The 72,089-nt window shown below is 30.1% G+C and overlaps 2 long non-coding RNA genes across 4 annotated transcripts; both read right to left on the bottom strand.

The window, feature by feature from the left end:
* Positions 1-24,613: 24,613 nt before the first annotated feature.
* Positions 24,614-25,835, bottom strand: LOC139904796 (uncharacterized). Its single transcript, XR_011779006.1, has 2 exons — positions 25,614-25,835; positions 24,614-25,556 (listed from the first exon to the last, which is right to left on the bottom strand). It is a non-coding gene; the product is annotated as an uncharacterized lncRNA (long non-coding RNA).
* A 3,407-nt stretch (positions 25,836-29,242) lies between these two features.
* Positions 29,243-33,350, bottom strand: LOC121113532 (uncharacterized). Of its 3 annotated transcripts, none has more exons than XR_011779005.1 (5): positions 32,582-33,350; positions 31,474-32,419; positions 31,081-31,421; positions 30,679-30,890; positions 29,243-29,492 (listed from the first exon to the last, which is right to left on the bottom strand). It is a non-coding gene; the product is annotated as an uncharacterized lncRNA (long non-coding RNA). The 3 variants fall into 3 exon arrangements; XR_005863069.2 differs by having other exon boundaries at positions 31,474-31,672; positions 31,833-33,323; XR_005863070.2 differs by lacking the exon at positions 29,243-29,492 and adding an exon at positions 29,723-30,021 and having other exon boundaries at positions 31,474-31,672; positions 31,833-33,323.
* Positions 33,351-72,089: the final 38,739 nt, after the last annotated feature.

Raw genomic sequence — 72,089 nt, 5'->3', positions numbered from 1 at the left:
AAGGCGCACATATTGTGAAGTGGCAAACTATAAATGGGGCTATTTAACATAACCTTTCTAGGTGGACAAATTTGATCTTCCTATTAGAATTGATCTATATAACACACAAGTAGTTCCCTTAATAATATAGAAATCCACTACTTTTCCTAAACAATATACTGCATGCCTTTGTGGATTGTTAGGCTGTCCAAATTCTGCAAAGATTCGTCGTCATCAACATCAAGGGTCTTCAATATGAACCTTTGAATTTAATGGAAGCTTCTATAGTCTTTGGATTATCTCAAAGGAAGAAATAGTCTCCACGGAGGTGTGAAGCGATTGATTTTGATTTATTAAATTCTAAGGTATTAATTGCTGGAAAGCTTATATCTTATATAACTACACGAACTTAGAGGAATTTTTATGGCATCCACAGCTAGATATACCACCCTTTCCTTCAGAATCCACAATGCTGTTGATACATCCTGGATCCCAGCGGCAAAAGAAGTGAAATTCTATTCATCTGTACTACTCCAACCTAATAAACTACTAAAGTCAATCATCAGAAGTTTTAGAATTTCTAACTCGTACGATTTAATTCTAGTATTTATTTTGGTTTCTATTATTTTTATATAGTAACAATTATGGATTTTTTTATTAATGATGCGTTTTTTATTATTATTGATGTGTTTCATTTTTTTTTAAACTTAAAATCAATGACACTTAACTTCACCCACTAGAATGCAGTGTTTGCATGAAATAGGCTATTTTTTGTTTTTAATTTTTATCTGACCTCTATGATATAAATTGTTGAAAGTTCTTATATGAAGCAATAGCTTTCAACTATAATGTTTATTTATGTATATTTATTTACGTAATTCATTTTTACATATAAAAGAACGGCGTATTAAAAAAAAAGTAATTAAACTCTCAATAACCTTTTTAAAGATGTCTTTAATGTCTATGAAATAAAATGGTTTAAAGTAGATTAAATATTTTACCTTTTGTACGTTGCTTGAATGTAACTCTCCTCCAAACATATTGGATTATTGAAAAACCAATAAAAGGTATATATATCTTTTGATTTGTACATAGGCTTCTTGTCTACACCTCATTTAAAGTAAATGCATTCAAAGTCTGGAAATGAAGTCTTTTATGTCGAGTTGTACATTAGAATTTGAACACTTTGAATTTTAAAGTTAAACTATAACTTATCCTCTCTTGCCTGCAATGACCGCTTCCAAGCAACGGGAGAAGGCCTGGCATCCGCTGTAGATATAGTCCTCTGTTATGGCGCCCCAGTGCTGGCTCTCGATGGCTTTGACATCCTCAGTGTTTGGATGAAGGACACTGCAGGCCTTCTCTTCGAAAAAAACAACAACCAAAAGGTGTAGTCAAGAGGGCTGTACTGTAGGGGGTCAAAAGTGTCAAAAAAAATTCAAAAGATTCTTGGAAGGAGGGAAGGGAATTAGGAAACTTGACATTTCTGATCCAAAAAGCTTCCGTCCAATAACTCCACTTGAAGTTTTATTCAAAGTAATAACTGACACAACTACACAAAAGATCATGCCTAATCTAACCAGTATCATTCCTGGTGAACAAATTGGATTCATGCCCAAAACTTGCTTGGAGTCCGGGAATGGAAATTTGTCCATCACATTCAAGTGTTAGGTTCTCGACTGGCACGTAGGATAGAGAGCTTAGGTTTGTTTTGTAACTAATTGTTTATGCATTAATATATCGTAATATAAAGTAATTTCAATTAATCAACCTTCATTAATTCTCTAAATAGTAAGTGTTCAGTTTTCAATGTATTAGTTATCGAGCATAACCGACAAGAGCTTGTGGTAAGAATTTTGATTGGGAGATTTTGAATTTTTTTTTTTTAAATTGTCCGACTGACACTTCATTTTTTACAAATCTAATATTACATATGTCATTCCACCCTTAACATCTCTGTCCCTGTAAAAGATATGTTTATTATTAATTAAGATGAAGTCAAAAAAATAATAATTGAGTGTTTTTTTTTTCAATAATGATGCTCACGTTTCCGTGTCTCTTATTTACTAAAAATTTCCGTAATGTAAGAGATCAAAAATTAAATTCAATAGTCTCCAAATCTGTGAATATACACCATAGGCATTTAAATATCCTATTATTGTGATACTCAAGAAAAATATAGTTGATGTGATAGTTGTAGTTGAAAAAGAAAGGAAATGATCTCGTAATATGTTTCATAAAACAGGGAAAGAACAAATCATTGAACACATCTTTAGCTCTTTAAAATATTAAAATTTATCCATAATATTTTGAACTGATATACCTAAAACTAAAAAGTACAAAAGGCCTCAAAATTACCAATTTTGACTAGAAAATACAATTTTTCCGCAATAAAAAAGATATGTACCACTGTAAAAAAAACCTAACTACGGCAATGTTAGTTTTTACTGTCCCAACAGACAAGGTCTTTGTTCTGGCGGAGAAAAATATTATCCCAAAAACGGAACAGTCTAATATACATATATTAGACTGTACGGAAATGACAAATGTGGGGAATTTGGTATCGCTGGAATTTTTTTTATTTTGTATTTTATTCCTCTAAACAAGAAAATAACTGTCCAACGGCCAAAAAAAAATGTTCTTCATCGACGCGTTTTGATTTGAAAATCTGTAAAATGTTGAAAGAAATTAAAATTTTGGTGTTGTTTAATTAAAACTATCGATTTGTATCCAATTGCAGAATTTTTATTGTATTGTTTCAAACATGAAACCAAAAAATAAATATTCATTTTCGTACCGCTTATAACACATATTTATTTAGACGTTTCTTTTCATTTCTACTACTCAAATCTAATTTTTGATGCCAAGTGTATAATATAATAATATTAAAAATACTTTAGTTGTTCATTTATGCCAAATAAGATACACAATTTATAATTTAAAACTAAAAAACTCTCAATTAAACTTTTAAAAATATGACCTTTTATTTATTATTCCTTAATTTCTAAGTCTGATGTGTTTCTATTTATGCATGTTTTTATTTGATATAAGTTTAAAAAATTTAATATATTTTTTTCACTGGATAAAACTAATCAGTTGACTTTGAAGAATAATACCCTGATAAAATGTGAAGTGGCGTTGTTCCAATCCTGGATATTAATAATTGAAGTAGCATCCCAATTGTGTTAGGTGAACAGTATGGCCGTAAACTGATGTCTCCCAAATGATGTCCATTTCTTATGTTTCATATTTTTGATATCCCGAATTGCCCATCTTCTTGAATAGAGCTTGATAGTAAATAAAGTATAACATACAATTCACGATACTAAAGCCATCTATTTGTAAAATAATTTATTTCTTTTTACAAACTTATTATTATAAGCCAGCCAGTCATCTAACTACTTTGTTTCATTCATTTTTAGTTGAGGCCAATTATACATTTTTTGCAGATCTTTTTGTTTCTGATGTTTTATCAGCAAATGCTAGAATAATATACAGTATTCATTATTAATATTATATATGTAGATTATCAGTTAAATGTATTTGATATTTTTTTCTTTTTTTTTTTATAGACAAACTGCTCGAGGTGTAGTGCTAAAATGCTTCATCTATAGATCGGCTTCAAGTATATTTTTTGAAAGCGGAAAACACGTTTAGTTGAACTTCGGACCCAAGTATATAAAACAGTGTAATCTAACACCCGTGAGTAATTTTTCAATTGCGTATACATGTAGTCTTAATTACATAATAATAAGTAATGGACCTAATATGCAGATTAATTATAGGACTCCAAAACAGTGGGCCAAGGGTCAATTGAGCATTTTTTTGAAAGACTATAACAATGAAAAGTTGCATGATAATGTCGTAATGAGAATATAATATAATATGAAGCCTCCAGCTTCCCATTTTAGAAAAGGTGTCCAGTACACATGTATATGAGTGAGGATATAGGAAACAAAAGATAATGCGATCCATGTGTAGAGTATTCGTTGACTCAGTCATCGCTCATAAGTAGTGATGTAAATCGTGTGTATTTATTAGGTACCACATTATTTTCGAAATAATAATCTAAATAATTAATTTTCTATTCCTCAGCAGTTGTCATTATTTTTTAACTCCTGAGTAGTGAACTTAATTAACAATTATATTTAAAAACTGGTTGAACATTAGTGAGTGCTCATATAAAAATACAAAGAATCACCTTGAAGATTTGTTGCGGAGTTACAAATTGTAAGTCATAGTTGGTCTAAAAGTCGAATTGGGGATCAATATTGGAGTACTTATTGTCAATAAGTTTATTTGTTTATTGCATTTTCTCAGAATTTAAAGGCTTGATTTGAAAAAGAAAACCAAATTTGAATGCAAATAGTAGGTCAATTTTAATGTAGATTAACGATTTTTGTATTATTCAAAAGTTGAATCAATCTCGTATAAAGAGTAAAAATACTACAAAAAATCAAATCAAATTTTTTTGAAACCTTAGATATGATACTAATAGACTACGTTCAGATTTTTGATGAACACAGTATTAACTAATACTATAATGTTATAAAGATTTGAAAAAGTTTATTGTGGTTGACTTGAGTAATTGAAGTACAGGTGCATCATAATATATTTTTTTTGTAGTTTAAGACATGTAAAACATATAAGATTTGGATATTAACAATTTATCTATGTAATCAGGTCTAGACAAAATTTTAAATGAGACCAACTAGATAGAGTTATTCATAGGAATTAATCATGATCGAATATTTCTGTGATACTCTTTTAAGAACCAAATTTGGGTGGTCTACTGAAAATCATAATGGTCTCAGACTGGTCTTGGTTCAGACCAAAAGCAATGAACAGTATTTTTGTATGTATTCCCTGATTTAGTTAAAAATATTTATGGTAAATAGATCCAATTTCAAATGGAGATGGAAAGAGCTCTTAATCCTTTAGCTTTTCTATCAAGAAAGTTTTTTAATTGTAGGCAACCTGGGTAGTGTTTTTATTTTCCAAAAATGTTATCAATATTATTTTATTCTTGGGAGAACAAATAAGTGTTACCATGTGTGTGTGCTCATGAACGCTGAAGAATATACTTCAGAATCGAATTGTTTGATACGGGGTGGGGTTTGTCTATAAATTATCTTCTTCTCACATTTGCTTGCAGTTAATTTAATGAAATATCATGACTGTTAAGTCCTTCAAACATTCTTTTAACTCTCAGGGTTACGCTGTTAATTTTTGGTTTCTTTTTTTAAATAACGAATATGCTTTTAATTTTTCGTTCTAGATACTGATACCATTACAGAGAATAATTTCAGACATTTACAACTAATCATCATAAAACTAACCTGTAATTTTCATTCAAATTAGCAAAAAAATGTTTTAGATGCATTTGTGCAGCAATATGTATTATTCCTCTCTTATTTAATGAACTAAAATGACCTTGAATATTTTTTTTCATAATTATAAAATAGATACAAAAATTGCAAACGGTGGTAATGAACAAGGTTTACAATACCTCTTTAATTGTATTTTAAAGAGGTGTAGAGAGTTTTGATTATAAGGTTAGACAAATTAATTAAAAACTGTTATTGTTATCCTTTAAACAAGATATTGTTAAACAAATATATATCACTTCTGAAACAAAAGGCTTGGACATTACAATTTTGATCTACATTGGCCATGGATCCTCAGACTTTGTCAAGTAGCTCGTGAACAACTACCATACTTGTGCCTGTGTGGAGTTTCCGGCCACAAGAATCGCCCTCGAAACGGTATGTCAAAGCTACCAAACAAACTTTTGAGATCAAAGGGTCATTTCCATGGCCGAATGGGTAAAAAAAAGTCCTTATATCGGTCCAACGTGTCTAAAGTGTTTAAAGCTGCTGAGGAGGAATGTTTGAGGAGAGTCCATTTATGACAAAAATTTCGTATGGAGCGTTGTAAGAGTATTCTCAATGACTTTGTAATGAACATATGGCCACCCCAGATCTTATACCTCAGCGGATTAGACTACAGAATTTTGTGGCAAGTTGAATACAAAGGCTATTGAGTACGCCACAGCAACATTGCCCATCCCAAGTCCTCTGCAAATAAGGAGTAGTAAAAGAAGAGCTCCAGCTACATTTCACATGTGTTCCCTCTTGGAGGCTGTTATTACCCCCATTTTTTGCCAAACTCAACAATAATATTCCTGTGTATATATTGAATACATTCTTTTTGATGTTTACCGTGTCAAAGTTCATTTCACTTCTCTTAGATTAAAATAATTGTATAGAATTTTAAAAATATTCTGTGAAAATAATTTTGCTTAAAAAAGGCCATAAATAATAAAAAGAACGATATTTATTATAAAAGAGACGTCATTTTAACAAAATAAATAAACATAGTTTTTTGAAAAACAAAACAAAATCAAATTAATATTTTTATTATGTAAAAGAATAAAAAAGGCCCAGAACATTAATTTATGCCCCAGCCCCTGCTCACTATAAAACCGGCCCTGCAGATCCATAAAATTGATCTCTCAAAAACGTTCCAATTTTTGAAGGGCACCATTTTAACTAAACAATGGTGGTATCCTCATAACATAAACAACCTCGATCATATTTTTATGTCAGCTGTCGAATATCTACTTCACTAATTCCTTTACTTGTTTTCCGAGCAATGATTTGTTGAAATTAAACTCAGCTCAAGTGTTAAGTATCAAATATAGTTTGGAATGATATTAAATAGAAATCACATAACATAAAGTACTTTAAATTTTTCATCTGATATAAGAAGCTCTGTATAACAATATTTTCTTTTCTTAGGGCTTAAACTGGACCTGATCAAAATATTCAAAGATTTAGATTTGATGTAAGTGCTAGTATTTTTCTTTTGGGGAGTTTAAAATATTTTATTTAAGTTCTTCGACTGAAATCTTTTTTTTTCCGACATAAATATTAAGTGACCTTTTTTGCAAATGAAATATGAGCCTTTTCATTTATCCTTTTTTAATTTTTTTGTCTTATTAAATGACCGAAAGGATGTTTGATTTTATTAAAAAGCTCATACTTTTTTGGGTCCTTTCCCTTGACTGTGTAAGTATTTAATAGAATTTCACGTCTTTTATAGAATAATATTTTTATATATTGCTAAAAAGTCATATATGTCTATAAAATCATTGTGTCTCACACCACTGTGGAACCGGTCTTTCATGGGGCATAAGGAATTTTTTCTACTTTATCACTAGGTATTTAATATTTTATAAACAAAAAAAAAACATTATTTTTGGAATCATTAATAAATTTAAGTATTTGTAATTCCATATAAATACATAATAAATCGATGTGTTTTGTCTTACTACCACTGCTGCTGAAGTAAAGAAATAAACAAAGACATCGTGCCTAGAAAACTAAATATTTCCCAATAAAAAGAACCAAGACAATGGCTATTCCAGATATGTATGAGAATGTAAAATATTTATAGGTTGTTTGTATATTTTGGAACATACGAAATTGACTTTAATTATTTGGATATAGGGAGAAGGTACATATATTTATATAGCCGTGCGTAGATACCAGTCGATGTATTCTCCAAATAGAAATAAATGTTTGTTTGTATGTAAGAATATATGTTTATTAGGGTAGTTTGTGCTTCTTTTTTCGAATTTCAAGTAACGCTAGTACGGCGCAGTAGTCATATGATAACAACCTATGTAGCAAAGTATCACAGTGGACAAATCGTATGGAATACATTATTTTCTGGAACTCAGGTTTGCGTCTCGGTCGTTCCTAGAGAAGGTAATTTACATTATGCTTATTGATAGAGTTAAATAAAAATTCACCTAATAGTTAGAAATTTGAAAAATGTTTTTTATCTCCTAAAGTTGTTTTCATAGCTTGAGTTGTAGAAAATATAACCTTCAATAAGGGCAATACAATTTGTAATTGCAGCCTGAAGGGTGTTTTATATTTTCCAAAGCGGTTACCATGTTCCATGGCTGCTTAATGTGGTAACTCGTCGTTATACCAAGTTTGACTGATATTTTTCTTCAAAAATAACTCTAACAAGAATTATATTATCGAAAATTTAATAATATACAAGCTCTAGATTTACTAGATTGTTTCCACATATTCGTGAAAACATTCATTTTTATCGTTCTAATAGAATTTTCTTATTTTATCTTTTTTTTTCCTACAGTTCAAAAATGAAGGGAAAAAATGTACAGAAAAAAAAGTGATAGAATGAACGAGGAATGGAAAATCTTCAGAAAATGAACGAATTGTGTAAAGAAAAAAGGGTGAATGGATTCAAGCCTTATAAAATATGATCTATTGGATTGTAAAATTAAAAAAAAAATAGAAATTTATCCCATAATCTTGAACATTTGAAGTATATTGGGAAGGATAGCAGCAAAGTGTTGAAGAAGTTTTTTTTTATCAGTTGAAATCATCCCAAAATGAATAAATACAAATCTTCCTTATTATATAGTAAGGACTTACAGACTGGAATGACTCAGAAGTCGATCCCCAATTCTTACCATAAGGTTCAACAAGGATTTATACTTATAACTCCGCAACACATCTTCAGTGTCATTATTCATAGGCATACTTACAAGTAATTACATTGTAGATAAATAATCCCTTCTGAAGAATAAAATAGTGACGAAGCTAACGAAAATAAAAAATCCTTTTTAGGTTTTAACTACAAAAAGTATTGTATGTCATAATGATGATATTTTATATTTTCAACTTTACACAATTGTATCTTATAACAAAAAATTAAAAAAAAAGAGCAAATAGTAAAAAAAAAAAAAAAAAAAAAAAAATGATCTCTTGTTTTATGTCTATTTTTCCATTTTCTATATCAAATATATTTCAAAACAACAAAATATTATGTATTTATGAGGGTTTTAAATTTCCCAGTAAATTGTAGTTGAGCTGGATCTTGGTAAATATTTTTTTAAATTTCGTAGTCATGTTAGTTAATAAAATATATATGATAAAATTTAAGTATTTCTTTTATAAATAAAACATTTTAAGTTTTTTTTTTTTTTTAAATAACTCATCAATCAAAAAAGTGTTTGAGCGTGAAGGATTATTTGAGGTTTTGCCCTCTTTCTTGGAATTTCCTCACTCTCCACTTCCAAGTATTTATTGTGTCAGTAATGTTTTTGCTAATACCTGACCAGCCAGAAGAAGAAACGACATCCTGTAGTTGAAGGAGTAAAGAACTAATTCCACACTGCAAGCTGTATCTACCAATCCTGTAAGAAAATCATTCTGCTACTAGGTTTCAATGACTGCTTCATTATTATGAAAAGTAACATCATCAGAAAGGGCTCCTTAAAAGATCATGTATGCGAATAATCATCTGTTATTTTGTTTATTTTATCAATTAAATTATTGGTTTCTACTCTATTATAATTGTAGTTTGTATAGGAGGAGCAAGGTCAGGTTGAATTGTGACATGTAATGAAGATGGAATCATAAATGGAAAGTTTGTGATTCATTCAACAACCTAAATTGACTGTGCAAAGCAATCATTTTCTGCACCTCCAATAGTCAATTATCATTTTTTTTATTGTAATCACTATTACTGGTGTGCAAATTGTATTTTTTAGAACTCGTGAGTCCCACTCTTTGAAAATTCTATGACTCGATGCCACCCGCAACAAAAAAAGAAAAATGAAGAGTAATTGATGGACAATCACTCATTGATACATAAAGTGCATCATCATCATATTCAAATCATAAAAACTGTAAACCTAGTGTTTCTTGATGCAATATGTATCAATGCCAATTGAATGAATTATATAATTATAGCAGGTGTGCACGGAATTGCTCAGAGTTATTTATTAAGTTACAACATAAATTTTACACCTTTTTGGTAGTCACATTCTATTTATTGTTAATTTGGAGAAAAAAAATCACTTTTTTATATTTTTGAATGCAGGTGTGCGCGTCTAAAACTGAACACTCATTTAAATTTTACGGCTTGAGGACTTGACGAAGGGTCCTCTTGTAGACCTGAAGGCCAAGATTTTTCTTAACTAGCCGGTCCATGGTCCTTCTGCTGACGTTGAACTCCCTGGAGAGGCCGCTGACGGTGACCTTGCCTCTTGTCCTCGACAGACTTTTTCACGGCAGCAACCATTTCGTCCGACCTTCGAGGTCTCGACTTAGATCTTGTGGTCGTCTCAGGAGTCCCTTTTCCTACCACACTGTAAACGGTGATACGGCTGCAGCTCAGAACCTTGGCAATTTGAGTGAGAGTTTTCCCCCGCGCGGAAAGTTCCAAAATTGCGACTCCACGTCTCTCCATATTATCGGCTGTTGTTTCACTGTTACTATTTAAATTTGCTGGATTTTTGTTTAAAACTAGTGGAGCCCCTTGCCTCGAAGTATACACCGGTTTCAACTCAATGAAATCACGAATATCTGCATGGCGTAAAATTTAAATGAGTATTCAGTTTTAGACGCGCACACCTATATTATATCTGACAAAAATACAAAACTAAATAAAAGGTTTATAAAAATATTTTTTAGATCAAATTCTAAAAAAGTATACGAAATTGCAATCACAGATACTAAAATACCTCGTATAATTCAATAATTTTAATACTTCGGTCTTGTGCTATGATATACAAAGTGGGCAATGTACCTATGTCGGTACTTTGGCACGCTCTTTTGGGTTAATAAGGGAAATATAATTTTGAAAATTTGGAAAGGGCACATCCTTTCATCTGCGCTTCAGAGTGACAACATAATAATTGCTTGAAATCTTGGACTCAGTGATACATTTGTTTATGAGGTTCGGAGGCCCTTAAAGGGGATTTTGAGGCAAGAGCAATGCAAAAATGTTTCAAAGATAATTTTGACAACTTCATCTCGCCGAACTTTTGAACTCCAAACTCATCTGATCTGAATTTAATGTTGTATTTTTTTTTTTTTTTTTGTAGGTGAGGTGCAATAGAACGGCAAACTCCCAAAACCCCTGCAACACCAAAGACAAACATATCAGTCTGATCAAGAAGGAATTCTAGGATTGGCCGAGGAACCAAGTGGCAATGACCTGCTCGCGATTTCGGCTTATATAGAGACAATGGTTGAGACTAGAAGTTATTTTATTTAATAAAATAAATCAAAATTCATCAAGCTTTCCGAATCAGCTTTTATTTTTTAAATCTAATAACTGGTTCGAAATAGAATGGCGTTTCAAAAAAAAAAAAATATATTGTTTATTTATTTTCAACAGTGGGGATAATCAAAGCCTATAAAGGTCGACTTATATTTAGTGTTTTAAAATAAAAAATTATCATTCTTAGTCAAAGTGATGCATTTATAAAAACGAATAATAAAATTTTAAAATATCGTAAAAATGCAAAGAAGAAATTAACATAATAATGTATAGCCCAAATGTAAATAATATATATATATACTCGTATATTTGTCATACAAAAAAAAGAAAAAGAATTTACAAAAAATTGCTTGATGTCAGCCTCACTTCCCTGGCGAAAGCATATAGCTATACAATTCCAAGGACTAATCGATTTGTAATAATAACAATGCTTAAAAATGTGAATATTTGGTTTATTTGCGGTACGGATTGCTTCATACCGTGTATATTACCTTTTTACTGTCAACTAAATATCCAACGTATTACAAATTATGATTGTTTTAGCTTTGAACTTTTTATTATTATTTTTAAAATAAATTCTGAACGTTACAGACGCTGAGTACTACTTTTATTTTTTAGACTAAGTAGTCACGCAGTTCAAAGATACACACAAAAATGAATCTTCCATAGACAAATGAAAAAAAATGTAGTTCCTATAATTAAGTTTACAAAGGTATGATATCATATGAAAAAGAAAAGAACAAAAGTTTTTTGACACCCTACACTTGTTTCCCTATAATATTATGAAAGAAAAAACAAACCAAGCCTTTGATACAAAAAACAAAAAAAAACATTCAAACCCACTTGCATTGAACAATGAGAAAAGGAGAATAATATAAAACAAAAGAGACTCTTCTTAAGTTAAAAATATGAAGAAGCATAGGCATAAAATATCATCTACCGGGCACCGTTAGTATTTACCTATTTTAACGCACAAGGTATTTAAGTTCATAGGAGGATCCTGGGTGAATTTTAGTCAATATATCCGCCCTCAGAATTGATAATAGGCCGTCGGCGGTGGCAGCAGTTACCCCAGACACTCTGACTATACTCAGCGCTCATCGATTCCCAGACCATGTTGAAGTAGGTCTTCAGTGTCGGAGTTCTATTGTGGCGTCTCCTGCATCCCTTGGACTCCACCAGCATCTAGATGGAATAGTGTAGGGGGTTAAGGTCTGGGTTCTGCAGCGACCAGAAGTCATTTTCCAAGAAGTACATGTTGCCCTAGAGCCCCTCTTAGGTTTTCTTTTCGGTGTGCGACTAGGACAATGCTTTTCTTAGCAATCGATTCCTAATTATTTGTTCTACAACATTTCTCTTCGGAACATTTAACAAAATGGTTCTTACAATTTGCATTTTAGAGATGAGTAAATTGACTCTGTAGGCCCTACCCAGGGTTGGTCCTGTGGGGAGGTATCTTGTGCATCTATATGTTTCATCTTATATATATTTACTGGTATTTTGACTGGATTCAACATCGATTTTTTTTCTCGGTTCGGTCTTAAATCATGGATCTCAGACCATAGACGAAATTTTAATATATTTGAAGTCGGGAGCAGATTTTTTTGGTCTCGATAAAAAGATCTACTTATTTCCGTTTCAATATAGAGATCAACTTATTTTCGTCTGAATTAATTGACCGATTTTCCCCCCGAATCTGACTTATGAGTTGAACAAATATGATTTATACAGCATATTTAACTTCATAATACGTTATTGTGCCAATATTCACAACTTTGAAATCCACATGAAGTCATTAACAATCCCCATATAGAATTGTATCTTGACTGAATTTTATATGAGACCCATTTAGAGCGAATTTTTCATTGGGACGGATATAGACCAAATTTTTCCTTGGGCAAATAAAAAACGAAATTTTCATTGATACCACTCGAGACAATTCTTCTTTGAATGACAAAATCAGTTTGTTCCACTGAAATTTCAGACATTTTCAGATTTTTCAAAACCAAACCCAAGAATAATATTTATGTATGGCCCGGGGCGTCTCCAGAGGTTGGGAGTATGAAATGGGTTGTTCGTTGGAAAATTCGGATTATGTATGAAGTGACTGGAAATAATTTTTATGTCTATCTTAAAAAATGTAATCAAATTAAATATGGACACGATTTAAAGTTTGTTTTAAAAAATTTTAAAAAGAAAAAAAGGTCCCTTGAAAAAAAAAAAGGAACATGTATTTTGTTTGTAAAAACGTCATTTTAAATTTGAATTAGGAGACATGTGCTGTACGTCGCCAAAAAAAAGAAAAATAAGTTCAAACCTTCCCAAAATAAAAATTCAATCGACAACCATGGTTCGGATAATTATCAATCTTTTTATATTATATTAGGATGTAGTTATTCCTAGAATCATCTACATTGGGCGCATATTTAGTTTATGACATAATCTTTGTAATAAATTTTCATGATTGCAAATAAAACTCAGCTGATATTTTTGTGAGAAAAGAGTCAATACTCGATAAATCAGGCGGTATTTTATTTTTTACTATTATGTCTCAAAAATCTAATAGTAAATATGGGGATGCACCGATAAGCCATTTGTCCAAGTTCCGATTAATCAGCAGCTGTTTATCTTCCTGTAATTATTCTTTAGTATTCTAGGAATTACAAGATACAGTTAAAGCAAGCCCAGTAAAAGGCAGAATAACCTCAAAACATTGTAAAATATCACTGGAGGCGCTACCCTATACTTGTAGAGTTTCTCACATAGTTACTTTCTAGAACTCGGAAGAGTAGGATACATGTCATTGCAGAGTGCAACTACTGTTTTAACCTTGACATATCTATTATCTTAAACAGTATATCTTACGTTTGATATGAACTTATCCTTCATTCCATACTGTATGCGTCATAAGTCCGTCTACACTGAAATTAGGCTTAATATTAATAATACAAAAAAAAAAAATCATTAAAAAAGAGATCAAGGATATTTTAATTTCTATTATTTTTCAAAAATTTCGCCCTCTCCCACAATACAGAACTTCAGGGGTGTTCGAAGCTTAGCTGTAACTTTCTTGAGGGTGTCTGCCGGAATGTTGGCCAATTCTTCCTCCACCTTGGACTTCATAACCTCCACGCTGCTTTAGTAGTTGGTGCTGGCCTTTCTTCCTACGGTGTGCCACACGTAGTAGTTGAGTGGGTTCAGGTTGGAGGAGTTGTGCGTCTACATCTCCTTGGACCAAAATCCATTCGCCCCTAATTTGTTTTCAAATACTTTTGGGGTACCTTGGATGTGTGGCACGTTGCTCTGTCCTGTGTTCCTTACCCAATTTCCAATGCCGTATGAGGGCGGGAAACACCTTCTTGGCCATGATAATTTTATATTTATTGGCCTTCAAGTTCTCTTTTATCTACACCGGCGGAAACGCCGTTCCGTCTGAACCAATGACACCAAGCATCATGGCTTTGGCTGGGTGTTTCGAATCCTCGGTGAATTTTACCTCGGGAGGGGCGTCTTTGGGGGTCTTTGAGATGTATCGAAGGCTACAGGAGTTACTGACTGGGTAGACTGAGACATTTTTTTTATCCGAAAAAATGAGGACTTTCCTATTGGGTTTCTTCAATTTATTAAGTAGGACCGACCCTCAATCTTTCCAGCCTCTTTTGTCTTATGACTCATACAGTATATTAAAACGATATATGTATATGCTTTGCTCATTTAACTATTCGAATGATACATTCCAAGCATTTTTAATTTGAGAGTTTTTGATGTTAGGAAAACAAACATTGTTTCTTATTTCTAAATAGTAGTTTTTGTCACTTAGACTGATCATTTGGATTAATTGGCGTATCCCAAAATATTTATGGAATTTTTGGCTTTTCTATAAATATCTTAGTCAGAGTAGCTGTAAAAGTACACTGATTTTCAAAGATTTTTTGTTTCCTATAGTTTTTCTCTTGATAAATCTAAAATTGGTGATTTATTGCTGTTTTTATTTAATTCCGAATGGTGACATTAGGCCTAGAATTTTATTCAAGTTTTTTAGTCTTTAGACAATAAGTGTTGAAATAATACAAAAAGAAAAAAAAATGAAATTTTTGAGATTCATTACTGATTACATATTAATTTAATTATTTCTTTTTTTGTTTTTATAGAAAAGGAAATATATATTTCACTTTTCGAAAAAAATATATTGATCTTGTTTTTTAAATTGAAGATAAGTTGTATATTCTTTTCGATTTTAGGAAAAAAGGCCAAGAAAAGACAAGGAAACTAAAATGAAAACATATAATCGTTAACTATGGCTGATTACCAATTAATTAAACTATCTGTAATCGACCAATGAAACAGACTTGCTGATATTATCAGTCCGTTTCTAATATATAGATGAGGTAAAAATAAATTTTTTGATTACCATTGTTTTTTTGTTTTTTTTGCAGACATTGTTCCCGGTAATTCTTTTTTTCTTAAATACTAAATTGAAGGTGATAGATTGAGGTTTTACTCCTCTGAATGTTGAATTCCCCAGATCCCAACAACCCCCATTTCTAAATTTTAACTAAATACCTACATTGTAAAAAGACAAAATGCCATAACTTTATGGAAGACTTTGATGAGTTTGGGTACAGAAAATCTTGCTTATGATGAAAGAATGAGTCTCAAATATTAATTCAATAAAACCTTCTGTCGCTCATGAGATATGACCACTTAATTAAAAAAAAAAATCTTCTTAAGTTAAGGTTTAACAACTTTTCGGAGTAAGGGGTCAAATTATTTATACGATATGTGTCGAGGATGATTATGTTTTTAAACTAATATAATATATTACAAATACATTTTATTTGAATCAAAATACCACCAATGTAGTTTGATAAAGGATGCCGATTAATAGCGGCAGACTACATGGCGAACTAGGAGAAAAATGTATCCCATAGATTTACAGAGTCACTAAGGGTTCTCTAAGTCTACTTGGATATTCTCATACTATAAATATTTCTTAAAAGTGCATAAAAAAAATATATGAATACTTGATTGACAGACATTTTTCCTCCTTATAGTCTAGCTATTAACCCATCAGACGACTCTACCGGGTGGCAAATATACCAAGTGTGTAGTTCAAATATGGAACACTTATTTGGGAGAAGAAAAAGACAAAAATATGAGAATAATGGATAAATCTTCAAATCAGCTGAAAAAATATGTATTTATTGAGTATTGAAACCCCTCCCAAAAAATAACACAATCAATCAAAAAAGGGCATTACAAAGACACAAATTAATCGAGATTACTTCACGCGTTACATACACGAAAAGAGATCAGATACTTGACATACTACTTACAAGTCAAAAAGGCCTTGCCATCGACAAAAGATTCAACAATATGGTGACCTGAGACACACAGCAAAGGTTACACAGACCTTTCCGGATACCCAAATTGTATTCTGATATAAAAAAATGTGCCCACCATACTCGCCCTATTCCCAAACTGCTCGACTTTTTTTTTGTAGCTGGATAACAAAGCCAAAATCTGCCAGACAATGTCACTAAATCTCAAAGCTCTCAAGGCTTTTGTTAATGATTATTGGATCTTCATGAGCGACAATAACATTATTACCACCTGTCTGAGCTTCCAGTAGCGCATCAAGGCCATTATCAAAGTCGAAAGAGTTTACAATGATGATTATAAATGGCAGCATATGTTCAAACATTTTTTTAAAGTTTAGTTAATGTAGCTTACCTTTTTTGGCAAGTGAAACTGGTTTAAATTCCTGATTCAAAATGTCTTGTTTTAAACTACGCACCCAGTAGTATAAATAACCCTATATTTGTGATTAAGTATACTTTACATATATCGAATATAAAAAAATCTGTACGTATCCTACTTATGCTGATTAGGATTGAAAAAATTTGATATGGAAATATTAAAATATTTTTTTTTAAAACACCGTATTAATATTTTGGTTATTATTGTTGGTTTAATAGCTTATAAATATATTCTAAGATGAAAATAATTATTTAAGATATGCTTCAAATGGGCCAAAACATTCATAATCATAATTTTGGGGCTTTGGCTTAAAAAAGCTTACAAAATAATTTGCAGATGTCAAGAAAATTAAAGAATATTATGTGTGCAAAGGTAAATACCATTTTTTGCTATGTATTGTAGATAGTGTTGCAATTTTTTTCTTTCATTTTTATTTCTTTTTTATCGATGCAAAAGAATAATTTCTTTCAAAAGTGACGTCAGAAAGGTGACATATTTAAGACCCCTTTTGTAATATTTTTTTTAATTTAAGTGAAATAAAAGTTATGAAAATGATGACGTCATGTATAAACAATAATATTTTTTTCCTTTTTTAATGTTCCTTTAGTTGGTTAGATGGAGTTGCACTGATTAAGTATAAGTAAACATTATAGTATTACAATTACTCCATTTAACCTAGGAATCTTTTGGTGAAATGTCATTTAAACATAAAGTATAATTATTTTCTCTAGGAATCACAGGGGCGCAAACGTGGACACATCAAGTTCAAGAGAATAACTTGAGCGTTTTTTTGAGCTATGGCGATTCCATACTTATTATAATTCATTTCTTCATAAATAAAACTTTTTTATTATAATAAAAAATGAAATTTATATACCTTGGATAATGATAATTTATAACTCGTAAATTCAATTAAAAAGGACAAAAAAAAACCCAACCTATTTAGTAATTACTCGTATGTCAACATAAAAACTGTCTTAAGCAAAAATAAGGAAAAGTCTAAAATCCAAATTATTTTTTTTGCTGTTTACTCACATATAACTCAATATTTCATAGACACTCTTGAGTAATTAAATTTGTAGGATAAGTTAAGATATCTAAAGAATTTTTTCCTAATATATAAAACCTTTATTTGTCTCAATGGACTTATAACGTACTCAATAAGACCTTTTTCAAATATAATGTACGAATTGGTCATTCTTTTAATCATTGCTTGTTAAAAATTGTTTTGCAGTCCTGCCATCGGGTTGATAGAAATTTACGATAAGTCCTCAATAAATACAAAGGAGACCATTCTACACAAAAAGGCAAACGGCCAAGTAACCGTTGCAAATGTTGTCCTCTGTCAAGGTGTCCCATTGCTGGCTAAAAGTGTCTTTGGTGGTCTTGCTGTTTAGATGACCGACACTACCGGCCTTCCCCTCGACATGCATCCAAAAGTTGTAGTCTACGGGGTTGGCATCAGTACTTTTGGGGGCCAAAAGTGTAAAAAAAGTGTTTAGAAGAAATCAAATGAGTCTTGTAAGAGAGGATATGTGTTTTTTTCATTGCTAGTGTCAAAAATGGTCTCTCCAGCCTCACAATGCTCCTTCTACCCACCTTTTTATAGGTCTCTTTACATTCTGGTGTGAAACACAGAGAATTCTTGATTGGGCCCTCATGGACTTGAGGGGATTGACTTGGGCTGTTTTCTTTAACTCCTCTGGTTCGAGTTTGGCCTTCTTGACTTACTCTCCAATTTTTCAGACTTGGTGACGGCATAGACGGTGGTCCTGGAGACGCCCAATTGCTTGGAGTGCCCGAATACAAATTCGTCCATCATTTTCAAGTGTCATTGTATGTCAGCTAGAGAACTCAAGTTTGTTTTGTTTTGTAAATTGATTATACTTTAATATATATCTAAAAATGAACTAATTTCAATCACTCAATCTTCATAAGTTATTAAATTAGTAAGTGTTTAGATTTCATTAGACCACTCGGTAGAATAATTTATCCCAAAATATAGTTTGGACTACAGTTGTATTCTTACACGAATTAATGTATATTTTTATTAACAGAATATTCTTTTTCACCCTTTTAAAGTAGCCTAATTGCACTTAAATTAGCCAAAATTGAGCACTAACATAAAAGAACAAATTAGGGCTAGTATCATTCTCTTTTATAAAACAAAAGTTTTAAACTAACCAAAATTTTAGTACAAAGCCTATAATTGATTCATATATGTTTATGACATTAGACCTATTCAAAAATATAATTTTTTGACTTTTGATATGTTTCCTCATTTTTCCCATGCTTTCAGATGTTTGAAGCTCGAAATTTATTTTATGGATCTAAGTATGTCCTATATCCTGCCTTATCAGATTTAAAGGTTTTCCAAATTGCTTTTTTTGATGATTTTGCGTAGTTTTTGGAAAAAAGTATAGATAAAACACAAAAATTGAATGTTCAAAAAGACCTAAAACTAAAATATAACTATTTTTCAATGATACTTTTACCTATTACTTTTATTACCTAGTATCAAGATTATCCAGGGAAATGTAGGTAAAGATAAATATCTAGGTGCCCGGACCGCAGTACTAAAATTGTATACTCCTATCTATTAATGTCATTTTCTAATATATTTAGCAATTTCTTAGGGAATTTTTTTTAACATTTCTTATCTCATTAATAAACTTATCTCAGTTTGTTATTTGAAATAATTTTTTCTACTACTAATTTGACAATCAGAATTATATACATTTTATAAATAAATGAAGATTAATGAAATGACTTGGCAAAATAGATTTACACTGCAAATTACTTACCTCCGAAATTTTATGAAATGTGAAATAATATGCAATACTGCTGATCCTTTAGGACTAACTGAGAACATATTAACAGTCTTTGTTTTTTGCTATATGCAATTCCCGGTTGGGCTGACCCAAAATATTTGTATTTACCTCAGCTACTCGTCGAAACAGAGATATCTTAAGATATAAAATTTATTAAACCTACATTTCATTATTCATTTGTGATCCTCCTTCATATGCTGCACTACACAGGGATATGAAATTTTTTCATAGATCCAACACGGAGATCCTGAAGGAAAACTGTTGGGAGTGCTAGTGATATGCAGCTCAACAGGAGAATGTCAAGCCAATACACCAATTGATCTATTAGAGACATAAAAAATCATGGGTAGGATTATAACATGGAAGTGAAACAAGCAAGCTGCTAAGTATTAAAAACAATCAGACATCAAGTTATTTGATTCTAGCATCCTGACAACATTAATTTTTGTAGTTGTAGGCTCAGTTTGGGGAAAGCTTTGAGGAATTTTCAGTCTCATCCTTGGTTTAAACACTACAAGGACAAATGAGGTAACTTGAGTAAAGAACATACAAAAAGCCTGAATATTAAAAGATTATGCCTGAAAGAAAAAAGGTCAAATTTTTTAAAGAAGGTGGATAAAATTTGTATCTCATAACGACAGAATTTAATTACAACAATGAAAGAAATCAATAAAAATTAATGGATATAAATATATATTTGATGTTTTTATTATTCATATAAATTTTGAATCTTTGAAGGATAAAACTATATTTTTTTATACATATTTAGAATTTGTAATATATAAAAATTTTTCCAGACATGCATTGAGAATTATTGAAATGATTTAGTAAAGTTCATAGATTTCATAATAATGTGGTATTTGAATCTCCTTATTTTTTTGCCTGTAGTTCTGAAATTATATTCACTTAAAAAACAGGTTTAGAATAGGCATTTTATATATAAATTAAAAAAGAAGAATGTAGATTTAATTTTATTTGCAGAGAGAGGAACAAAAATGAAGACCGACTATAAAAAAAAATGGATAATGAATAATCACTTTTTTTATTTGTACTTTTTACTTATGGAAGTCTAAGAAAATATTTTAATAATATAAAATGTATATGATAATGATGTTTGAATTTGTATGAGAAAAGATATTTTTATATAAGACTACAGGTAAGTGTATAATGGACAAATGTTTATTTTCTCAAAGTACAAAAATTGCTAAATATAAAAGAAAATAATATTGAAAGATGGGAGTATAAGATTTTAAAGTACTCCGGTCAGCACACGTATATATTTTTCTTTACATTCATGTTACTGGATAATCTTGATACTTAGGTATTAAAATATATAAAAAGTATTATTCAAAAATGATTACATTTTAGTTTAATGTCTTTTGGGAATTCAATTGTAAGTTTTATCAATATTTTTTGTCCAAAAACAACACAAAATCATCAAAAAATGCATTTTGGAAAAAACTTTAAGGCCAATGAGGCAGGGTATAGGACATACTTAGATGCATAAAAAAAATTTAAAGCTTATCACAACTTAAAGAATGGGAAAAAATGCGGGAACATACTAAAATTCAAAAAAGTATATTTTTGAATAGGTTAACTATGGCATATTAGATGTATGTATTTAACTATATATGATAACATACAGATGTTGAAAATAACATAAATTATAAAATACCTATATAAAATATTTACATACCTAAAACTAGTTTATCATTTAAAATAGACAATTCATAATTAATAAAACTTCCATCCAGAGCTTTTGGTTTCTTTTCAATCGACAATATACAAAAAAAACTGTAGACACAAATTTCAATGTAATAATATTAGCTCTCATTAAGTCTGACGATAAGTAGATATCCCCCCTCATCAACAATTTCTAAATATTGTTTCATTCTTATTCTTCCCTTCTGTCAATAAGGACCCTTCATGAAGAAATGAATATCATCCTCCTCTTCCTCCTCACACAGTCTACAAATACTTGTACCGTTCTTTTTCACCCATTTATTTGTAGGCAGTGAATTTGTAATCCGCCTATAGGTTTACACTATGTGTAATGGGAAATCAGAGGGATTTGAATACTTTTTCCAATGACCTTGGAACATTTGCTGATCCCCCATCTCTTCCTAAATTTTTTGATAAGCCTCATACCAGAGGAGGTAGGTGGAGTTATGAAGTTCTTGATTCTTTCCCTCAAAACACTCCTTATTGATTGGAAAAATACATTCACAGGTCTTTCAGGACAAACCAACGACGCATTTATTTTAAATGCGTATACATTTATCAAAATGAGTCCATCATTTTGTAACTCCTCCAATTGTATATACCCAACCATTTTCCGTCCTCTTTGGGTCAGTTTCGTCTGACCGTGTTCTCCAAAGATCCGCAATCCCCTTGGGTTTCGAACTAAAGGTTCCGCTCCTTTCATACCCAATAAAACATTCTTAAGCAACTTCGAATATGCAGCACCTATACTACACCAAAAGCTTCCCTTAATTTTAAATAATTTAATAATGTCGGCATGACCATATTCAGGATGGAAACAAGTTAGTGTTTTCCTTAACTATTCTGTCAATTACAGGCACTATGTCAGCATCAACATAAGAAGCCACATAAATCAATATTTTTCTTCTCCTCTCATAACTGGCAATATAATTCACATTAAGGGATACAATATTCATAATTTGTTTATTTATCAGTATCAGGTTCCATTATTTCATTCATCTCTCCAATGTTTGGTACATTTTCATACGAGCTATTTCTTCTCTTCCGACTCTTTCACGGGACTTGATGTCCTTTTTGGAGTCTTCTTATAAAGGGGTTAGGACTTGGCGTAGGCTTCTGTAGCCCCTCTTTTCGTTGTCTCAATACAATTCTCCAGTCATCTCTAAGACGAATAGTGTTTTCAACTTTAGATGTGGAACCAGTTAATTCTTCTTGTAACTGTTCAATACGAAGAAGAAGTAACTGGTTCCACATCTAAAGTTGCAAACGCTATTCGCCTTAGAGATGACTGGAGAATTGTATTGATAAATTCTTACTAATTTCCTGTTTGTCAGACAGTTTACCCTGTAGATCTGAATGTGTTTGTTCAGCCTTAACCCCTACATTAAGACCTTCCGAATTTGTTGAGATCTCCTCAGTATAATATAAATACAGTAATTCAATTTTGAGAAAAAATCTTCTAGCTTGGTTTTGTGTTGACGGGTCACATATGTATTAGATTAAAAAAAGTTGAATAAAGTCAAATACAACGTGATATTTTCTTATATCTATTTACATAAATAAATGTAGACTTGTATTTGACAGCTTTTAGAATGTGTCTTCTGAGAATGTTTCTTTCTTTTTAGATTGACTATAACAACAAGAAATTTAATCAAGGTGGAAAATGTACACTTTCGGAATTTGTATATTGATCTAGGTAAATTGAAAATCAAATCCCTACTTTGAAATGTCACCTCTGCATTCTTCATATTGCGTATTTTAGGGTTATAAATAAAGTAAGAGATTCCAGGAATATTCAATAAAAGTTTTTATAGAATCTGAGCATGGCTTCTGTTTCAAATATTTCAAATTGACAACCAATATTGCTATACAGAGTGCCCCCCACAAAAAAAAGACAAATCAAGAAAAGTTACTTTCCTTTACAATTTTCACAAATGAATCTCGAATATCTCACTGTCACTAATTTTTTATCTGACATACTTGCGACCTTTCTGTGTTTTTTACGAGCCCAGGATTACTCAACATTGCTCGGGCCAGAAGGGGGGCAGGTGAGAAATAACATAGACAATGGTCTATAACATTTCTCAAAATGTGAGTACGAGCATTAGAATATAGTGTCTGTATATAATGTGAAATGTATTATTATGTATTTGCATGATTTATTGCATGATAAGTCTAAAAAGTAAAAGATTGAGATTCGCGAAGAAAGTTACAAAAAAACAATTTTCTATTAAGTTAGAAATAAAACAGTGATATAGTTTAGTAGTCTTGTAAAAAAAACACCATCATACTAAGATTTTTATCGTACATACAAAAAAAATAAAATTATAGGGAATAATATCGTTGAAAAAAAATAAAATAATAACCCTCGATATCTGGTTCATTTTTGCAAATATTGCAAGAGATACCCAGTGAATTTCTTTAATGAAGAGAAAGAGACCCTTAATTCTGTATTAGTCATTGCTCTCTCTTGGGGGAGAACCAGATATTTCAATTTGTCAACATAGCGATATCTACGTAACTGAGGGGTTGTTACTTGTTAAGTGGGAGAACTGGTGCTAAAACATCAACAAAGACCCTTCAAAAATATCTTTGCTGCATCCTCAATATTTTTTAGACACACGTATTATGTACTTTATTCAATTGTCTATTCAATTGAAAATTAAGTTCCACTCTTAAAATTATAATTGCACCTTTTTTATTCATTGGGTTGAAGTTTAATTACTTTCTTACAAATGATCGAAATTCAATATACAATGTTAAACATAGAAATAGATTTGATTAAAAAACTACGACATCAAAAGGCAAGATTTTTAAAGATTCAGCATCATTAAAAATCTCAAGGCCTTACTTATAACAACTCCATACCAAAAAATAGTATAAAAATGGATATTGACGAGTGAAGAATCATAAAAACCTTCTTTTATGAAACAAAATTTCTAGAAAAAGACGAAAATCTTTTTTTTTCAATATTGTCTTTTTATCACAGCCTGCTTTTATGTTGAAAATCACATATAAACACATGTTCAGTATTTTTATAATTTTTTCTATTGGATAGTTTTTTTTCTTTTTACCAATTTAACTTTTTCTTAGTATGAGAAAAGTAAGTACATATTAAAATGTTCCAGTAATAGATGGAGTAATACTTTATTTTGCCTTCACGTTGGTTTTTTCTGCTAAATATGAAAAAAGTGACCTTTTTTATCAAATTTGACCAGTTTTAGACGTTTTTATTTTTTGTAATTTAGTTCATAGACAATTAAACAATAATTAACATTTAAACTAATAAAAATATTTATAGGATTACTAATTAAAAAAATCAAAAGAAATAAAGAAAAAATTCACATACAAATTTCAACACTTAACCATTGGATTATTTCCTGTTGATCCCTCCCTTCATTCGGCAGACAAGTTGCCCTTTTAGTTATTTATATGTAATTAATCAGTACTTGCATGAACCTTTCCGTTCCACAAACACATGTGGGGAGGGTGCATTTGGACACAAAATGCTGGTCCATATTTATGTCTGTCAAATAATTTGAAAATTCAAATTAATAATGTAAATTTAAATGAAATGTATAAGTTCCTTATTTGTTTCAGAACAATAATTAAAAAACCCGGTAATATTTATGAATAAAACCTCATTTAAAAAATTTATGTGGTGTCTCCTCTGTTTGATAAAAAATAATTAGTTCGTCAGAATTACTACAGGATCGGTATTGCGTACAGCAATACTCCCACTCTTACGCCTGATTTGAAGATGCCCAAACAGATATCTCAAGTCTGACGGACTTACCTTTTTCGGACAACTGAGACAACCCCGAAAACCAACGTACTAGTAAGAGCTTACGTCTTGAAGCTTTGGCAGAGCTCCAAAGATAAGCGAAGCTGTCGTAAACCCAACATTTTTTGTCTCTTGGGCTTTGGAAATGCTCCCAGTAGATCAGTTAAAATTGTAGTAGCAAGGAGTTTAAGGCATAACAGCCCCAGAGAATTGATGAAGAGACGGCTATTTAATAGTCATGGCGCTCTTGACAACTCCATTCTGATTAATGCGGAACGTATTTTAAATAACCCCTGCACAAACTCGATCAGAAACTATTTCGATACCGATTAGCGACAGGCTCTCTCTATACGAATTCCAAAAACACCCTGGAAGAAGAAAGAAATTGTGGTTTCTGAAAAGATAAAGTGGAAAGGTCCTCTCACCTCTTCGTGGATTTCCGGGAGTTATCGGAGATACGGGGCATGTACGAGGAAAGGGTTAAGGATGGCCACAGAGTAACAATAAAGCAAAGGGGCTGGCTTTTCTTTATGTCTCCAGAAGCTGACGAAGACATGAAGATAGGGACACTTATTAGTGGTTTCTTTTTAATGTTTACAGGAATAAATGCTACGGAGTCCAGTTAAACTGTTGAATAATACCGGAATGATTTGAAGAAGAAACGCGTGCACGTTCACTGCTACGTTAATCCTGTCACAAATATTGACAATTCTTTTTTTATTATTATTCAGTATTCTTCTATTCTTGTGTATTTTTTTCTTTTGTATAATAATTAAAAGGATCTACTTTTGTATAATAATTAAAAGGATCTACTTTATGCAGGGGGAAGGGATAAGAGAGGGAAACGAAAAGGGAGGAGAAAAGTACCTTATCAATTGTATAAATATTAATTATTAAGACAGGGAGTCCTTTAGTACTGGAGTGCAAATTATAAATTACAAGCCTCGTGGGAGAAAAAATAAAAATCCAGGAGTTGTTGATTTTTTTATTCCTTTTTTCAATGATAACTTGTATGATGTATTTAAATTTCAATCTATCAGGCTTCATGTACACATTAGTAATAATTATTACGTACTTTTGTATCAATTTGTGTGTTAAGTAAAATAAAGTTTATATTTAGAAAAAAAATAACATTACCTCGATACGCGCCAATTTCTCAATACCTTCGTATTTACTGTTATTTAAAAAAATAAACATGGAATGTTCCTTTAATCTCTTTTTAAATTTTGAAATAAATTTATTCACAAGTTAAAAAATATAAAATAATAAGAATTATTAGAGTTAAAATTTAATATCCTCTATCTACTGCAGCACCTTTTTAACTATTGTTGCACCACCATCCAACCTCTGACCTCTTGCCAACTTCAATGTGTCACTAATTGTTTTGGAGATCATTGTCCCAAGTAGAAAAAAATATGTACAAGATGAGTATATGAATGCTTTGCTACCTTTTTATTTCTTCCGTCTTACCTTGAAATCGAGATTAACATTTTTGATGGGACCATTTCTATATGCCAAATGATATTCTCCAATTGTTGTCGACTCCTTCTCACAAAAGAATTCATTTTGCAATTTGAGGCGCGTAATAAAATTAGAGGATCGTCCCTGCCGATTGGTTATAACAGGGGAACTAGGGGTCCGTCTCAAAAGTCTGACATAAGATTCCTGAAATATCCAAAGCCTCCGTCCACTTTTAGCAGTTCTCCAGGACCCATAAAGACTTTCTCCTTGAATCTACTTCAAAGCCTAAAAGTCCATGTATCCGCACTAATTCTTAACTTTTGGAGCCGTTTTAAATTCAAAGTCATCCATATTGATTTAAAAATTTGTGTAAAACATTGATCACGTCCTGAAAAAGATGTTCTGTAGTAAAGATTGACATGTTATCTGCGTATATAAGCATTTTAATGTCATTTCACTAACTTTAAGGTATTTAATATAAGTATTGGAATTGATCATATAATGTAGGAAGTTGATTCCCAGGATGAATTATAAAGGAGAGAGAGAGAGGGTCCCCCTGCTTACATCCTTTACCAAAATAGAAATTTGGTAGCACCCGTTAAATCTAAGAGAGAATAAAATCTCTAGAGAACACAAGAGATCATATTTATGAATTCAATGTATAAATCCTTACTGACTAAGTTGTTTATTAAAACCATGTGTAACACAATTATAAATATAATTTTTGGGACATGATACTTGATTAATTTTGGAGGTATTACAAAACTTATAATTTTCCATGATTCAGATAATGCGTTTTTAATATTTATCCACCGGAACAATAAAAATTCATGAAGGTAATAGGATGGGAATTTTGAGATGTATCATTCTGCACTTTTTAACAACCAGCTGCCCCTACAAACTAGATTACTATTTTAGATTATGAATTCACGAGTACAAAATATAACGGGGAAAAAAACCTCAATTTGAACACTGATGCTTATAGTATCATTTGTAACGACTACTAAAGATAAATACAGTGTTATATTACTAAAATATCCATTTTAATGATGGCTGTTCTAAAAATCCTATTTAATTCAGTATTTTAATATTGAATTCATTAATAATATTTTTTAATATATGAAGTCTCCAATGTTGGACAATTTTAGCCACTAGTCCATTGATGTACAAAAAATAAAGTTAATTAATTTGATATTATGATTTGAAAAAAAAAATAGAGGAGGATTAATAAGTTATACAATATTACCCACAAAGAATTCACTCACTTAGCAACCATCTTAATCACATGGTTTTGAATGACTTTGTTCAAAATTGGAATTTTCTCCCATTTTTAAAAGAGATAATCTCATTTCCTCAACAGTTTAATTTTTTAAGTGACACCGAATACTCTTTAATCTATTTTATTGTATCCCACTTCATTTTATTTTTATTTCATTTAAACTATCTTTATTTTTTTTAGGTATGATCTTATTACTTTCAATTTATTTTATTTTCGTATTTCATTCAGTATTTCAATATTAAATTAAATATTAATATTTTTTAATGTATTGAGTGTACAATATTGGACACTTTAAGCCATTAGTATATTAATATACAAAAAATTTATTAAATTTATAAAGGTGCAAAGAGTTTTTCATACGTCACTTATTTGGAACGAAATCATTTTTATTCAAGACTTATTTCGTTTTATAACAATTTTTTTATTGCAAACTAATGAAATAATAATGCAATAACTATTTACTTTTTTTTTAATGTGTGCAAAACGTTGCAAATAAATAACGTTGGTGAATGAATGAGCTAAAACATTAACTGACACAAATAATATAATATGACGTAACATTTTTTTTTTTTGTGATATCAAATTGTCTTGACAACGTCATGAAAGCAAGTCTGTTAGTGATTTTATTTTCAGGAGAGCCAGACAGAAATATTTATAATCACCCAAAAACCTCCCAAAATATTACCAGTGATTGGCTAAATAACGTTCTGTTGATGGAAAAATCCCTGAAAATATCCAATGTGGATTTTCCACGGGAGTACATTTTAACCACAAGTATTTTTGTTTGCATTTCGCCCATGTTGTGGATCAAAAAAAATCTTTGAAAGTAAAAATAAACCTCAATCTACATCATTATCATGCAACCCATCAATGACAAAACCTGTTTCCAATTATTAAACTATATAAATTTAAATATTGGCATGTGGTAGTTTGTTTATTTTGATAAACAACATAATGTTATAACAGTTAATGTTATAATTTTAATTATTAAATTAAAAATAATATATTTAAAAAAGCAAAACAATTAATTTATTTAAAAACGAAGTTAATTTTTTTAGAACCAAATATTGTTTTGTTCCTAATTATGTATGATTCAGATAAATTCCTTTAGCTTAAAAACATTTAAAACCCCAAGATGTTTTTTAAAACAAAACGCTTAAAATATGCTGATTTGTTAACCTTTAAATTAAATTTTTTCAAGTAGGATGATTGTGTATAAAATATACACAAATTTTTGTAAATTAAAACAAAATTTTAGAATAAAATATTTAAGTTTTTTTGCAGATAATTGATTTCTTTTCCTACTCGAAGTTTAATATATTTGTCATACAAGATGATCGTGTAAAGGAATAATAAAGTGTACAGTTTTAATATAGACCACGAAGGAGCAAGGTGCATAAGTTTTACTCTTAAAGGCGAAGTTGGTAGTTTTGGAAGAACATTAAAGAGGTCAGGCCCGTGAATTCCTAAGAACGCGAGAAGATGCCAATTGAAGAGAAGGCTGCTATGTTATCCATTGTGAGAAGATCCCGAAGGGCCCAGAAATGATTATTTGAGTTGCAATCTGAAAATTAAAAAAAAATATATTAGAAGAAGAAAATTCGTGCCTTCATAAAATTAATCGCACTTTAATAGCTATAAAAAATGCAATTATCAAATATAATTAAAAAACAAAAGAAGTTTTTAGTCTTTTGGAAGAATCCTCGGAAGATAATAAGAAAGAGGAAAATAATATAATAACAATGGGAAAAAAGCTCGATGAAATCGAATATTGAAGAGATATGTACTTGGAAAGACATTCGAACAATTCGACGGACACTTCAGTAAAGAGCGTAGGACATCCAAATATTGAGGCAAAATTACCCAACCAAATTAAAGAAAATATCAAACACGCAGACTTCCTGAAATGGATCGAGATCTGGGTTAATTATGTGAAGTTGAATCATTTGGAGGAAAAGACCAGAGAAGAGCAGATTGCAATATTATGGACATGTTGCTCTCCTGGATTCCTTATCAAAGTACGTCATTTAGTTGAAATTCCAGCTAGTATTACCAAAACATTGGAGGAAGTAATTCAAAATTTGGATAAATATCTAAAAGATAAAAAGCAAATTGCGGCAGATATAAATTAGTCAGAAGAAAACGAGCTAATTTTGAGGATTTAGATATTGTGAATTAAAGAGGTTGGCGGAAGAGGCAGAAATAAATTAAATGCAATCAGAAGATTGGTTGGGCTCTCTCGTCTCATGTGGCATCAGGGACGATGTTTGCAAAAAACTTTTAGAAAACACTAAAAACTTAATTTGAAAGAGACTATAACCTTGTGCAGAATAGTTGAAACTGCATAGAGTAATAAAAAAAGTTTAAATGATGTAGTATTAAATGTTATTAATAGAATTTCGAAGGCATCCATCTACTAGCTCCAAGATAGTCTGAGTGAACGGCTCAAGATTGGAGGTTATTAATAGTGTTAAACTAATATTTAGACTTGGTAATCGCCAACATAGAGAGATCGTCTATTTTGTGAAGAATATTGGTTAGGAGGATATGTTTTTATCACAGCATGCGTGTGTGGGATTAGGAATTATACACCCAGATTCCCCTAGACAATTAAAGGAAGAATAATGGATTAGTCAATTGTTAGTGAATGCAAGTATTGAACGTAATAAAACTCTAGATATTAATATATCAGAAAAAGTCAAAATGGATCTTTTACATGCCTTGATAGCCGAATTTTCAGATGTATTTACCTCTGATGAAGAATTTAAGGCGATGAAATTCCCTCCGATGAAAATATAACTTTTAGAGGATGCCATTTCTCTTCATGGATCAAGACAAATTCCATTTTGCTAAAGAGATCAAGTTAAAAAAACGCTAGAAGACATGGTGAAGAAAGACGCAATAAAGAAGATCGACGATGAGGTGACAGAATGGTGTCATCCAATTGTTATTGTACCAATACCTAATGGAAAAATACGGATAACAATAGATCTTACTAAATTAAATTATCAAATAAAGAGATTAGTTCACCCTATGAAGACACCTAAAGAGGCTATTACGGAAATTAATCCGAAATCAAGATACTTTACCAAATTTGATGTAGTGAATGGATATTAGCAAATGACTCTCGATGAGAGAAGTCTGAGACTTACCACATTTATAATACCATATTGTAGATTTTATTTTAAGCGAGCACCAATGGGGTTCATTTCTACTGGAGATGCATATAGTTGTAGATGCGATCAGGTTTTAGAAGGAATTCATGATGTTCATAAAGTTGTTGACGACGTTCTTGTGGATGATGAAAATTTCGAATTTCATGATGAAAGTGTGCGTAAGATATCATTAAGATGTAGAGTATATGGTATTACGCTGAGCGAGGAGAAATTTCAATTCGCACGTGAGAAAATCAATTTTCTTGGCTATAGAATTCGTAAAGATGGGGTAGCATCGGATGGAAAGAAGTTGTAGGCGATCCATGAATTCCCGACACCTACAAATAGAATGGAACTTAGGTAATTCATTGGTTTAGCAAATCAACTTACAGGATTTTCATCAAAATTTAGCAAATCAGTTTTATCATTAAGACATTTGATGAAATTAAAGAATGAATTTGTATAGTACAATATACATACTAAAGCTATAAAAGAAGTAAACGACATATTGACGAATACCCCTGTCCTCGCCATTTTCGATCCGAAGAAGGAAACACGCCTCGAAACGGATGCATCCAGATTGAAAGGTCTTGGATTCGATGTAATACAAAAAAAAAAAAAAAAATGAAGAAAGATTGAGATTAGTTGAATGTGGTTCAAGATTTGTTAACGATGTCGAATCACGGTACGCAATGGTAGACTTAGAATCTCTTGCTATTAAATGGGCAATTAAAAAGTGTCACATTTACCAGACTGGATTACCAAAGTTTGAAATCGTCACTGATCATCATTACTCCCAACAATATTTAATAAATATTCTCTAAATCAGATCGAAAGTCCAAAAGATAAGGATGGATCTCAAACATTACCAATTTTATGTTGCATGGAAGAAAGGAAATGATCATTTAGTTGCTGATGCTTTATCTAGAGCACCTGTTAATGACCCAGAAGAAGAAAACATCAAGGATGGAGGGAAAGATTTATTACTTTTAGCCATAGCCAGAGTCAATGTAATGGAAACAAATATGAGGAATATTGGATTTATAGATCCTATTATAGAAGAAATTAGGAAAATAGCTAAGCTCCATAAAGACTATCAAATTTTAGTAAGATTTGTTGAAAGCGGTCATTGTCAGAAGAATATATTTTCAAATCCATTTGTGAAGTTATTCAAGACTATTTGGAATGATTTGACATTGGACGAAGGACTAGTTCTGACGGAAAAACATATTATCATTCCAAAAGCATGTCAAAAAGACGTACTGCTATAACTTCTTTTCAACCCATCAGGGAATCACTAAGACAAAGAGACGTGCGCGAGACTCTGTTTACTGGCCTGGAATTAATAATGAAATCGAAATGATCACTGAGAAATGTGGTTCATGTCAAACTCAAAGAGCAAGTCAATGCAAAGAGGAATTATTGACAGATGTAATTCATTCAATAATTTATTGAATCAATATCGATGGATTTATTTTCATTAAATGGGAAGTCTTACATTGTGTGTGTCGATGCTCTATCTAGTTATACAGTTATAGAGGAGAATAAAAAGGATCCTAATCCTGATCAAATATTGAAACGTTTTCTAGGTGGTTCAGGGATTTTGGATATCCCAAGAATTTAATATCGGATCAGGGTAGTGTTTATGCATGAAAGAAATTTCAAGAATTTGTACGAAAAAATTGAACTATTTGGTCACTTTCCTCAAAGCAATGGTATGGCAGAAGCAGCTGTGAAAAATATGAAGAGTTTGCAACACTCGAACAATCAACTATGATGATTTCGTGACGGATTACTAGAGTATCGTAATAGTATTTATCAGTGTAGATAATCTCCAAATCAAATAGTTTATGGCAAGAATTTGAGATCCAATGTTCCTACTCTCGATTATAATAAGATGAAACAATTGGGACACTCGCAATGTAGTGGAAGCAATGCAATTGCCAATTAGAGAGAGATCAAGAAAATATTATAATAAAAAAGTGTTTACCATTTCTAGAGGTTGGGAGGACAATACGGATTAAAAATTCCGTTTCAAAAAAGTGGAACGATACTGGAAGAAATAATTTAAAAAATAATATAACTTATCTAATTCGTCTCGATAATGGGATAACTTATTGGAGGAATAGGAAGTTTCTACGTTTGTTTGTTGGAGAAGAGGAGAAGAAAGACAATAAAGGAAGATGCTAAAATATTGTTAGTAAAATGAAATTGAGAAACAATATATATATATGTCATACAAGATGATCGTGTAAAGGAATAATAAACTGTACAGTTTTAATATAGACCACGAGGGAGCAAGGTGCTTAAGTCTTACTAAATTATTTTGAGCCTCTAATGATCTAGAATAATTGTCTCATTTTAGTACATGAAGGAAAAGGGATCCTTTAATTGTCAATAAGATAATGCCAAATATCCTATCAATTTCTTAGATGATTGAAAAGAATTAAGAATAAATCAGACATAAATAATAATGCATCTATTCTTCAAGAACTAACCCCTCGGCTACAACAAGATACTATGTTGTCTTTTAACAACAAACTGATATTTTATATTATATTGTTGGCTATATTTTAAACTAAATAAAGTCATATCAGTTTGTTTGTTCAGACTGTATTAGTTTTGTTATTTTGACACTAGTGAGAATGGACCGAAACTCATTATATTAAAACAGTCAATCTTTATGCTACTGTATGAAAGAAGTATTCGAAAATATATTAATTACAACCAAGAAGCTATTTCACAACCTCTTTAAAACTCAAAAATTTAATGATAGCCAAAATCCAGCATGATCTAATTAAAAAAGAAACAATATATATATCCCTAACCGATTGTTATAATATGGAGACAAAAATTATTGGAATATATTAACAAATTCCTGTATAGATGTACGCAAAACTTTCTCAAAAAAGAGAAAGGAAGAATGTTTGGGCTTGTAAAAGTTCAAGTATACATAAAAATTCTGCAGCACATGTCTTGATTATTGGTCACATTTAATTATTTAAATGTATTATTTCTTAATAATATTATTTAAGTTTATACTGTGAAATTAACTTAAGTATTTAATATTTAAAAGTAAATTCGGTTCTTTTTTAGCTTTAAATTTATTTTTTTTAAATTATATTATTAGTTGAATTGTTTAATGAAAATAATAAATAAAATATTGACAACAATTTTATGAAAAATAACCATATTAAATCATGAATCATAAGAGAATAACAACTAAATATCAGTAGATGAAGACCTTATTTCTTTCCCTTATATTTTTGTTGTTGTTGTAGATTTTTTGTCTGTCCGCTTTTTCCCTCGAGTCCTTTAGCACAACCCATTAAAAAGGATAAAAATATTCTACAAGTGAAAATAAAAAAATAATCACCTACCCAAGTTTATACAAGAATACGTATACGTATATTGACATATACGTTATCAGTGCGGCAAGAACTACGAGAAGTAAATATTTAACAAGCCTTTTAATGCCCAAATTTTTTAAAACCAAGTTTTGTATTGCAATTATGTCATATGTATGTAAAGTATTTCAAAATAGTTTTATTTTTGTATAGGTCATGCATGTACTAGAGATAAAGCACCTACTATATTTAGTATGTTGGACAAATACGACGTATAGATATTTAAAAAATAGGATTTTATTTTTAAGTTTTTTATGAAGCAAACATATTACATATTTAAATAAATTGTTGGTGTGGTATTTTTTGAAGTATTTGATATATAATGGGGTATTACATTTGTAATACTTTTGTGAAGGCCTTATTTGTAATCTTTCGGTCCATCTTTCCATCCTTGTTTCCCAAGTGGCCCAACAAAATGACCTACATTCTCAATTTTTTGTTTCGATTTTGGAAAACATCAATCTACTTCGGCGAATGGAATCTCTGTCAAGAGCTTGTATGATCAATGTCCTGGAAATACTCCTTTCTAACTCATGTGTTTGTATCTAAATGTTTTGGTTTTTTTTCGACGGAAAAGCCAGGTATTTTGAATGCTTACAATCCAAGTAATAATTGGCCAACACTACTTCTTTGATCGAATTTGAATTATAATATTATTTATATTTTGGTCCATCCTATCTGTGATTTTCAAATCTCAGATTCCGAGACTATTGAATTAATAATATTGTCAGCCTTCCTCTAGAATGTATAATATTTTTTTTTACTGTCAAAGAAGAAAAAATCAATTATCCTTAATACTTTCAGTATGTATAAATTGTATTTATTTGTTTACTCAATTTATGAACAAATTATGTTTTTACAATAAAATGTCTAATTTAGACAAAATTGTCGGAGAGAAAAAAAAAATCATAGTAAAAAGTGAGTACTCTTCGTTTACTAACATACCCCTGACCACATTATTCTAAATAAGTATTCGTCAAAATCCCTTCACAAATTTAAAACAAAGTGGGTTCTCTATAAGTTAGCTATAGTGCCCTTATTTACAAATAATAAGACCTCGAATCCGTTGGAGAAATATTTTTTCTTATCATCAAAGTAGAGTTATCTCACCATCTATTCTATCGTTGCCCTAGGGTGTTGCCACTCTCTAAAGTAGCAAAATGTTAAGCGTTCAGTGCTTTAAGATGGGATAATCTGGGAGAGCAACTGACTCATAATGATGAACGCGACAATGGATCTATCCCATGCTACACTGAGTAAAAAGGTTAGAATTTTTTTAAAAAGATGATAAACCTTTTTTTGATGCAGTTTGCTTGTTTTATTATCTAATTTTATATTATTATTTTTTTTTACATACCAACGCTATCTTTGTTGTACTTTATTTGTTGTTTTTTCGCATCTATTTGAAATATTCTACCTTAGAGTCTTTGATGTTTAAAATTTAATGATGTATTATTTTTTTATTGTGTTTCTACATTAAATTTATTTAAAATTGCTTTAGTCATACTTTTTAACTTTTAATTTTATTATAATTGTTTTTTATAATGTATTTACTTAAATAAATTATACTTCTTATTTTATAAAAATAAAAATGTCATCATATTTCATTTTATGTGGTTCATAAACATTTCAGGAAAGTAACAGAGAGTTAATTTGAAATTGTTAAAACCCCAAAAATGTGGCTGTTTAAAGAAAATATACTTCTTGGAGGGTGAACGATAAAAGTGGGATAAATTTATGCCATGTATATTATTTGAATATGTAAAGATACTTCATAAATAACTTTATTTTTTTTTTTTTCAACATTCCTTATTTGGTTTATATATTATATAGAACACACATATATAAATAAACCGGAGCAATTCTGTAAAAGTACATATATAAACATTATAGTTTATACTTAATGCTCCGGGGTAGAATTTTAACTAATATTATAAAAATCAATCATTAAAAAAACATCATTAAACATGCAATTTAATAATCATGATAAATATTTGTTAAAATTTCTTAACGCCCTTTTTAAAATACTTCTATGATTCTGCGAAGTTGATGGAAGGTAACGGATTTCTTTTCCTGCAAAATTCCATGACTCAATCCTGATGTAGGAATTTTCATTGTGAGAGAGACATAGCGTACTGAAACTGCCAAGATGATATCCCTCAACTAATCTTCTTGAATAGGTTAATAGTTGGTTGGTCAGCTGGGGATGAGGTCCTTACAATTAAGAATTGCAAACTCCAGAGCCCTTGTTACCTTAGAAGTTCCATCCTTCTTCTTTGGAATTCCAAAAAAGAACAAGAACTTCAACATATTTTTCTACCCCATTCGTCATCACTTTTAGATTTTTGGATACACAATATTTAATGATATAGATGGCAGGGTAGTCCACAAGTGCATGAAGTGTGTTAATATATAATTTTCCACAGTCCTTGTAGGGCTTAGTATGTTTAATACAATCTGTGTAGATTTGTAACTGCACGGTAAACTTTTCATGATCATTTATTCTCCTTAATACAATCTGCACCCATAGTCCATTCACAGCTGCATCAAAGTTTAGGGGGCCATCTTAACGTGCCGCGGGCATAGCATTAAATAATATTTTGAAGAATTAACAAGCGGAAATCTTATTCTACCATCATTGATCAATTCTTCCAAATTCAAATTATGAACTGTTAAAATATTTCGTCTGATTGCATGTTCTTCTTTAAATGAGAGGTTCTTTAAATTTCTAAAAAGAACTTTTTATTTATATTTTGTGGAACTATATCAATGATTTCATTTTTAAATGCAGGGGTGAGTATCGAAATTATTTTCTGAGCTCATTGGAGAGATTGAAGATGTAATTTTGTTTGTGAGATTAGTTAAATGTACAGTTCTCGGTTCATTATACTTCTTCTCCATTGTACTGCTGGATTTCTTGAAATATATATTCGATATAATTCTTATAAACATAACAATAAGCCAGTTTTCTTCTTCTAAAATAGCTTTTTCAGCTAGTTGCGGACTTGCTGTAGCCTTATATGAGATTAAAGTTATTAGCAAATTGTGATAAAAGTCAACTCTTTTTGAAGATTGCATCTTATCCAAAAAAAAAATCTTTTGTTGACGGAAGTCCGAATTTCGTTCGAGTTATCTTCATAAATATCACTTCTATTCCATTTTATATCCAAAATTTCCACCATTCTTCTAAATTTATAACTTCCGACTTTAAGATCCTCTTCAGGCTTCCAGGAGCCTAAAGGTCGATTAGAGGTCTTATTTTTATTGACAGTCAATCCTGTTTTTCTTGAAACTTCCGAAAATAAGACAGTAAGACTTTTATTCTTACAATTACCTGAGACTCAGAATTATCCTCGACGGTTAAAGTTACATCATCTGCATATAAGTCACTTCTATGCTGAGATCCCTCAAAGCTAATCCAAAAACCTCTGTACCTCATTGAAACAACTAAAACGAGTTTTTCGATTCCAGCTATGAAAAAAAAGTGGAGCGTTACGGAATGACTTCATCACTAAAATTTGAAGAAACTTTACAAGAGACTCCATCTGGACCTCAGCCTTTATCATCCTTATAATACTTTTCTGTAACATTATAAATAATATCTTTGTAGAAGATATAATTACCTTGAACAGTGGAAATTACCTCTCTTTTCGGAAAGTGCCCTCTTTTTGTGGCAACAATGTTTTGGAAATGGGAATGAAAGTAGTCTAACGTATCTATCATTATAATTTTTATAATTTTTTCAACACCAGGGGCAGAAAATCTGTCTTTCTTAAAAAATTTCTTAAGCCTTCTGCACGCGAATCCTACTAGATCAACTTTTTTTTCATTTCGGTCTCAATTACAAAAAAAATCAGAGAATCTGCAAAATATATGCGTCCAAAAATTGATCCATTATCCACTTGACTGGCGTATGACATTGTTTCCTTCTTATTTTCCAAAAAAATCGTCAAGTCGTTGAATGAATTATTTTTATGAGCCTTTGTGTCACTTGGTTGGATGAAAAAGAGTCATTAAAGCCTCCTAGCAATTTAAAAAAAAAAAAAATTGTTATGTATTGTTCGTCTTCTATCAACCATTATCGAGAAATTTAATAAGGTTTTTGTAATTGTAAGCAAATCAATTTATGATTAGAGGAAGGTTCAGGCTTAAAAAATGCTTTTTTACCATGTGAGTGAAGGTAGGAGAAATCAAAGCCAAGTCAATTCTGGAAGACTGATTTCCTCTCCTCCAAGAAAAACTTTCTTCCGGACTGAATTTTGTGTCAAGTCAACGAGATTGAACTTAAAAATTATATTTTGCAGAACAGTAAGGTTTGGATAGTGTGAATCAAATTTATGGAGGTCAACATTTAAATCCCCAATTAGTAGGAAGGGAGTTGAATCCTTTATTTGGTTATTAAAAATTGCTTGAAAAGAGGAAGTAGACCTTTAATTCGGCCCATAGGCATTTATTCAACTGAAACTCATACCATTGCAAGACATTCGAATTTTATGCCAATTGCATTTGTGGGAGAACTCTATAACAAAAGAAACATTTTTGTTTTTCTTTGAAATAAGACTCCTCTATTAGATCCATTTCCACTAAAAAAACAATGAAATCTTTTAGGTAGGCAGTTATTATAGGAAGAAAAAGATATCCCTGACTAAATATCATCAAGATAAACGATGTCATAACAAGAGTGGTCCACCAACTATTAAGAAGCACCAGACTCAGAGGTCGTTGACTCTTTCTTCTCTCTTACGGGGGAAAGATCTGTATCCGGGCTTCTTCTTTTTCCCACAGAGGAAGCACGAGTACAACTTTTCAGAATTGTATGGACGTCGAAAGGAGGCTTGGATTGTTTTTTTTGTTGTTTTTTTGCTTTTTACTTTCTCCATAATTCTTCGTATCACTTTCTAAAAGAGAATATTCGTTTCCTTTATCGGAATAATCGGTATGTACTTGTTCTACATCATCATTTGCTGGATCATTGTTTACTCTGGAAGACTTCTCTTCATCTTTTTCTTCTACAGTTTGTGTCTCACTAACCTCTTCAACTTGCTGTTCAAGTGGAAGATCTTTATCAATTCCGGAAGACTTATCACCATTTTTTTCTTCTACCAATTGGATCTCCTTATTTTCTTCAATTTGTACTTCTGATGGAAGAGGTTCTTGCATCGCCATTTTGAGAGCCCTTTCATATTGAAAAGTTTTAAGTCTTTTTTCCAAGCAATTATGCTTTATGTGTGCAAAATTAAAGCATAATTGACATTGAAGTTTCACTTCAAAAACTTGAGCTTGGTTAAATTTCCTTGTATTCCAAAAATAAGAAGGAAAAAGGGACTTTTTTGACGTACAAGCTGATAAACAGCGGCATATCCCTACAGAAATAAACTTTTTGATAATTTTTTGTACATGTTTTGTTGTCGTTGAAAATTTAAACAATTTTTTTATTTTCTAAAGCTATTATCACTATTCTTTAATAATTAAAAGGATCTTAAATGTTGTAGGAGTTTATCATGTTGAGGTCAATTGCTTGAGTTTTATCATTTTCATTAGCAAAAAAACAAAACAAAAAAACTTCTAATTCAACAATCTAACAGTATTTTTTAGTTTTTTAAAGTTCCTTAAGATATCATGGAGAATAATTCTCATTCTTGCCCTTCAGCGCCACTGCCACATTCTCTTACAATATTAATAATAGAATAAGATGCAATAAATTACCATTATTAATTGCTACATCATTAAAATGTTTAAAATTATAATTTTAGATATTATGTCAATATAATAGACCTAAAAACCCCAATTACAGACGTTATTTCGTCAAAGCATACCAAGTTCCAACTTTACAAATGTCATATTTGAGTTACGTCACCTCTCTCAATGTCTTCTCCTCTCACTTCAAACGTCAAAAGAAACAATGGATGATGTGACAGACAGTTTTAAACACACTTCAGTCATTACAAAGCCAAGTGTCAGAAAAAAAAAGTTTTTATTTTGTTTTATTCATCCACTAATATATTTCCCTTTACTGCAACAATCAATGTACGCAGCCTTGCCTTACTTAATCCATAGCAATGGCATAATAAAATTGGTCAATCGGATCTTATGAATCAGTCAAAGTGAAGTAACTTGACAAAATTTTTATTAAATTATGACGCCATTTTTTGTTACATATTCTCAAATATTTTTTAGCCAACGAAATAACGAAAATATGAGTATTATATTGAAAATAAAATATTTGTTATATATATTTTGAGAATAAAAATATATTTATTGTTCATTAATTTTAACTTCATTAAATTATAGTTTAACATGAGATATTTCATTAACCAAGACTCAAATATTACGACAGCAATTTGTTAGAAAATATAACAGTGTGGGCCCATCTCATTCTTCAAATGAAGTGCAATAATTATTTTAAAATAATTGCAGGACCCGAGTAAACCTGTAAAAAAAGTATCGTCCAATTCATATACAAAACACAATCTGTAAGTAATTTTTTTTTTAAGGGTTATAAGAAAAAGATAAATTTAAATTTTTAAAATTCTTGAATTTTATGTAATATCTATCATATTGAAAATTAGAATTGTATTTGTCAATAATTGAAAATTAAATTCAGAGTTAGATTGCTCAAACAGTTTCACAAATACTTAATGAAGGAAAATGATATTTAAAATACAATACCACTAAGAAAAATGTCCCCAACTATACGTACTAGAATTAACAAAATTAGAGAATTACAATAGCCTTTCGAATAATTTCTTTGAGAACCTTTTTCCTGAAGTCATTGCTTATGTATTTACATTTATCCAATAAATTGACAAATTAAAAAATTTACAATAAATTGTGTTTGATAAATTAATGAAGTTAAAGTAGGAATCTAATTTATAATTAGATTAAATGAAAATATAGAATTGTAATATTCTATGTCAAATTGACTGAAGACAATTATTACAAGCAAAGTTCAGCAATTCAAATTAAATTGTATCATACTAGAAATATACCAATAAAAAAACAGTTATTATGGTCCTTGGTTTGAAATTCATAAAATGTTACAAATTCACAAACCCAAATATACATCCTCCAATATTTAGGGTTTCTTTGATAGACAATTTACGTAATTCAATGTGTTTCGTACTCTTGGTGTAATAAAAACAATTCATGAAGATAAAAAGAACATCGTTCTTATTTTTCCATTCTGATTGCAGATTTGTACAACTGTGGTGACCTTTACAGTTTTCCTCACTTACATTTCTCATTTTTTCTTGCTCTCCTACAGCCTAATCTTTGATTATCTCTAATATGAATAATTGATAATGGAGAAATAAGTTATCAGTACTTCTTCCATTCAAATCATTGTTTTGTTGATATATTTTTTTTATTAATTGTGTAACATATTTAGTCTCTGGTTTGAACTGATTACATGGTGAGACTTTTATAATATGCATTGAAATTTTGGGCATATTTCCATAATAATTCCATAAAAAAAAAAAAACTTTTTATTCTTTTTATAGTTTATTTACGATTAAAAAATTCAAAAGGAACGAGTCAACATTATTTATTTGTATATCAAGGGGAGATATCCCTGAGACAGAATGAATTTAAGGCGGAATAGTTTGAGGCAAAATATCCTGAGCGAAAATCATGTCAAACAAAATTACCGGAAATTGGCTTTAGTAAAATATATAATATAAGAACACCAATTTATATTAAAAAAAAAAATTAAATATTTTACTTTTTTTTGATTAATTGATTATTTAATGAAGTAAGATTTAATGTCATCATTATAGTATTTCTAATAATTATATTTTAAAATTAACTATCAATGGTAATATATACGAGAAACAATATTTTGCATGTTATAAAGAATGAATTGAATACTAGTTCTGGAAAAAGTCATTATACTCCAAATCTATGTCAAGTTTCAAGTCAAAGTCCATGAATATTTTGATTAAATCCAATTTGCCCCTCATATTTAATTTAAGCTCATTTCAGGTCCACATTTACAATATAAGGTAAATAGTGTTAAGGCTTTTCCTGAGTTTAGTATAAAATAACTATTGTGTCCAAATCAAGTCGTGAGAATTTGATTGTGAGATAAAGTTAAGTTGCAAGTTCTTTTAATACGGACTTTAGTCCAAGTTGAGTTGCAAATATCGAGTCGAAGTTCCCATCTCTGTTGAATACTATATTTTAGGAAATATTCTATACAAGTATAAAAGTACGTAATGTTACAAATATGTGTTTTTGAAAGCCTTTTATTATTTTGCTTTAAAAATCCTTATAGAATTAATAAATCATGTTTTGCACATATCAAGTTCATTAGTCATGACTTTTACATAATAAAATAATGAATCATTATGTACATTTCAAAGTATTGAACAATCATGAGTCTAGAATGTGCCTTATATTGTTTTTATAAAATATTATTCATTTCATTTATTTTGTATTTCCTCTTTACACAAATTATTACTTCAGAAAAAAATCCCCTAATGTTTCGTATAAAAGACCTTTTTACTATTTTCAAATAATGTTTATAGCTATTTATACACGTAACTATATTTTTAAATCCTTTTTTTTTATTAATTTTAAGATCTACATTTTAAAGTTTTAAAGAAAATTGAACAATTGTCATGAACAAAAGAGTTTAGTTCAGATTATAATTAAGGAAAATGTACGTTAAAATGTGGCATTACACAAAAAAACACTTCAGCTATTCTTCTGCTTATGGAGTAATCCTCTCTGACTATAAAAAAAGACGACTATATTTTTAAAAACAATGAGTCAACAATATGCGTCATATTTTTGGTATAATATGATTCATACAATTATTTTTATATTTCCTTTTCCAACAAATAGTTGAGTTTGAAATAAAATACAACTGTTTTTATTAGATTAAAATTGAATTTACACTATAAAATACATTTATTACCATTTTTAAATAATGCACCCAAGACAGTTAATCGCTTATTTACAATTAAGGATTAGATCTATAACATAATAGGATTTTTATATCTTTGAAAGAAAAGTATTTTTTTCATTCATTTAAAATTTATGCCGTCAAAAATGACACGAATCCATTTAAAATTAAGATTTACCTTCTAATATATTTATTTTTCCAAACAACAATCTATTTTAAAATTGAAATAAACATAATTTAAATCTTATTTAGGTTTATGTCTTGAAAAGATTACTAGACAAAAACTAGAAAAGGAGGAATCCAGAAGTACCGAGATAAATGAAGAGGAGAGAATCATAGAAAAATAAGATAAATATATTTTATATAGACTTTGCATTATAACAGAATACTCTGACGTTCCTAGAGAGTCAGCCTTTTTATACCATTCAAATATAACATAAGTACTCTACATATATGTGCATGGCACATCTTAAATAATTATAACAATTATAAGAAAGGTTTAAGAAGAAGGGAAGAAGATCCATAAGATCCCATGAACATACACAACAATTTTACTAAAACTGAATAATTCATATAGTGTCTGAAATATTTTACTTCAAATTGTTAATTTTTAACGAGTCCCTATAGATCCGTAACTACGAACATGTGTGATAATAACATAAATGAGAAATAAACTTTAATTTTTTTTTTTAAACAGTAATTTCAAACTTTGAACTTTTTGAAAAAAGACCATTGAATAATTTCAAGGATAAATGAATAAAAGTGCCTTTTCAAGTTAATCAAATGGCAAAGAAAAATTCTATTCACGTCTCTAGTCCCTCCAGTCGTCATTGTGAAAGGAAAAAGTAACAATAATGTCTGAATTCTTACGCGAACATGACTTGGACTCAAAAAAGTTGGATTCAATTACAGATCTGGGTCTATTTCATTTTTTATCCATCTCCAATCTCCATCATGTGCTTTGTGCTTTGAAGAAGCTAATCCATGCAGGCATGAAGATTTTAAATTTATTTAAATGCAGTAAGCAATCTTTACGCCGAGATATTTGCTATAGTTTATAAGCGTTACGATTAGGTAAGCAAATATTTTTCAATTCATTTTAAAATGAGCACATTAAGTAATTTCTAAATTTTGAATAATTAACGTGCAAATATGACATACCAAAATTTCTATGCCATGTCTAAATTTGATCAACTCTTTCACACTCAGAAGAGCCAATATCTATCGATTAAGGCCAAATGTCTGACCAACCAAGTATCCTTTAAGGAATACTTTAATTTTTTAAGATCTAAAAAAGTTATGCTACTCGAAGCCGGTTCGGGTTCCCTATCTTTTGGATGATAAATGTTTACTTATGACGTACCCGGGTACTGTAGATCTGGAGCAAAAATACTTTACCTGGGCTCTGATAAAGAACTTTTTTACTTAGTTCATATAAAAAATGCATAGCACCCTTTGTATCTGACGTCGTTTACAAATAAAAAATCATACGTTATATGAAGTTAAGTGTGTTGTATATATAATATTTGTGCAGCTCATAAATCATGCTAAAGGAGAAGTTCGATCCATTGATCGAAACTGTAAAAAATTGGCATATATATTGAAACGAAAATATAGGTTCCGCATTTGAAAAAATAAATAATTTTTGGTCTACTGTCTGAGATCGCAGCCAGGACCGAAACATCAACCAAGTCTTAAAACTAATAAATAAGTACCTATATAAGTACAAAGCATAAGATTTAGATATCAAATGGTCCAATTGAGAATGGGGAATTTAATGAACATTTTATTTCCAATTGACATATATTGCTGTATCTTTCTGAAAAATGAGACGATTGCAAGTTAAGAAACCCTTCCTCTGACAAGAAAGTATCTTTTCTAATCTCCAAGTCTATTAAAAGCTTCAAAGTTTCCACTTTTTCATTCCTTTATCTATGTTGCTTTCTAATGACATTAGTTTTTCAGTACTTTATACGAGAGAGCATCTCTTTTACATTCAACTATGTTTGTATATTGCTTCTAATAGTCAAACATATTCCTAATAACAATTCAAATAAACATAAATATCTCTCTAAAATAAGTTGCATAATAAGTTGCATTTTATTTATCAGGTAGGAAAGACCGTGAACAGTTTTAATACTTTTTAGTAATTGTTCAATTAATAAAGTTAGTTTGATTTCGGCATACCGTAATATTCCTTTTATTTTTGAGATTGTTTAATGATTATAAAGTGAGTAGTTTTACATCAAATTTCATTTGATGTGATTTGCCAAAGATTGCAACTCTCTTTGTTGGCAACGAGGGTTGCAAGAGTTAAATTTCAATTTATTATAGCCGATAAATGTATGATAAGATATATATATATATGTAAAATCACTAGTCAGTGTTATATTTTTTAGAAAATCCATTCACACAACCCTTTTCAGAGGCCTACTTTGGCCAATAATTTTTTTGCAATAAAATGTAAACATTAAAGAAAAATAAACAATTTGTGGAAAATTGTAATATTTTTGACAGTCACTCCTTTAAAATGAGTCTTCCCTTAATTTATCCATAGCCTCCATGAGTAAATTGAGATATTTTACATTCTTGTAATAAGCATTAACGAAAATTTAGCAAAAAAAAGCAAAGAATGGTCTAGTTAAGTATGCATCGGACAAATATTGTAACGAGCTTTTTGTCTGTCGAACCACTGTTTAGAGTATCAGGGTTAAGGTCAGCAATGGTGAATAAATCGGTGATCGTCAAAGAAGTGAAAGACCGATCAAATTAAAGCCTAAAACGGCAAGAAAATAAAGATTTTTTGGAAAATCCGGAGGTGACGATGAATGGCTTGGCGAAGAAGCGGTCGGTGAGCTGTTTTACGGTGTCCATTTCCGTAAAAAGCTGGTAGCAAGTCCCTCCGATATATTGAATCCTTGCTTACTCGACAACAATAACAATAATGATTTGATCGTTGCAAAAAGCTTTACAATGACCTGAGGTATCATGGAAACTGAGTTAATGATGTACGGCATCGTTTCATCTGAAAAGTCACAAAATAAGGTAAATTTGGTTTCCTGTTGGATAAATATTGACAAGCAAGGATTACTTGATGATTTCGCAAACAAAAGTGCTTCCCTAGGTCTGCAAGATCATAAAACAATCAAAGAAAACCGATTATTGCTTTCAACAGGATAGGGCTCCTGCATGAACGGCAAAAATCGTGCAGGATTGGATTGCCAAAAAAAATTCTGTTCTGGTAAGAGGACTTTTTGCCACTGTAAAGCCCCGATTGGAATCCCCTTGATCACAGCATCAGGTGGCAAGGCCTGTAGACAACGTCACAGTAGTTTTGAGTCCCTAAACCGATCAGTTGAGAAAGGTTGGCGATCAATGTCGAAGCACAACGTTGTCAACACGTGCAAAACGTTCCAGGGTTGGGTGGAGCGTGTGATTGAGACAGAAAGGGCTCAAATTCATGAATTATCTTCTCGAATGAGTTATAAACGAGCCCCAATAAATTTTTTCCTAGAATTTCATTAAAGCCCCTAGGTGTAATTAATTGTTTAACGTTCAATATGTTCCAAGCTTTCTGACGGTCCTGTTTATAGCACATTGTAATTTCCTTCCTTCGTTTACTTATTTTCAACAAATAATAGTAAACTGACCTACCTATGTACAATACACATATATGAACATTTGTAATTTTTATCTTATACTTCTTCATGGTACATTAAACTATTTCCATATAGCAAAAAAAGTACACCATTAGAATATTAAGCCTAGAACGACGAGTGTAAAATTTTTTATACCTATTTGGGATTCAATGAAATATTGTGAGAAACTACTTTATTTTATTTGTTTATAAGCTCTTGAATTTTCATAATTTTTTATTCTCATGGCCAACAAGGCTTATCTATCATTCAAATGAAGAGTACTATAAAAAACGAAAATCATTGAAATCAATAATACATATATGTATATACATACACACGTCTACTAAAACAAAAAGACATGAAAATGTAATTTAAGACAAAGAATAAACAAAAATTAACATATCACGCAAAGATAAAGACAAAAAATTGAAGAAAAAAAACAACACTGAATGGTAGAGTTTGTTTATAAAAGGACTATCCGTTTTAAAACACGAAGCTTCACAACGAATTAAACACCGAAGATATCATAGTCCAAGGGAGCAGATTTTTCGTACAAGATACGCCGAGCCTTTGTAATAGTTCCATTAATAATCTTCTTTTTTTTCAAAGTAAAAGGCTAAAAAATCATCCTTCTTCAAGTTATGAAAATTGAAATGTTCTTCTAAAAGTTTTTCGATGGTATTATAAATTTGAAGAAGCGTCTCGCATTCAAATAGAAAATGATCGTTCTTCTCTTCCTCGGTCCGACAAAAGCCACATATTCTTTTATATCAGTAAAATACTTTTCCCTTACTTCAAGAGTACCAGGTAGTATTCTATTCTTTAGCCATTTATATAATGATGATATTAAGTATTTTTTTATATCCCTTATGCTTTTCTTTACAGGGTGATTTATTACCCTTATCTTTGACTTGATTTTCTAAGATCCGACGTGCTATGAAAAAAATATCGAACACGTATTGGGAATGTAGGTCTTGAAACTGGGATATAGTTCCTCAAATGGTAATTTGTTTTTTCCAGAGGACATTTTATTTATTAGCTCACCTGAATTTGCTGTCTCGCCTGCATAATCGACTTCACTTGTCCGGACCTTCATATCACTGAAAGAACATCTGGTAGAAAATTCCCACCTAAGGGACTTCTCAAAAGAGCAAATAATATAAACAACCCCCCTTGATATTCTTTTTTCCCTTTCCAAATAGGTTGTAATCTTTTCCAGAACCCTTCTGAGACCTTTTTCTCAAGAAAATGTTTCGCCGTCCAAAGTTGCCCTATCCAGTAGGAGTTAACCGATTTCCATGAAATAAAAAAGGACATAACGGAGAGTACTTATTGGATTATGAATTCTTTTCATGCATATATATTTTTTCATATTTAATTTTAACAACGTTATCCCCATCATAAGAATCTGTGTGGCAATTTCTTAATCATAGGGAGTTACTTGTAAAAAGTAAAATAACTTTCCAAATTATTTATGTGTTTCAAGCCTAAACTTTGTGCCAGGTGGGTGTTATGATTGAAGGTTGGAAGAAAGCTACAAGGCCGCCCAATATTAAGGAAACGCCTCTTTTTAAATGTAAATTAGATACATTAAATTATGAGAAGGATAACTATAATTCAGGAATGTAAAAATGAGTTTCAATTTAACATCTAGTATCTTTTACAATAAATATGTCAGGTAGATATTTTAAAAGTCTAGCTAGATTATACTTCCGAGTAAAACTTTGTAGAGTATTGACATTAAATGAAAAAATGGATACTATCATGTTTTTTTTTGTTTTGTTTCTGGAAGGGAGGATTTCCATTTGGAGACAAGTAGGTGGATATCTAATATTATTCTTTTTGGATTTGATCCATATCTTGAAGGAAGAACAGTTTTTGTAGAAATTGATAATGATGATGCCCCTCAAGTTATTATATTTAGGCTAGGGCGGCTGCTTCTTGATTCAGTAATCATCTTCATTTTGAGCCTTTTATTTTCTTTGTTAGTTTTACTTTTGAGATATGGTCTTTGATAGAATAGTTTTTTTCAGGATTAAGTTGGTATTTTTTGGTGGGTTCCTCTAGAGATTTGTTAGTATTAATATCTCTAGTTTATCATTATCACCATGGGATAGTTTAAATGGTTTTAAAGGTAATCAGAATTTATTTTCAAGTTATCTCTAATTTTTTCGGTGAGAACAAACTCATTTTCGAAGATTTGCCAATCTTTTCCTGGTACAATTAAGACAATTAGTGCCAAATCTAACACATTATTGACATTGCTAATGCAACCCAGGCAATCTAAGATTAACGAGACATCTATCCACAGGTATAACTTGAGGTATATGACACGGGTCTCCAGTTACCTCAAATACATCGTTTGAGTTTCTTATACATTTTTATAGTTTTTAAAACATTTTTTGACCTCTAAGTCATCCAGGTTTGGTTCTGGAAAGGAATCAACCACGTCAACAAATTTGGATATCCATTCCTTGAATGTGACCTCTTGTACTCTTTTAAAGATATTAATTACAGATATTTTGAAGGTTTTTTTTTATCTAATTCAAAATTATTCTTATATCAATGGACTTAACTTCTCCGGTTGGTCCATCTACTTCAGTTTTGTATGCCCTTTTCATCAGATATAGCCTTACACGACCTTTTAAAGTATCTTTTTTTATAAAATGATGCATAACCATATTCATATCGGGCTTGATCACCCGAAATTTTATTTTCCGTAAAGATAAAATGAAGGCCAGCTTTATAAGCCGACAGTGGTTCCATATTTACATAATTATATGCACGTCTGTTGTCCAACTCTGTGAGAGTTACAACAAAAGGAAGCTGAGATCAGGTTATTATTTTCCAATGCATCGTTGACAATATTGTCTCTTTGTGCAAGGGCTTTAGCGTAAGATAATTTCTTTTTATTTTCCAAGGAAGGAGTCTCAGGTGGACGGACCGTTGGATTTCCTTCCATTTTGAATAAAGTAAAGGAATAAAAAAAGATTTTACCTCAATGGATGTAGTAAATCCAGAGGAGATAAAAGAGTATTTAAGATACTCAGGTGTTAGATGAGGGATTGAAGAAAATAAAAATAAAAATGTAGGAACAAAGAAAGAGCAAGGACGATATTCCTTATTTAATTATCTTTAGATGATGAAAATCCCAAATTAGTCACTTGGGTAAGCACATAGCACTTCTATAAGACACTCAAACAAGGACTTATAGGTTCACCAAGGAATAGAGAAATTAATAATAAAAAACTCTATCTGCACTTTTTTATGCACGGAGGAAGATAAACACACACTCACTCTTCTAAATACATAAGCAATAAATTTACATAATTCATTTTATTAGCCACAAAAAACAAAATTAAAAAAATTAGTAATCGTTTCTTAGATATAGTGAAGAATACCTAGACCGACGTGGTCATAATATTTGATATCCAATCATGTTAAACAATCTTTTATTATACAATTGTGTATGAACTGACTCATGCAAGATCAGACATGAATGACAACTCTAGAAACGAATCAATGACCTTCCTTATAGAAATATAGATTGTCTTAAACTAGTCATTCTGATTCTACCTGCAAGGATATCCAATAAAAAATTATCCATTGAAGAAATAATATACTATCTTGTGTGTTCATTGTACTCCAATTTAGAAAGTGATGATTTCAAATTGGAAAAAGATGAAGAATATGTCTAACCATCTCAATCAAGTACTTTTGATTCTGATGACTATTCTGATAATTTTGACAAGCCTCTCGGTATGTAACAACTTTGAATACCATTATTTGTTTTTGGTCATGCTATATGTATTTATTTACAACTAATAGGAATATTTAATATTTCAAAAAATGCCAGGATGCAATCAAGTGACTCAATTTCTGCCATATAAGAAGTATAAATCAATTGTCTTATTAGGAGAGTCAATGTATGACAACAAGGATAACACAATCTAGCAAAAATAAACTGGAAGTTGAATAAGTTCAACCCTTTTTAGACAAGAATTTTTTTTGAAGGATGTCCAAGGTCCATCATCATTTTCAAAACGTAATATAATTACAGATAAAATATTATCAACTTTTTAAATCTTGATCGATAATTATATTATTGATAATATTGTGAAATATACAATATTTTCTTTTGTAGTTTTTCTCTCATATTTGTAATTAGACACGTACTTAGAAATATTTGTGAAAAGTATCAGAAAAGAAGATAGTTTCAAATATAGATTCTTGAGACTGATATACATCATTTATGACTGTTTTATTTTCGACTTTATCTAAAAAAATCATTATTTTGAAAATAAAAAGAGCAAACTTCCAGATATTTTGATGTAACAAGACTTGTATAGGAATTGTTGTATGGCAGGTACTATTTAAGCATTTATCAGGAGGGAACAAGCGCAGAGACACTGTAGGGTCCTATAGATCATTTTTATATACACTACGACAATTTGGTAAAAAACAACAGAAATTATGTAAAAAAAAAATGAAACATGATTTCAAATTCATTTGGTACATTTATTTTATCTCAACGACCAAATAATTATTTCTTCGATGAATTATTATCATAATAAAAATAATCATTCAAAAAAGTAATTATGGAGTCAGTTTAGATAAAAAAAAGCCAATAAAATTCATTTTAATGTTCAATTAGTATGTATATATAACGTCAACTACATACATTGCATCTTTTGGAAGGACTCTTCAAATTTTTAAACATTGAAATGCAACGTAATTCCCGGTCTTTTCTGTTGGCAAAATAATCAAGGAAGGACTTTCTCAAAGAGAAACTACTCGAAAGAGATCATTAGGAGTAGACTTGACTATATTTTTGGATCACCTGACCTCTGATTTATTTTAAGACTCTCCCTCCATATAATTCAGATCACTCACCAATCTTTGCCAAGTTGAAACTAGAAAAGGTCAAGTTCTGCTCACATTAGAAATTAAATATTTCGCGCCTTAAAGATTTTTCTATTGTTCAAGCCATTCAAGACTTGATCAGTCAATACAAGGGTCTACTGCACAGAAATTTTATCTCCGTGTGATACATTAATGCGAATAGAGATTCTATCAAATAATATATTTATTGAAAAGAGCATTAGTACCTCGGCAGAACGAAGGAAAAGGGTAGCTAATCAGCAGAGACTCATAAACCTCCAAGATAACTGCGCTAATATTAACGAATAATTAAAAGAGATTCGACGCTATGAAGATACAGAAAGAGCTACTAAATCCAAATCGTACTTGATAGAAATGAATATAAAGTGGTGTCAACCTTTTTTTGCCTTGGGGAAAAATGTACAAATCTCGAAAAAAATATCTGTGTTCAGATTAAAAAATAGTTCTATTATCAAAATTCATACTTGTATTTCGAGAAAAAATAATTTTTTACTTGAAATTATACAAATGTATGTAGGTTATTAAAATGTGCATTATACATCCACTTATTATCAAAAATCAAAATAGTTGCTTCCCAAAGCAAAAAATTAATGCTTATTTAATCATATATATTATGACTAAAAATTACTAAAGAAAGCTTTATGATAATATCGCTCACTGAGATTGAATTAGCCCATGATGCTCTCCCTGAAGCAAATGGGGTTGAAACCTCGGGTTTGGCCTTCTCAATTTCTGAAAATGAAATTATTAATTTAATAAAAAAATCAAATAACCTGGACTGTCTAGTTTACCCTTTGAATTTTATAATAAAATCGTTAGGGAATTGTCATCCCTCCTGGAGGGTTTCTTTAGTAAAATCTAAGACGTGTACCCAAACCTATGACTGAAGACGTTTTAACTCTTATTCTGAAAAAAAAAAAAAGAAGATAATCTGGATATCAATAACTACAGACACATAACGCAGTTGAACACTTCCTCCAAGACAGTCACTGGCATTTTAAATAACATACTGGTCAAAGTTTTTCAAAAATTTATCAGATATGCGCACACTTAAAGGCCAGTATCTTACCGCCAGTTGGTATTGTTATACGCAGACAATTTAACAGTTTACTGCTCAAAAGACGGTGATGACCTGTCTATAAAGAGGAGCTTTTTGGCATTAAATAAATTTGCAGAATGTTTGGGCCTGATTGTCGAAAAACACAGCACGGAGATAATTTCCTCAATGCACTATATTTTGCAGCCCCTATTCCCTTTGTTAAAATTATCCAACATTTATCCTGGATATGATTAAAATATGCTACAAGATTGTGCTTCCAGAGGTCGTCCATCTCCTTCGGTAACTTACATTTTTGGAGAATGTATATGAAGAACTGCAAAGGCAACAACACAACTTTGTTGGCGCTCGAGACGGCTTTAAATGGTAATATCTCGTCTGTATGCTCCGACAGCAATGTGGAGTTTATACCAAAAAAACGTTGAATCGGTATGGAAATCTTAAAATTTATTGTGGTTATTAAGAATAAGAAGCAATTTAGACTTCTATATATATATATATAAAAGTGTTAATAGCATTTTAATTGATATTTACGAGTGGCAAAATATAATTTTAAAAAAAGATAGAAAATTTAAATTACGTAATTATTATAATCACTCAACTGTTTATCATAAAACTTAATAGGTTTTATTTGTGAGTGTTCCATTTACAAAGCTCACTAAGAGCGTTATGAAAAGGATCTTCAGCAATGAGGAGGTGTTTATTATATTGAATAACAAAAGAATAAATTATACAAGTCAACAAAGTTTCATTTATTAAAAAAAACCCTTTTTTTCTAAACCTAATTCTGGTAGTTTTTGACGCCTTGATTGAGAAACTTTAATTAATTTTTCGTATGACCTTCTGCGATTATTTTTATAATAAACCAATACAATTAGTAGAACAAATAGTTATTAAAAATAGACAAATAAGGGGGAGACTACAAGGCCTGGAAGAAAACTTTCCGGGTAACCAAGCAGTTTTACAGATTATGTCTCCCGACTTATTAAATTGATTTAATTTTTTTTACTTCCATTAAGCCAAAATAATCGCCACCTAATCAATTTGAAAAAAAATTAAGTTATCAAAATTATATTGTTAACTGCATCTTCTGGAGCAAGGAACTAGAAACGTGGTAAAATATTTTTTACGAATTTGATAAGTATGTAAGAAGAAACAAAAAAGGACAAGTTACAAGTCAGGACCTCAAAAACAGATAGGGTGTGCCACAAATTTAAAACATATTAAGACTCTGAAAGTAGAAACCATCATCCACAAAATAAAAAATAATAATTTATTCAATCCTATGCTACAGGAAACCTAATAGTAATAAATTTAGAATATGTCCTTGTTAAAGAACTCTTGAACATTTCTGCAACAGTGGTCGCTAAATCCGACTTTTAAATCCTCTAAAGTAAAAGAGTTTTGTGTCGTTCAGTCTTTTTTTTTTGTTCTTTACTCTTGTCACATATGTTAAGTTGTGAGGCTATTAAATTAAGTTACATTTTTGATGAGTTATTTAACAATTTTTTTTTTTTACACTTTAAAGAAAATAATAGTTGTAATTGCTCTTTCTTATAAATAAACTATTTCCTTTAGAAGCATTTTAAATTAAATTAAATTTTTTTATGTTCAAATTAATCAAAGTTGATAAAATAATAAATATAAAAAACAAAAATGCAGTCTGACAACATAAGAACAGGCTGGATAGTTTTTGTAAAAATTGACCTGAAAGCTAAAATAATCATTTCAAATATATTCTTTTGATTATATAAAACAACTTGAAAGTGAAAGTTGCTGTTTTTAACTGCTTTATTACATGTGACCAAAAATTAAATATAAAATGTTAAATATAGAAATATATTGGGGTTGATTAAAAAGAACTGTGACTTAAATGTATTTAAATTGTAAATGTGGAGCATCCTGAAAAAGCTTTAAACCTTGCCTATAATAACTTTATACTAAAAAATATTATTTTTCTGATGTAAAGGTGCATAATGTCCGTACAAAAATAGTAAAATCCTTTCTTAGGAAGTAAAATAGCAAGATTTTTTTTTTCTAAGGAATTAAAATAGCTAAATAAGGTGAAATCCTTTCTTATGAAGAAAAATAGCTAGAAAAAGAAAAATATCAATTTATTCTATATATTTCAACCTGGTTTTATGTAAACAAGTCAAATTGGTCTTTATATTTTCCCTCTTATAATACGATTTAGTTCACAATCATTGAATTAAAAAAAAAATACCTGTAATTATCTTCGTTTAACTTTTGCATAAAATTTTTTAATCCTAACTAATGATTTTATGTGATTTTTTTTTAGTTTATAAATTCTAGTATTTTGTTAATTTTTAACCTTTTTTAAAATAAATAAAAGTAGTGGAAAATTTTATATCAGACCTATTTTTTATTCATGACAGAAAGGATAAAAATTTTGGTACCTAATCTTCCCTGAGCTCTCCATTACTTTCCTTCAAATTCTAACATAAGTACAATATTGTTAGATTATACTATGGCGTAGCTTGAGGATGACTATAGAATGAAAAAGTAGTAAAACAAACTTAATTCATGTTACTTTATGTACTTTGATAAAAAATTTGTGACTTTTCTATTGACTACGAAAAAGTTGTATCTGTTTATAACAAAGTTTCTTTCTTAAAATTGTTTTTGTACCGTTTGTGATAAAATCAATATTATGTAGACAGCAAGAGGTTTTTCTAATTCTATGTTGTATAAATAAAGATTTTCTATTATAAATTTGTCAATGAAACACATAAATAACTCCTTATAAACCATAAAATAAAATACAATCGAGTATTGTTTATATTATATTCTATTTTACAATTTGTTAAATGTTAGATTTTCTAATATATTTATACATTGTAGATAAATATAGTTAATTCATTTACAAACTCACAACCATATTTTTATACATGCATATTAGAGCGGATCATTTCAAGGGATTTTCGTCAACCTTTTCATAATTTGGTAAAGAGGTATTGGCAAAAAATATTTCTTATGAGCTCGAGGGAATAAGCCTCGGAGCTTTCCCAACGAACTATCCGTGGCTGCTAAGACCATTAGTGAGTCCACATTTTGCTGTTTTGTGAAAACGAGATAGATTCTACTTATTTTGATAAGGATTAACTATTTATTTGGGATTGATGAATATTAATATAACACCAATTTATTGAGAAAATTTTAATATCCCTCGTTGTAAAAATAATCAAGAACATAGCATCACAATCCAAAGACAATAAAAAAATGTTGAAATCCTCTTGTTGACTTGTTTAATAAATAAGTAAGTACACATTTGAAATATTTATGCTAAAGTTTTGAGACATATAAAGGTAAAAATAATCCAAATCTTTTACGGAAAATACAAAAAAAATGTAATAAAAATACTATTAGAACCATTTGATTTTAATAAGTTAAAATGCCAGTCAAGTAGCTCTTGGAATGAAATTCTGACCTTAATTTTATATAAGAAAACATATTTAAAAATCTACAAAATATGAGAAAATAAAGTTTTTAACTAAATTGGGTAACTTTTACAATATGTTCTATTGTCCTAAAATTTGGCATGAAATATTTTTCCAGTCCTACAAATTCCCAATATCCCCATCATCTATTTTTAAATTTGGATTTTCGTCTCACTCTAATGTACATTGTACATATGAATAATAATAAATTGCAAATACCTTTTTTCCTTTAAAAAGAGTATTTACAAATAATCTTCTCCAAATTTATTCACATTCATTTCGAATATAAATATCTTCTTCTCCGTTATTTGGTGTATTTATATATAGATAAACAGAACGCATTAGAAGGATTAAGACGTAAATATGAGAAAATATAAAAAATGTTTTTTAAGTAAATTGTAAAGACAAAATAAATCCTTTGAAAAGACACTGCATTTACAGAAGGTCTGGGACTATTCCGAATTTTTCCGTTTATATATTCTTTTCTGAAAAAAAAATCCTCCGTTAATTATGTTCCAATCATTTTTCCTTAAATAATACGACTACAACGTGATAAATTTTTCCCCAAATTTAGTGCCACCAATTTTTCCCCCTCATTTAATTATTCACATATGCAGCCACTTTATCGTTCTTCCCCTTGACGTATGTTACTTTTTTTCACTTCACAGAATTAACTTATGAATTCATGGACTTTTATTATTTAGTTATATAATAGTTTATGTTACTTTCAGTGGCCAAAATAGTATTCTTGTAGGTATAAGTTGTTAATGGATTCGCTTCTTAGTTTAGATTTAGTCCTTGGATAAAATTTGTATTATACAAAATAAAAAAACAAAGTAAATTTTTTTTTTCTACAATCGTTCAATTCTTTATCTGTTATGTGGTTCAAAAATGGTTAGACAGAACCAATATTTCTAATTTTCACAACATGACTTACAGTACAACCTCAACATATTTGTACGTCTTAATTATTGTTCTACTATCCCCTACTATCTACTATTCCTCGTCTTTATTTAACTTGAGAATCGGGAATGGTACAAAGAACCATACCATTGATTTAATGACTTAAAGAAAAGTTTTTGTGAGTAAAAATGAGTTACACCACTCTGACCATCCATTTTAATATTTCTATAAGTAGTGAATAAATTGTGAAAGTATAAGTACATTGATTTTTAATCAAATAGTTTATTTTACAAGTATTTGAACACTGGAATATAGTTTAATCCATAAATAATAAAATTGTTGACTCTGACAACCAATATAGTTTAAATTATGTGACATATTTGGTATCTATCATTAATTCTCAAAATATTTGCCTAAGATCATATTTGTGACCACCTCATCCGAAACTAAAATAAAATTAAAAACATGATTTTAGATCTTTGAGAAGAAAAATGATGTATTGCTATTTCTCACAATCTTAGCATAAGATCTGTTTAGCAAATAGAGGTGCAGATATGAACGTTTGGTGAGCTTTTGCTTGATAACATAAATCTAAAAAAAGACTACTATTTCTGTACTTGTTATGTATGGATAACAAATCCGTAAATAGTTTTTTCGTATCCAATCTCGTGTCAAATGAACCAAAATAAAATTAAAATGTAACCTGCCCCTCTCAAATTTGAGTAAATTTTGCTACGCAGGCACAAATTTATAAGTATCAAAATACAATTACCATTTTAAAAACTAAAATTTTACTAATTTTATAAAATTATAGATGCAATAAATTTCCCCTCCCTTTAAAAATAAATGGGTTATATATTTATAATTTATTTTTATTATACGTATATACACATATATTATTTGTTTATTTATTGATAATGATTATGTTTGCCAGTTTTGATTGATAGAAACAAAAAATATTTTTAATCAAATCTTTGAATACAATGGAGACATCATCGGAAATACCCTCGACACTTAGCTGGAACAAGAATGGAGAGCAAAAAAGAGCTTGCCAACATGATAATATCTATGTACTTTAGAATGTTGTAAAATAACAATATTTGATCCATCGCTTTCAAATGGCAATGTTTGGTTATATGTTTAAAAATGGCAATTTTTAACCAAAAAATGTCATTTTTTTCTTATTCATCAGAAAAGACCATCGTGAAGGAAAAAGAAAGTATCTCCTACCAAGAAAAAAAATATATATCCAAGATCAAAATTATAACAATACTATACATTTCTTCATATGTGACTCGTCAACAGAAAAGCTGGTTCTGATAAAAAAGAAGATATTGAGATAAAATGTTTTCTTTTCTTTTACAGGTATTTATATCAGGAAATATTTTTTTTTTCATTCTCCTGGAGTTGGCTAAATGGAGTTCCACTGGTTATGTATAAATAAATATTTTAGCATTCCATTTAGTCCTACTGACCAAGGAATCTTTTTTTAAGTCTATCTACATTTACCTTATGTACATTTCCATCTGTTAAATAATCATCCTCTAAAATAATCAATAAACAATAATTTATTTCAACTTTTCTAAAATGACATATTTTGTAGCAAAACGAAAAAGTTAGATTAAAAAGACACGACTGAGCATCGTTGCTAACAACAAAGTACTATATAATAAGAATTTGATTAGTTGCAGATAATACAAGTAAAAATTTAGTAAAACTAATTAAGAAGGAGCGAGAACTATGCAACAGGTAATCGTAGACAAAATAAGTGCTCTCTCTTCCTTTAACTTCTCCAAAAGATGAAATTCTTTTTCGACAAACTTATGGAGGCCTGTAAGAATCAAAGGACTTAAGAAATGATTAGTTCGATTTTGATGAAGTTTTTTAGAGATTCATGCTTGAAACGAAGCCTCCAAGAGCCCCATAGTCATGAATACCAATCCGCTTACTTTTGGACATTCGTAAAATAAAACAAAAGAGATTTCCATCTTCCAAGCTACAGAAGGAACAATTTATCCGCTCTTTCTCTTTCAAAGATTTATTGATAATTAATTAAGAGATCCCATAGCGGAACCATTTCTCCTTTGTGACTTGTGAAGAGGTTGCCAAAGAGTTTGCTTGTGCCCTCCATAACCTTTTCATTAGCAAGGAATCAAAGGTATAGGAGCTTTCTCTTGACTAAGTTTGCAGGAGTTTCCTTCTTAAGGCTTTGATTGATAAAATTAAAAACTCGCTTTAATGGTACAGTCTCCAATGCAATATGAAAGGAGTTAAGAGGACAAAGAAAGTAATGATTAAATCTCAATATTTTTTTTAATATGTAGTACCGTCTAGGAGCACTGTAAATATATTAAATTTCGTAGACTGTACATAGATAATAGATTGTTTCCAAAATCTGTTATATTGCAGAATAAGACTTATCGTTTGCATAAAAAATGTTACAAAAAAGGTAGATACAGGAATTATATAATAAAAACACCCCAGGGAAGTAATAAAGGTTTAACAATATTCTTTTTAACATTTATTTCAATATTTATGGAAAAGGAATATCAATATCGTAATAACAATACTTAATACTCCATATTTGATACATTAAAAAAAATAAATTGGACAAAAACCAATAAAGTGAGAAAATCCTTTTTGTTTGTTTTTATGTAATTACATAATTACTTTATTTTCAGTATATTAATTTGATATCTATACATTCTAAAAATATATTGCAGCTTTAAGGAATATTAATATAATAATAATGACAATCATTTTTTAAACAAATTTGTAAAAAAAGTATGTGTAAATGAAAAAAAGATAATAACATCTTAACGAAAATCTGACAAAAAATTAATTAAAAACACCAAACATGCTACATACAAGATTTATTTGATATTCAAATATGGTAGAATTCATAAAGTGTAATGCAGTTGTTCCTCCATGATTAATACACAAAAGTGAACTAAATGAAGAACATAATTTATTAATTATTCTTTAAATATTTTCAATTTCTATTTGATTTTATATTTGATGTGTCTTATTCCATTCAAGATAAGTTTTCAATTCATATCACACATCTCTAATACTTTATTTTTACTTACAAGAGTTGTTACTTCTTGCTGCATAAAGAATAAATAACAGTTACGTTATTAAGTACTCTATTTTAATGTGAAGTCTATGTGTAGGGACACACACACATTGAAAGCCAGTCTTCAATCATTATTTCTGATTAGTAATATTCCCTCAAAAACTTAGTGGTCATTTGCACTAAGTGAACCACTTTTGGCTAATCCCAAAATAGATGTCTTTAAGTCTCTAGATTAGACTTACGGAATGTGCAGTTTCTCTCTGTATCTTCAACTCTCGATTTATTATTAAATAACTTGACTTTCAATGGCTTTTTGTAGATACTTGAAAAATTTATGATTATTTCTAACACCATGTAGCGAGGGGGGTCTATAAAACTTTGTATGATACGGGTTAATTATTTTTTTAATAAGGAAAGAGGTCGTTGGTGTGGCATCTGTGGCCTCGTTCGACAATTTTCTAATTCCTGAAAGTCCTGATGTCTTGAAGAATTCATGTATAGTGTTCAATATATGGTTGAATTTCAATTGTTCGTCTACGCCTAGCATAGAAGGAATGGGTTTCAAAGTTGATGCATATGAATTGGTGATTTCCTTACGGTAAGCACTATAAAATGCTTGGAGACATAAAAAGCTCTGCAGGACTCTCAAAAATTCTTTTAGTGAATGAAAATGCCATATCTCTTTTAAAATTGTCTTTAAAGCATCTTGCCAAGAAATCCGATCAGCTTTTGAGTTTAATTGGGCATGCCAAGTTTTAATATTTCTGCAGAGTTTTTATATTTTTTAGACCTAAGACCGACGATAAAATTGAAGTATAATGGCGGCTCTTTGAAAGATAACCTCGTTTTGAACCCACATAAATTTTTCCCTGGTTGATTTATAGTATATTGTCTTTAATTGTCTCTGAATAAGGAGAATACCTAAGTGAGTGGATTACTCACTTAGGTATTAAGACTGCGTTCAATATTTTTAGCAAACTAAGATATTTATATGGTGCCTATCATACCACGACACAGTACTACAGATATAATCTAGGAATATCTGCGTTATTTATGATGTCGATCACTCCATCCTCTTGCGTTACTTAGAGTCAAAGAAGGGTTGCTCCACTGGAGAATTTCAATAATGGACAGCATCTCTTCAATCGTTCATCTAGTAAGATAAGACTTCAGTCTTGCTGGTGTTGAAAGGCTATGAAAGTGATTCCATAATCCAAAACAATGCTCTCATATACAAAGTTAGCTCCTTTAAAGAAACCGTGCAGTAGAATAAAATAAAGGCATTGCTGTTGTTCCATTTCAAAAATGGAACAACAGCAATTTTTGAAATTTTTGGAAATGGAACGTAGATTTTCATACAAATAACTTAATACTATCAGGAAAAAAGGGTGAAGACAAAGAATCTCCCCACTTGCATCTCCAAGTTATTTCGAAATAATCTTCCCCAACACAAAGAACTAAGTTAAAAAGAAGATTTTCATGCAAAATCCGAATCTTTTCTGCTGCGACAGTATATATTTATGGGAGATGAAGTTGAAGGCATTTCGAAAGTCCATCAACATCATTTAAAAGCGCCTTGCATCGATTTTGGTATATCTTCTGCTCGTCTCCCCTTCATAAAGCCCTTCTGTAATTCCGGTACAACGGAGGGAATTGTTTATCATTCCTGTTAAATTTTGTACAAGGTATTAAAAAGCGTTATCGGTCTATAATTTGCTTAATTCAGTTTATTTTTGTCCCTCTTTAATATCAGAGTTAAAACTCTACTTATAAGATGGGACATAGCATTTCCACAAATATTTCATAAAATCTTAAAGGCCAGCCCGATAAGCCTGGAAATTTAAATTATTAATATAATTCTTTTTATATTTGTGGATTTTTTTCAGATTAGACGGGGAATAGATCCCATTACAATCAATTTTTTTTGTTGATCCATGACAACTTGAATGTCGAGTCTAGTATCACTCATCTTTTTTAATTCTTGAAGACGGTTTATTTCTTTTTTTTCTTCAAATTCCTCGATTATACCTTTGTCTATGATTTTTTTTTTTACTTTTTTATTACACGTCAGAGAGCCGAGCACGGATAAAGTATTTTGTTTAAAAGAAAGTACCTGCATTCGTCAAAAACTTTTTCTATTTCTGAATGAGTGGGGCCCTCATTGAGGAGTGATACATTAAATTCCCAATATATCTTAAGTTTTCTCTTAGTGAAATGAAAGTTTGACATTATTGGCAAAGGATCGCAGATGTATGGCGTAAGTGCTCTGAATTACGTGAGTAACTTTGCTAAGTTTGATGAGAGAAGAATATAATATAGTCTGCTTCCCCTTAGTTCGCTAAATTGATTTTTCTTGTAATATGTATCTTCAAGGCAATATCCGGAAATAGTTCCCCCTGGGGTGGGTTTACTTTTAAAATTTTGTGAACCGTTGTAATTAAACGTGTCCCTTCCAATTTTTCGAGTACCATTTAGATATCCTAAAACTAATATAGTTTGCTCTTTTATTCCAGAGACTATATTTGAAAAAAAAAGTCAACCTGGTTCCTATTTGGGCTATATATTGAAAAATATCTCAATACTTCCCTGAAAGGTCAATGTTTACTTTTATGTCATTACTTTTGCTATCTGACTCGATAAGTACAGTAATAAAAATAATTTGTTGATATAAATTGACGAGCATTCACCGAAGAATTAAAATGTATTCAGAAATATATATATTTATTTAAAAATGGTTTAGAAAGCCAAAATGGTGTAGAAATTTGTATGAAGTGTTTCCCTTGTCTATTAAAATAAAGTACTTATAGAAAATAATGCCTAAAACAGTAATAAATACTGTCACTTGAGACTCCAATTTATTTCTCAAACTCGAGATGTTTTTATAAACAAAGTGTATTTCTCTTCTTTTTTTTTTTTTTTATATAATACTCAATGATATATTGCAATTAAGTATTATAAAAGACATAAAGAGAGGGAAAAAATGAGGAGATTATTTCGATTTTCTAAAGTGTAGTTCTGAACACAGGCTGAGGATAATAGTGGAAAGATGATTAATAATTATGTCACTTTCTTCTTAATTAATTTTGAGGGAAGCAAGCAGTAAGATACATCTCAGGGGATAAATGAAGCTAAATAGGATAGGTACATACATTAATTAAAGTATTTTTGTGTACACTCACATGAAGTAAAAAGGCTTTTTCTAAGATTGATTATTTAATAACTATTACTAAGCTTCTTTAAAAATAGTATCAATCCAATATCAATAGGATTATTTGTAATACCCGTTGATATGAAAAATCACTCTGAGTAATAGTAGGGAAGTTGTTTACTCTAATGGACCAACTCTGAGGGATTACAACTATAGGGTTGACAACCTTCGTCTTACGGCAGCGCTTTTCAATGGCGTGGGAGAACGAGCCCCCCCCCCAGATGATAAATTCATAATATACCCCTTACATAAGGGTGTCTTTAAGCAACAAAAAAATCTTTAATTTTTGACATAAAATTGTTTTTTATGTTTGATATCAGCAACGGAAATTTTTATTTATAGCAAGGATAACAGGTACCAAACAAAATTTCAACTTCAATCAAGACTTGAGTGTAGAGTGACCTAAATAGTTTATGCTTCAATTCAGACTGTAACAAAGTTGAACAGAAGTTATTTTTTTGTCTCTGTTTGTTCATTTCTTGTTCACCAGGATTACAGCTCAAAAAGATTCAGATCAATTTTGATCAAACTTAATACGAAGATTAAAAATAGTAACAGTAAGAGGCCATTAAATTATGAGAAGTCAAAGCCAAGGTAACACAAATGTATTGGAAATAATTCAGATACCTTACTTTATTTTTTTAATCCGCAGGTTTAGCACTCTACCGCGTGCCCATTCTAGTAATAAGCGTTATTTAATTGCTTTGCTTTTAGTAAATAAATGTAAACTTATCGTCTACAAATTGGGCATGTCTAATCCGAATCCTCTCTAAGTAATTGAACAAAACGTGAAGAGTTTCAACTTCTCATAATTCCCCTAAAAAAATAATGTAGTGTTTGATTTATTTTATTCATTGTTATTGTGTCTTAACAAGTCTTTAATTTTAGAAACTGTTTAAATATAATGGATTCATGTTATTTCTTATACCATTCTACCTGAATATAGATATTGCAATTTTCAACTAGTTACCTTTCTTGATAGATTGATAAACAGCAGAGAGGAAGAAACAAAAATCACATGTTACCTGAATTCTTAGAATATCACCAAGGTCCATTTGCCCAATTTTTTGATTTGATTGCTTCCCTACTTTCCCTATTGGTCCCAGACTACGATAATTAAGTGACTTGTATCTCTAGATATATACTGAAACTAATGTTTTTTTACTTCTTCAGTCTAACATTGTATTATAATACATACAAAATACATACCAATTTATGTTTAATTTATATAAAATTGATTCGGAAAAAAGAAATCCATCATTTTTAATGGATATTTTAATTTTTTGACCAATGTTTATCTCCTTGGTAACCAAAATAGTGCTGACATGACGGGTTGACTCGCAGGTTTTCATTATTTTATCCAAAAATTCGCCTTCAAGAGTGTAGTGCATATTTGACCACATCAAAATAAACAGAACAGAATCGACAAAACCAAAGCAGTTCCTGATTGGCTGTTAGAGTATCAGAATCATAAACTCTATTCATGTTTATCCATTTATAACTGTAAGATGTCGTATTTTTTCTCTTTGCCACGCTCTCAAACAATTACAAAACTCTTTGAAAAGTTATTTTATTTCAAAATATTATCTTTCAAACGTTATTAAGTGTAAACCGATTGGACTTATGCAACGGGAGATACACATTCCTAAGCCATCTATTCAAATAATAATTGACTTTTTTTTTCATTAACCCTATTCTAAAAATGCAGTAAATTATCAGGTAAGATTAAATGTTTTCAACATAAGTAGTCAAATATTACATTCAGCTTTATAATTAGCAAAAGTATCCGCTAACAAAAAAGGTCATGTCACATTTATTTGTTTTTATTTCATTAATGATTGGCTATTCTAATAAGAGAATTGATAATCAACTCTAAGTGACTCTGAAGGTGTAGTACAACTTCTTTCGTTTATCTGGGAAAAAATTATAATACACTTTTGTATCCACAGATAAAATTATATAAAACAATATTTTGACGTACAAGTTTCACTCGTTCCTCCACCAGAGTTGTAAGTCATATCAGTTTATCTGAAAAGAACTAAATCAAAAATCCTATGTTTCATGTGGCTTTTGTGTTCCATCCGTAATAAGCTCGTATCTTAATAAAAATTGTACGATGTGGTACTTGTATAATTGTTTCTACCCTTTTCAATAGCTGGCATTCACTGCTGCAAGCAGAAGATTTCCATATACCACAACCTTACTCTACCCAACTACTAATAGAAATAATTTTATCGTCTCTATGTATTTCTTTATGTAGGGGTCAAACCAGTTTAACCCTGGATTTTGATATATAATACTATGCTTTACTTTCCAAGAATGATGTTGTAGTTTAGTAATGATCAAATAACTTAGAGTATTTCAAGCCATCAGTTTAAAGTGAGATAAACTTGATGTTTTATTTTCCAATGTTGTTTGGTTTACCTACCTTTATTTACTATTTGTCTGTTCAAAATGCCGAGGCTAGGAAATCAAATTTCAGAGTTTGTATCAATATGACGCCAAAGTCTACCCGGTCTGATACTATTGTAAGAAAGCACAACTAAAAAAAATAAGTTTACAAAAAAATTTAATATTTTTTGACGCGCTGATATTGAAACTAGTTCGTTTTTTTATCAAATTTGGTTTTCAATAAATTTTCATAAAAAACAATGTATTATTTGTACCCTTTTTTATAGATTTAAGGCAATTTTTATATAAAAATAAACATAAGTCCGTTTACAAATTTGCCCATTCTCTGCAAAATTATACGTTATTTTTAAATATGGGCTAGTATTTTATGTGGGGTCTTTTGGTCCTGAGAAAATCTCATTTTAATGTTAAAAAAATATTGTTTTTAAGGATTTGGTTTGAAATGGAGTAATGCCTCATGTTTTATTTGTGTGTATTATAAAGGAGTACATTTAAAGTAAAAATAATTGATATTTTATTTACAAAGGAGTATTTGCTTCTAAGAGGTTTAGTTCAGTAGGAATAACGGTTTATTTTATTTTTGAATTAAATAAATAGCCATCGATTTTGGATTAGTAGAACTAGAACTACATATAAAACTTAAAATATTTTTTTGTTCAACAGTGTAATACGTCGTCAACTATTACAATTACACATCTTCCGAAACAATCCATAAAACTCTTAATTTATATATTCCCTTTATAATCTTACATATTATTAAAATAATTTATGTGTGTGTCAGATTTCTGTTCGTCCCACCTGGAAAAACAATGATAAACACTTCAAAAATGGAGACAAATACAGACTTTATACATAAAATAAAAGTTGTTCAGAATTCTGAGTTATGTTTTTTTATTTTGATCAAACTTGATTCTCAGGTTCTGGTAGGGAAGTTTGTTTTTGCGCAAATAAGCTTATTTTTTTCATAAAAAATCACTTCCCCATGTCTCAAAGTTTTTTGAAGGTATGAAGGTAATTGAAGGTCAATTCCAAAAATGAAAAAAACAAAACAAAAAAACGAATGATTGTACAAACAGAAAAAGGGAAAATATATCTTTAATGCAAATTAAAAAAGACAATTAAGTACATAAAGGAAGAAAGAAAAAAAAATAAGCGAGTTAGTCTTAGTTTTTATCTCAATTATGGTTTAAGAAAGAACATGGCAAGTTAGAAATGGCAATGACAATAAATAAATCTCAAGGTAAAACGTTTAAATAAATTGCATTATATTTACCAAAATCAGTATTTTCATATGGTCAATTACATGTTGCATTTTCAAGATTGTATAAAAGGGGGTGCAGTTTTAAGTATCTTTACATCAAATGGACAGAAAACAACAAGAAAATTTGTAAACAGGGAGCTCTACAATAAATATTTACCTATTATTAATAGGTAAAATTTAGTATATCGTTTTAATTTAGAATTTTTACAAAAACTAACTAAATATAAACAAAATCTTTTTAATTGCCAATCTTTAAGATAGCTTTTTTGTGCTAGTATAAATATATTATGTTTTATTTGATTTTGTATAGGCTTAAAATATTATAAACTGAACTGGTACTTGCAATTTTGTTACTTTATCACACTTCTGCAGTGTTCTTAAAACCAATTGTAGCCCTTCCGTCAGTCATTGTTCAACATTTTTTTTTTGATGATTTTATGTAAGTGATAAAGGATGACTATGGAAGTGAAAATACCCACATTATCTATCATGCACAAATACTATTTTACAAGTTAAGAGAAGGAGTTAACTTTTATAAAATATTTTCTTTTATCTACTAATAACTAGGTTTGTAAGTCTTAAGCAATTTTTAGCTTGTATGTTTTGTTGTTTTTGTTTGCCTGACCAGTGGTTTTTTTAAAAAATTTATAAAGCTGTTATAATCATTTTTAAGGAGAAAATATATAATTATAAAGTACCTGTACTCCTGAATCAGGGTGAGTAAAACTGTGGTATGGTTAGCAGTTATATTTGTATTCTCTATGGGATAGAATTGAGGATCGATAATGGAGTCATTCCTCCATATGTTCCTACTTGATAGAGAGTGGGACTTGTGTTCATTTAATACTTTCATAGCTCCTTGAAGCGAATCTAATAAACGAAACTTCATGGCAGCTAACTACTTTCCTCCAAACATTCTTAAAATGTTTCTCAGTTACCATATTAAAATTACATTTATTTTTTATCATAATAAAAATGCTTAGGATTTACAGCCTAACTAATAATACATTTAACTAAGGGGATAGGAGAGGAAGACAGTAAGTGAATGAGCGTATAGGTGTCTGGGCGTGTCTTTAACACAAGGAAAGACGCTAATGTCTCCTCTCATTCTAAGCCAAACAAGATATTGGGTATATTTTTTTGTAGTTTGACAAGGAGTGAAATATTTTGGTAGGAAAAGCGAAAAAGTACTAAGGCTATGAACGTTGGTCCAATTATTCTGCAACCTTGGCTTTGTTTGATAGTCTTAAATGTTAATATGATATGCTCTAAGTAAAATATCTCCTAGGTTTACAGACTAATCACATATGTATACCCGATGACAAATTAAAATATATTAATTAACAATTGCCTCTTTTTTATTTAGCTGCGTTATGTATTTACAATATTAATTTTTATTTTTGTATTAATTACAAATGAGCTTATATATTATATATTGTTTAAGACTTAATAATATTCTGTAATCATTAATTTTATCATTTAAAATAAATATTCTATTTCACATGCGTTATTAATCATACTGAATATTTTTTTTACTGTTCATTAGTCAATAAATAATTATCAAACTATTTTGTAAGTAGTTGATTTTTTGAAGTTCAGACGCTATAAATATTAGTATTTATCACTATCAGAGACTACAATATCCTTGTAATATCTTATGTGTATGTCTTGTAATCTCTTAATTTATCACTTACTTCATATATCAATTTTTTGGGGATGGTATTTCATTAGATTTAGGGCTATTTACAAATTTGGAAATAATTATTGAGGTTTAAAATACTATTTTTATTAATTTCTATTATTTATTTACAATCTCAACGTTGAATAAGAAAAAGGAAATGGAAGAAGAGTCTTATTCAATAAAAAGTATGTTTTAATTTATATTAATTCATTAATTTAGACATAATCTACCCTCTAGAGCCTACAAAATTTCATATATTTTACTCCAACTACTATTTGAGATTAAGAACTGTAATAGTAAGAAAAATATACAGTTTGTTCAGTGATCCTTATAGTACGTATCATATGGGACAACTAAATTTGTATGTAGCTGATTTTAATGTTAGGTTGGCTAAATACACAGGGAAATACTTGTGTTTGAATTTGAGAGGAAGTAACAGAAAGATAATCAAGATTGAAATCATCTGATCCTGCTAAGTACCTACATATAACTTTTTTTTTCTCCTCAAAATAAAAAAAGAAGTTTCTTTTATTAAAATATACTGTATAGTTGTAAAAGTGTTAAATCCTTTCTTAATTTTCCGGTTCTTACAAAAAAATTTAGTGGAATTTTTTTCTTCTTACTTTTTTGAATAAACACTTTTTAGTACTTTTATTTTATCGAAAGAGAAGTAAAGAGCAAGAAAGAATTGCTTGAAGCAATATTATTAAATATTTTCATACACACAAAATATATATATATTTTTTATAGACAGCTTCATGTACTCGTAAATTAAGTTTATTCTTGCAAAGTGTATTCATATCATATTTAAAAGAACTTTAGATATATGTTTTATTTAATAAATTGCTGCGCAAAAAGAATGAATTTATAAAAATTTCTTAGACAAGATTAATGAAAATTATAATATTTTTGTCATATTTTGATATACAGTCAAACTTTTATGTAGTTGTTAGGCTAGTAAAATTGAAAGAGTGATCACTTAGCGCATATTTACCTCTTAAACTAGATTTCTTATAATGTAAACATTCTAAATTTGAATACTGTAATTGGCCGCTTACTGCGGCCAACATGCTTAAGACAGGCGGCTGTTAGACCAGGTTTGACTGTATAAATGTTTTGATCATATTGAAAAATCAAGAGATGCTTGCTTTTAACAAAAAAATATTATAATACTATATTATTAAAAAAAAAAAAAAAACTCCCAGGTACCCCCCTTTTCTACTCCTCTAAGTTCAAAAATTACTGATTGATTGACTATACCATAATCGTGACCAACATATTGAGTCGTAGTTTGTTAGTTTTTAGTCCATCATTTATAAGCTCATTTATAGAATAAAATAATGAGGCTCCGGGTTGAGTCATCAACATGGACTGATGTAGGTAAGTAGTTCACACGTCGCCTTTATGCCTGCTTTATTAATAGTGACAATAGATTATAATATTCAGTACGTATGCCAAATAATTTTTCAATTTTTACAAATATCTAGTTTATTCCTAAATTAATAATAATAATATCAAAAAAATTAAAATCATTTTCTTCAAGTCGATGATATGAGTCAGACCATGGATAGATGTTCAAAATGAAAAATTAAAGGGAAAGGTGAAGCCTTTCACATGTTTGAAAATTAAATAAAAATGGAGTTATTATTTTATTTATAGTTTGGAGTGATTCGTTATTAATCTGGTTGAAATTGTGTCCGGGTATGAAAGTATTTATGTAGGTGTAGAATGATTTGTTTGTTGGATCTTACATGTAGTAGAATTTTGTGGAAAAAAGCCGAATTCTAGGTTACATTAATTTATTCGACTTAACTCTATGTCAATGGTGATGATTTTGGTTAATGGTATCAAAGTAAGTGCTCTTAAAGATTCTGGAAGCTTTGACAGTTTTATTAGTCTCAGTTAATTCAAAGAGATGAGTTTAAAAATGAAAAAGTAAGACAAATTAATTGGGATGGTTTCTAATGAGTCTGGGAGGAAACAGGGAGCCTTTTTCAGTTAGCAATTTGATATGCATCAAGGATACTCCTTCACCTTCATTGTTTCGAAACCTTCTTTCCAGATCTTAAACATATCATAAAAAAGTTAAGAAAACGTTCAGAAGAGGATAGAGAGTTTATTTATTAAGAAGTGAAGAGAATAATGGGCGAGGAAATTATCGATCCCAGTACGTCATCATAGAGTGCTCAAGTGCTGATCATTGAAAATGATAGAAAACAACCTGAATGGTAATCGATTATCAACTAAATATAAATAAATTTACCTTGTTGAATGTCCATCCTCTCCTACAAATTGAAGAGGTACTACATAAAGTTTCTGTCAAAAAAGTTTTATGTGGTCGATTATATCAATTTCATCGTATACCATTTGATGTCATTAATGGAGTCCCTAGTTTTCAGCATGCCATAGATTTCATAATAGCCGACTAGAATCTGATAAAGACTTATGCATATATTGATTGTGAGGAAGAAGACACAACAGTGGTGACGAGGATGGGATCAAGATCTCGTGACCTCCTTGTTGTAGGATCGTCGGCGAAGCTCATTTTGCTGGAGTTGAGCAGTCCTTTTTCGTGTGCGGGGAGACCCCTAGTCCTACTCCAGAAGGCGGAGCAATACGGGTTGTGCCTCAGTTTGGCGTATCGAAGCGGATAAGATCATGCCCAATCTACTTTGCACACTTGTGACCTCTCTGATATGGACTCGTGGAGGATGAAGCTTCGGATGAGGTTGGTTCGATGGCATAAGTTTGGATCCGTTTATGATTAGAAAAGATTCCGGGAATGTGGATTGGAATGACCATGTCCCATCACGCTGACGCTCCGGATCGAGATGGTCTTTATATATGTATATTTAAATGTATTGTTTTAATCACCAGCTTGGTTTGGATTGGTGATTGAGGGGGTGATGCTCTGTATTATCAGTATTTCGTTTCTCCCCCTCTCAATATCCTTTATTATATTAAGTAGCTTTATTATGTTTGTACTTTTAAAGTTGTCTCAGCTATAAATACTCTGATAGACCAGATACTGCTGGTTAGTATGACAATGTAATAAAAACTCACACATACTCATTTTCCTCCTGGCCTTTCATTTTCTA

This window comes from Lepeophtheirus salmonis, chromosome 2 (genome assembly GCF_016086655.4).
Source record: "Lepeophtheirus salmonis chromosome 2, UVic_Lsal_1.4, whole genome shotgun sequence".
In the NCBI taxonomy this organism is placed as follows: domain Eukaryota; kingdom Metazoa; phylum Arthropoda; class Copepoda; order Siphonostomatoida; family Caligidae; genus Lepeophtheirus; species Lepeophtheirus salmonis.
The sequence above is the reverse complement of the archived record's forward strand: the minus strand, read 5'-3'. Positions and strand labels throughout refer to the sequence as shown.